We start from the raw sequence: 60948 nt of genomic DNA, 5'->3' as shown, positions 1-60948 counted from the left end.
TTTGTCCGATTGATTCCTGGATGAAGGTGTTAATGTATGAAGAAAGGTTGAGTAGGTTGGGCCTGTGCTCATTGCAGCATAGAAGAATGGGAGGTGGTCTTACTGAAACATATGATTCTGGGGGAGGTGGGAAATTGACAGGATAGATATTGAGAGGATGTTTCCTTTGGCAGTAGGTACCGTGAACAAGGGGCATAGTTTCAGAACAATTTCAGATGGAAATGAGGAGGGACTTCTTCTCTCAAGAGGGTGTGAACCTTTGGTGTTTCCACTCCAGAGACAACCGGCGGCAGAGTTGTGTTGAGATGGACAAAGACAAGGTACGGAGTGGGGAGAGGGGCGAGTGAGTCAAGGGGTAAGGAAAGATTGCAGGAAGTTGGTGTTGAAGCCAAGATTGGCCCAGCTATGATGTTATTGAATGGTTGAGAAACCTGAAGGGCTGACGGTCCTACTCTGATGTTCTTATATTCTAAACGTTGCGCCATGCAGTGGGACTTCTGGGCCTCAACCATTCATGACAAATGACTCAGCTCTGTCATCCTAAGGCCTTCCTATTGTCCACAAAGCACAAGAAAGGAGACGGGTGGAATACTCTCTCTTTGTCTGGATGAGTACAGCTCCAACAACACATAGGAAACTCAACACCACTCAGGACCAAGGAGACCATTTGATTGGCACTCAACTCTCCACCCTAACCACTCATTCCTTTTCCCAATGTCGCTGCAGATTGCAGTGCAGAAGGCTTTTTCAATAGGACCTCCCAAACCTACAACGTCTACAACCGTGACATGCAATGAGAGCAGGGAGACAGGAAGGTTACTGCCTGCAAGTTCCCTCCAAGTAACAATCTATCCTGATTTGGAGGTGGAAGCGTTGGAAAGGGTGCAGAGGAGATTTACCAGGATAATGCCTGGTTTAATTTGGAGGTGGAAGCGTTGGAAAGGGTGCAGAGGAGATTTACCAGGATGCTGCCTGGTTTAGAGAGTATGCATTATGAGGAGAGACTAAGGGAGCTAGGGCTTTACTCTTTGGAGAGAAGGAGGATGAGGGGAGACATGATAGAGGTGTACAAAATATTAAGAGGAATAGATAGAGCAGACAGCCAGCGCCTCTTTCCCAGGGCACCAATGCTCAATACAAGAGGGCATGGCTTTAAAGTAATGGGTGGGAAGTTCAAGGGAGATATCAAAGGAAGGTTTTTTACCCAGAGAGTGGTTGGGGCATGGAATGTGCTGCCTGGGGCAGTGGTAGAGGCAGGTACATTGGACAAATTCAAGAGATTGCTAGATAAGCATATGGAGGAATTTAAAATAGAGGGATATGTGGGAGGAAGGGGTTAGATAGTCTTAGGTGTGGTTTAAAGGTCGGCACAACATTGTGGGCTGAAGGGCCTGTATTGTGCTGTACTGTTCTATGATTCTATGATCTACAAGCAATGACCACTGCAAGGGCAAGAGATGTCTCTTGTAAATACTCTGCACTGGCAAAATTCCTATTAACCACATACTTCTCCAACATAAAGCATACAAAGCATTTAATATGAATACTCACCTCTCTTTCTCCTTTTGCAGGTGCACATGTTTTGCTTGGCTAAATGAAGGGCTTCTTTAAGCAGGTCAAGATGGTCCTTTAAAAACTTGAACCGACAATGACATTGTTCCTTAGACTGGTCTAGAAATGAAACAATATTTAAGACTGTGGGAATTGGGTCTTTTTGATGGGCATGTGTGTACCTCTTAAGGCAAGTTCCCCAACCCACTGTTGCCAATTAGATGCAGCACACAACAAACCCCACCAGACAGTGACTTTGCTATTAACTGTACTTCTTTATTAATCACCATTAGTTTAAACAACCAAAGATTCACTGTGTACTTTCAAACAAAACTCATTTACACTTTAATTACTATTTTAGTTAGTTTGACAACTTACAAAACTCATTAATTCTCTTCAGATATTACCCGCTGTCGATGACCTGGCTGGGATTTAATGTGGCGATTTCTCCTACTAGGCAGAGACTTGCGGTCTTCTTCTGTAATTGTTAGCCTTTGAAGCTATTGCTGCCAGTCATCTCATGAGGCACCTTTTTATACATTTCTTTGTAAACTTTTGGTATTGGCATTGGTATTGGTTTATTATTGTCACTTGTACCAAGGTACAGTGAAAAACTTGTCTTGCATACCATTCACACAGATAAATTCATTACATTGAGATAGTATAGAGTGCATTGAGGTAGTACAGGGTTTTGAGACATCTCTTTGATTTTACAGCCACTTGTTTCTTTGATACTTTCAATCTCCTGCTGGATTCTATAATCACCTTAGCTACCTGGTGCATAATTATCAGAGTTTAGACTTCTACAGTTTACCAGACTGTCCCTGGTACACAGTATCTCAAAACTGTCTGTTTCTCAGTATCAGGAACAGTGGGGGAAAATGTTCACTGCGCCGTAAAGCTGTCTCAACTGGAAAAGTACTGCAGCTATGTTCCTGCACTGATACTAACCGGTGTCCAAATGTTGTTCCTTCACAGCTTTGTGCTGACCAAGCCTCTTTTGTTGTTTTCATTTCTTCTTAACTCTTCCTTTTCTCAACTGTCTACAGCTCCCCCCTCTTGATCCATGATCAGCATGATTAATGGATCATACAAGTTATCAACTTAAGTAAATCTAAATACAGGTAATGAGTAATTGGTACTTGTGATACCACCAATATATATACATTGAGCAAAAAAGAGTTAGTAATAAGTTAATAATAAGTTTGTTATGCAATATAAAGGTGACACATAACTGTTGAATAATATTTATTTTATAACAAATAAATAAAATAGTTATATTAGTTATAATTAAGTAAATACATATAACTGTAATAGTAAGAATAGTGATATGTGAAATAAGGTGTATTTATGGATGCATTCCCATTCCATAAATCATCCAAGGAATCATATTTTGAAATTCTCACATAGCTACTCCAACATTCAAGACCCATAGTTAATATAAAGTTTATCTTCCCGAGTAAGCTAAGTACTAAAAGGCAATTGCCTCATGATGCCTTGGTTAATAGTATGTGTATGTTCTTCCAAAATATCTACAATATTAATGTCGGTATTATTAATAGTATCATTACTCTGAGTATCTAAATCTGTGAGGTCTAGAATAAATGCAGTAGCAAGACCAGCTCCATAGGCCTTATTATGAAATTGAATTGGAGGGGTAGTTTCATGTTCAGATTCTCATAAAAGTAAATCAGTAACCAGATGTTGTGTGAAATCGTTCTTCTGTCTTAAGGATCAAGGACTCTGGACACAAGCTTTGTAGACCAAAACTAGTTTAATCACAAAGGCAAATGTGGGACAGAGTGGATGGGAACAGACTTCAGGATATAACACTTCAATGCCTGGCCCACACTAGCATTGGCCCTTAACGATCCCTGAGTCTGAGTGAAACGCTCCCTGACCATGTGGTGATGCACTCTTATTAATGATCTCTGCAGCATTGTCTCACTACTCCTGGGGTCGTCAAAGAGGAAGGGCTAGGGGATGCAGCCCTTTTTATGGAGCTAGGAGGCTGGGTGGAGCCTCACTGTTGTGACTTAAATGAGCCAATGGTGTGGGAGTCAAAGACAAAGGTTCCTGCCACAACCAATGGTCAGGCAGGTTCAGAGACAAAGGGTACTGGTCAGGCAAGTTCAGAGGCAAAAGGTACTCTCACACCTGAGGGGTGGGTGGAGCCGCACCTCGATTGACAGTAGTGTCACTTCTGATCAGAGGAGCAATGCTGTCCTCCAGTCAGCGGGGGTCAGTGTAGTTACTGTTACCTGGCAGCCATGTGGATTTCTCACAACATTAGATCTCTAAAGAACTAGTAAATGTTGAAAGGGGACCAATGAAGAAGGAAAATAGAAGAAAAAAGTGTTCAAAACCACTTGGATTAACTTATGATGAATATTATCAGAAAATATTTGCCAATGGGGTTTTAAAATAATACCTGAATTTGCAATGGAGTTGGGGACATTACAGAAGATTAGGAGTAGGAAAATGTACCTGTAATGCTATGGCAATAAATACTGACATTGACAAGTACGATACGAACAATCAACACTTAATGGGACGGAAAAACTTAGCTGAGTCCAAAAGAATTAAATTACTGTCCCATTTGAAGCAAATTGTGGGATCCATGCAGGACAGTCTTCACTATTTCTTCATTGTGTCTCAACATTAGCAGAGGCATCTTGGAAAACAAGAATGGTGGGGAGAGGTTTCTTGTTGACTAACATTATGATCCCAGAGGCAAATCTGAAAGAGAAAAGGGTAGTTTCTCCTCTTGTGTCTAATTAGTTCACAATTAAAACATTAAATTTTAATCATCATCATAAAGGGTGAGACGAGATAAAGCATCCGTCACTTCTATAAGTGAGAGGATGTGGGACAATCGGTCGCCTGGTCTGCACCGCCACTCACGGTGATATTACCAGCACCCCCGTCTGCAGCCTAGGGTTCTGAGTAAAATTCAAACTCCATCTGGGCGTCAGGAAGGAAATGCCGCTGATGATGGAACCTGTGTTGCAAACCGAAGGGCTTTAGTTGGTTTATAGATACCAACCAGCCCTTCCCATGTCCAGTATGTTGGGCTAGCTTTATCAACATAGGTATGTGGTCCCCAGTATTTGGGGAGAAGGGAAAGTACATGGGTTAAATATCTGTAGCATGACTTGTTGACCAACATCATACTCCCCCGGTGTAACCCTCATATTAAAAGAAACTTTGCCTGTTTGTTTTCGTCTCCCCATTTGGATAGCAGCCAATTTAAGCAACACCCATGCCTCATTGTGGGTCTCGTCAGTTGCGTCAAAACTATCACAAGATGGAAAAAACAACAAGATGCTGGAGGAACTCAGCAGGTCAGGCAGGACCCATGGAGAAAAGCAGACGGCCAATGTTTCATGTCAGGACCCTTCTTCAGGACCTGACCCGAAACGTTGACCGTCTGCTTTTCTCCACGGGTGCTGCCTGACCTGCTGAGTTCTTCCAGCATCTTGTTATTTTTTTTCATCTAGATTCCAGTATCTGCAATCCTTTGTTTCTCCAAAACTATCACAAGCCTGTGGGGACTTTTCATTAGAATGTGAGTCCAACACTGCCTCTTTACCTCAGAAAGGTTTTGTCCGTTTAGATTTGGACCATAAACTCCTTCACACTGCAGCCATAAGTGGTTTGCAAATGCTGTGGGTATTCCCCCTTCTGTTGTTTACATCTATTTAAACCTTCTGCAGGGTCTCCCCTGTGGAATCCTACAACCACTAAAACTGCAGTTTTCATCTCGTCTAAAGAACCTCCACCCTCTTTCTGAGGGAGGGGTAAGGCTGAAAGCACAGCTGAGCCAAGACAAACCATTATCAATTTTGTTTCCTCCCTGTCATTTAACCCATGCAGCACTTGCTGTTTGTGGACAACATCAAATAATTCATGTGTATTTTGGTGCAGCTAAAATACAGCAATTTTCTTTGCTGTCTCTGTCACCTGTGCAACTGAAGATGGGGTCTTGATCCTCATGGACAGTCTTATCAGCCTGATTAGCCTTGTGTAGAACTTGTGCTGCTGCTTGTAAATCATTACATTTCCCTTCTAATTGTTGGTTTTCCTTCTCTAGTGTTTTTTTTTGTTTTCTCTCTTCTAATTGTTTTTCTTGAGATCCTTTCTCTGCTCGAGTCCGAAACTGACTCAAAATGTAATGTATTCTTTTCTTCTTTACTGTTCTCCTGTTCCCACCAGGATTTACACTTTGAATTCTCCCCCTGACATTTCTCTTAATTGTTGCTTCAGTTTATTAGTTTCCTCCTCTTTAAGTTTTAATTCTAGTAGCGTGCATGCAACTGCAATTGATTTGCTTGATTCTTTGGCTCTTTTACTCTCACAGGGTTGAGCCTGTTCCCAGAGCACATTCCCTGGGGGGGTTCTATCCTTGACAGATCTTCCTTAACCAAAATTTCTACCCATTTGGGCCATTTTTTATTTAAGTAGTCTCACAGGACTATCCACTGCAATCCCTTAGCTTCCATCATTGTCTGATGCTTGTGGCCGTAATGTGACCACCTAGCCATAACACAACTGGACTATTTGATGCCAGCAGCTGTGACAAAACCACTTGCTGGTAGCTGTGGTATAACTAACCCAGCCTTTAGCACAAATTAGAAAACTTGGATGGGTGGTTCAGCTCGGGATGATTTAAAATCACCTCTCATTGAGTTCACCCAGAGTCTGCCAAAGGTTGCCAGTTAAATGCAGCACACAACAAGCCACACCAGACGACGACTCTGCTGTTAACTGGACTTCTTCATTACTTCAAACAACTCAAAGATTCACTGTGTAGTTTCAAACAAAGCATTAACTCTTTAGTTACTTAACTCTTTTAGTTAGTTTCACAACTTCTAACACTCATTAATTCCATTCAGATATTACCCGTTCTTGATGAACCTGGCTGGGGTACATGAATGACAGACCCTACATTCATTTACTGCAGCTACATTCCCACACTGACACTAACCAGACGTCCAAATGTCAGTGTGACCCCACTTTCACATTGTCCCTTTGGCTTCATGCTGACCAAGTCTGTTTTGTTGATTTTAACTCTTCTACTTAAATTCTTTCTTTTTCTCCTCGAATGTCTATACCACCCAATGAGGCCAATCATCACCATGATGATTCTTCCAGTATTAACGACTGAGAGACCTCCATTGGATGAATAGTTCAGATTTCAAATTCAGCAATGATTTTACAGTCATTAGGCTTTGAATGATGTTTCAGTAACCAATCTTGATTTCTGAAGCTGGCCAGTCAAGTATCAGTATGAAAGACGCAGCAAAGTTGGGCAATGTACTTAGTTGAACTGTGTGGATCTCAAAAGTGATGAGTAGCATCCAAAAATCCCAATTTTTGGCACTAAAACTGGAATCACACACAATGATGGCATAATCCACTGTATAAATCACAAATGGAAATTGTCTTCAGTGCAATTTTTAAAAAATTCTTTACGTTTTATTTACAGCGTGGTATCAGGCCCTTCTGGCCCAACGAGTCCGCGCCACCCATTTTAAACCCAAATTAACCTACCCGTACGTCTTTAGAATGTGGGAGGAAACCGGACCACCTGGAGGAAACCCACGCAGACACAGGAGAACGTACAAACTCCTTACAGACAGCGAAGGGAATCGATCCCCGATCGCTGGCGCTGTAATAGCGTCGCGCTAACCGCTACGTTACCGTGCTGCTGCCAATGTTGAATAGCAGATGTAAATGCTCAGGTCAATTTCACAACAGTCACTAATTCTAATGAATTTTAATGCTATTCCTTGAACTTGTGTATTGAATGTCTTTCATGTGCTATTGGTTGAAAAATGGGTGCTAATGGATCTGATTTCTATTCAAGCATTTGGCATTAAAAGGGAAATATAAAGTGCAATTATTTCTTAAAAACAAAAAGGAAAATACACAGTAGGTGTTTAAACTATTCTGCACCGAGGACTTTCTGAATGGAGTATTGGCCATCTGCAAGGCTTCACTTGCCTTAACTTCGAAGAAATAAGTAAGTTGATGGAAAGTTGTTCTATTATTTGCTTACATCAGTTTTGTAGCATCATCTCCAGAAGATGCCAGAAATGTTCAGCCAAATAAGGGCATGTATTAATACTAGATAGTAACATGGAGTAACGCTGAAGATCACATTTTCCCTCATCAGTATTGTTGTACATCAGTAAATGAGCTTTGCCAGTGTGACACAGAACTCCTACATGTTAAATGCCTTTCGTTGGATGAGCTTTCTGATATTGGTAAAGTTGTGGGAAATACCCAACACCCTTGGCTTAGGGAGGTGGGCAGTAAGACCCAATTTAGAATCAATCAGGAAAAAGCGGCCTGCCCCCTCTCTGAACTTCTGTATGCTACATAAGCACACCAACAGGAGGAAGCAGAGCCCCATTGTACCTAATGAGCATCTGGCCACATTTGGTATTGAGATCCTGACCACATTGCCAAATTCACCATGAATGTGCTAGGTTCAATTGTGAAACACATTACCAGATGGAAAACGAAGCATACAATTTCTAAAATATGTTGATTTATAGTATTTTGCAGAGAGTGGCTTCATAACAACCACTCATACCTTAGTTATGCAGTTATTTTATTTTATTATGTGATCTAGAATGTGCAGTATTTTTGAGAACAGGTGCAGTGACAATGAATGAACAAAGTAAGTGTGATTGACAAGGTAAAGCTAACACAAAGAAGTTGGAAAGTGGCCAAGCCCTTGGAGAGCTGACTCACTGAGGCTCAATGGGCTTGCTTATTACTTAATTCAGACCAAATGAACTGGCCAAGTAGTCAACATTACTCAGAGACTACTGGGTATGCCTAAGTAAAGAGTTTCAGAGCAACCATCTCCAACACAGACACAAGGCAAAGGAAGTCTGGAGACTTGAGGATATTAACCATGAGCACAATTGCTAATTTCCTTAAATTGCTCCTCATTATTAACTGCTATACAGGAGAAATACCTGGTAAGTTCCTTTCTGAGCTTTGCAACTGCTTATTTTCAGTAACCTGGCCCAAAACTATTCAGTTTACTGTCTAATTCATTACCAAATTTTAAATATATTATCAAATTTTAAGAATATTTAATAAAATTGTATCTTCCTTGTAGCTTCAGACAAAGACTAATGCCTTTCCAAAGTTTTGAATTGCAAACTATATTTGTTGTACAGACAGTTGTACAAAGTTAGAAAAAAACATAGAAGTGTACATATAATTTAAGGATATACATATTATTGTCTGATTTGTGCTTTACTTATTACTAATTAGAGTGCAATCAAACCTAAGTAGTTATTTCATGGGATTACTTTCACAAAATATAATGACAGGATAGGATGTAAAACTATTATGTGCTGAGTATACTTCATAATGAGGCTATTCCAGTGCTGTTCTGGCCTGCCTTCAAAAAACAGCTTCCATAAATTTTTCATTCTAATCTCTGCTGACCTTAACAAAGTTACTGATAAGTCACAATTGCTCATGCTTACTGCCTGATTTTATCATGTTCATCTTTGATTTTAAATTCTTCCCTGGACTTGTTCAAGTCAGTAACTTCATTCAGCCCGACAATTCCCAACATCTCTGTGCTGTTCTAATTATGACCTTTTTGCCCATCCCCAATTTTAATTGCTCTATCGTTGACATTTGTGCCTTCCAGCTGCCTGGGATTTATTTTCTGAATTCCACTCCTCAAACTCTCCATCTTGCTGGCATTCTCTCCTATAAGCTTTATAACTACCTTTTTGACCAAGGTCTTGTTTACTTGTCCTGTATCCCTAAATGGAACTTGGTATCTTTTTTTCCTCTAAAGTCCCTTGGGACATTTTTACCAAACAGAAAGTACTGCATCAAAGTAAATTGTTATGAACTCCACACTTAGGGAATTCATAAGGAAAATCAGAACGCAGTTGCTCTTTACTATTTGTTCACAGATGATGGTTTCAATATAGAAATATACCTGTTCTCCAAAATGGGTTCATAATGCATGTACATTGATAGGACACATTTGACAACTGCTAAACTTTGACAATATCAGCAGCAACCAGGACAGGCCAGTTGTAGTGCGTAGTGCGGTAGGCTGCAGATGTGGTGGGAATCAATTTATCTTTGCTGTAGTTTACAGTAATTTACACCCAATGTCAATTAATGCATAGACCAACCTTTGGAGCAAAGCTTTATTCATGCATAGATTCAAAACACATCAATTGTTAAACTTTAATCTGGTTTAGAGGTCAGGTTTCATCCAATTCTCAGCTGATCTCAAAAATGCACGGTTGACTGCTGGGATAACTAGCCCAAGTCATTTGAACATTGCTGCACTGAAGAATAGAGCAACTTTTCATGATCCTGCTGAAGGTCCAGCCACAAAAGGGAATGGGACAGTAGATCAGTTTAACATCTGACAAACTCTTATAAGAGAGTCAAAACCATCAAACATGAATGCTCACTTAACCTGTTATGTGTGCAGTGTACTGCACATATGTGGTCAAGCTGTGTAGAAACTTTATCATACAATGCAAAATACCCTGATGATCCTTGTCAAAGGGCAATGTTCTCCTCTGCAAAGAGGAATGGAGAGATTTCCAAAGGAAGTCTGCTCTTCCAAAGACTATAAGAACGGTACAGATGCAGACATTGAAATTTAATCATTATTCAGAATCTGTCATCATCTTGAAAAAGAGAAAGGCTGTGCAAACAAAGAAAATGCAACCTGAAGAGAGATCAATACTAGATACCAACAAAAACCTGGTTCTGGAAGGAGTTAAAGAGCTGTGGTAACAAACAATTTGCTGGAGGAACTCAGTGGGTCGAGCAGCATCTGTGAAGGAAAGGAATTCTCAAGGTTTCAGGTCAAAACCTTGCATCGGGATGCTGCTCAACCCACTGAGTTCCTCCAGTAGATTGTTTGTCGCTCCATATTCCAGCACCTGCAGTCTCTTGTGTCTCCAAAGAGCTGTAGTATCTATTCTGTGCCCTGCACCAGTTGACTATGAGAAGTGGTAATAAATGTCACTGTATCTCATGAGTGTGAGGATAGACGATCTTCCATATAGTAATCACTGAGCTTCAAATCAAAACTCTTTAGAGTAATCTGTAAGAGTCAAAATGCAAGCTTGATGACAGCTGATGCTACCATAATTAGTGTGCTGAAAATGAGGTTAGAATTGGCTGGACACCATCCTAACTGTTTGTCAGCAGGTAAAATCAACCTATCCTCATGAAACCTCTCTACCACCTCTTTTTTGACATTACTCCTTGACCAAGGTTCAAGTACTCCTTTCAGATACCCACTCCTTTGTCTCAGAGCAAAGGTTTTGCAATGGGATGTTTCGCTTTGTAAAAATGTGCTCTCTAAATGGTTACTGTTGTTGATATTTTGAAGACGAACAGATGATGTGGTAAAGACACTACCAAACATAAAATAAGAATAAAAATCTTTTATTCGTCTTTGGTCTGTACTTCAAAAACTTATTTCTACCAAGTTCACTGGAAATCAGAATGTAAGCTGCAAACACACTGATAGCATAAACCAGGCACTGAAGAGCATTTTTTGTTTACACAAAGCAGAATAAATATTTTTTTAATGGATAAGGTATTGGGAAAATGTAGTTTTCGGCAGTGTATATGCATTTAAAAAGCATTGTTACAAAGTATTCATGCAGCAAGAAAGCAGCAATTTGGCCCAGCTTGTCTCAAGTCTGTGTTAATGCTGCACGTGAACCAAATTTGATGATTTGGTCAATTTTGTTGTACAATTTTATGAAAACATACAAAAATGCTCCATATATCTGAGCAAAATGATCTTTTGCTGGTCAACGTGCCACTATGGATACCATAATCTATTTAAAATTCTGATAATCCAATTAATGCTAACAACCACACCAACATTGAAGACAGAGTCAGTGTGGGAGTGAAGTCAGGAGGAATCAAGGGGGTACAATTACAATGTACAAATAATTTATTTATTTTCTATTGGCATTTGGCCCAAGTTTCACAATAATATGTTTTTCTCACTTTCTATGAGGTGTCAGTGGATTTATCAAAATACTACATCTACCTGCAACTGTAAAAATAGAAGAAGATACTCCTGCAGGAGTTTGTATCTTTAACTTTTCTGTGACCTCGACAATTAAAGATGTAGCATTAACTGCTAAAATAGCAGATAGCAATCCAGTCAACAACTTCTTTGCTGTCTCTATAATACTTGGTCTACAATTGGAGGTAAGAAACTTTTTTAAATGGCACTTTTACACGAGAAAAAACAAGTGTAGAGAGTCAGGAGTACATAGGTTAAAAAAAAGTGTTATCTTCCATTCCTGCTTCAGTATTGCCCGTGAGAAAAATGTATGGATAGTTCTTTGACCATTGTTTGTTATTGTGGTGCTAGGGGAGTGAGCACAACTTGTCCACTGCTAGGACAATGGGAAAGAGCAACTCTCTGCAGACAGACAGTGGGCAGAATTCCAGCAAATGGTGTTTAATCTATGCAAGCGTACGGTTATATATTAGGGTGATTTTACACTGTTTACCTTCACTTGACATTGAACAGAACTGAGAGCAAAGGATTTAGAAGGGACACAATCCCTCTTCCTGACAACTATCAGAATTTGATCTTGACCTTTTACAACACTGGTGCTGTACTCAATTCAAACACGAGTTTCAATCCACATATCTATGCTGTACTTAAAAAAAAACCTGCTCCACCTCCGTAACATTGATTGACTGCCTCTCCTCAGCAGATCTGCTGCTGACATCCTCATCAACACCTTTGTTACTTTGAGACTTGACTGTTCCTATGCACTCTTGGCCGTTCTACCCTCAATAAACTGAAGGTTATCCAGAACTCTGCGGCCCATGCCCTAATTCGCATCAAGTCATATTCATTGATTTCTGCTCTCGTTGCCGACTTAAGTTAGCTCCCAGTTAAATAACACCTCAATTTTAAAATTATCATCCTTGTTTTTGAATTCAGCCATGGTCTCACCCCCCCCCCCCCCCTTACTTTATACTTTCCTCCAGCTCTAGAACCATGTGAAGTATCTTTGCTTCTCTGAATCTATTTACACATTGGTGTCTTCAGCTACCATGGGCTTCGGCTCTGGGAATCCCTCCATCTCTAAAACTATCCTCCTCCTCACTACGTCTTTTTTCTCCTTTAAGATATCCTTAAAAACTAGATTTCTGACTAGGTTTTTGGCCACCTGCCCTAAAAGCTTTCTCTGTTGCCCAGTGTCAAATTGTGTTTTCCAACGGCCTTGCAGCTCCTTTTGAACCTCCTTCCATATTAAAAGCTCAATGTGAGTGCAAATTGATGTTATAATGAATAATTCAATAACATTTCAGGACCGATGTTGAGAAGCCACTGACAAAGAAAATTTGTATTTGGTTGTGTTAAGACTATTTATTATAAAGCAATATAAAGCTTTAATATTTAAAGCACTGGCCTAGATTTTCCAAAGAAATGCCAGAAGTTCTGTAGGGTCCTGCCAGCAATTTCTCTCAATGAAAAGAAAATTCCACTGGGAAATTAACCTGCAGAACCTCTGTCTGGTTAGATGGACACTGCTTCAGACACTCCATTCACTTCAAAAGGAATGGGAAGGGCATGGGAAAGGGGCAGATTGAAGTCATTTACATTTTCTTAAATGAGTAGAATTAATTTGATAAGTACTTATTTGCTTTTGTGCTTCTAATGTTTTAAGTATTTTTTCTAATGTTTTGAAATAGTAAGCTTAATTTTATTCATAACTTAAAATCAGATATCACAGGCATTCACAACATTCAAGCTGTTTACCAGTTTTGACAGCTGATTTAACCTGGAGTCATGTTTAAGTTGTTTTTAAAAATGTATTTGGCAGGACCTTGAACTGTGTACTCCCTGTCATTGAGCAGTCGGCAGACCAAAGAGTGTTGCATGATCTGCTTCCAGCTGCAACCACAGGTCTCAGGTATTACAGACTAGGCTCCGTTTCACCATTTTGGCTCTTGACTGATGACCTTGGATATGGCAGTGGTTTCGGTCCTTTCACATGCTCCATTCTCCTCTGGACCTGCAGGAAACTATTCAGTCACCTCAGTGCACGTAGTTTCCCACTGTCAAGTTCTGTGAATTATGACGAGCTCATCTCCCCATAGATGGAAGCAGGGAGTGCTGGAAACCTGTGTTAACCTGAGGAAGCTCCCATCATGCACTTTTCTGCAGCGTTGTGTCCATGTAGAGGATTCCCATCATCCTCTCTCTTTGGCTGCCACCCAGATGAGCCTGGATGTCTGATGATCCAGTTCCAGTGAGGACATAGAAGCAGTTGGTGGCAATGACTTCAATCTGCCCCTTTCCTTTGCCTTTCCCATTCCTTTTGAAGTGAATGGAGTCTCTGAAGCAGTGTCCCTCTAACCTGACTGAGGTTCTGCAGGTTAATTTCCCAGCGGAATTTCCTATTAGTCGTGAGGAATTCCTGGCAGTCAGTGATGATTCTGGAGCTATCATTCAACTCCAGGTTGACTGCTTCTGTTGAATGGCAGAGAGTTCCCTTCCTAGACAAACACAGCCAACACCGAAGTAGCAAATGCTGAACACAGTGGTTCTAATCATGCACAGAATACCCTGCATTTTGAGTTTGCAAGTTTCTAGACTGAATTCAAATCACTGAATATGTTATCAAGAAACAGCCCAAAGTACTGGATGCGGCAACACGATGGAACCAGGTGAACACCCTGGGTCTGGTGGTAAAACAAACACTCCAAATCTAACCAAGCAGTTGTGTCTCTGGTCAAACTGTTCCTGTACAGTCACCATGCCATCGTCAATTGAAAATGTGGAAGATTGGCAAGATGTGTCCTGTCCATAAAGTTTAGGATAGATCTAATTGACTAATTACCTCCCAAACCACCTACTCTCAATCAACAGTAGAGCAATGGAAGGTGTCATTGGCAGTGTTGCGAAGCAACACTCACTCTCCAATAACTTGCTTGCCTTATTTCATTTTGGGCTTTGACAGAATTGTTTGCCTCCAGATCTCATTGGAGACTTAGTCCAAATGTGGACGAATAAACAGAAATCCAGATTGAGGCAAATGATTTCATTTACAAGAGAGCATTAGGCAGAGTGTGGCAACAAGGAGCCCTGTTGTAACTGAGAACAATGGGCATCAAGGAAAAACAGTACAATGATTGGAGTCATACCTTGCACTAAGGAAGATGACTGTGGTTATAGGCAAGCAATCATTCCAGCCCTAGGACATCATGGCCCCACCATGTTCAGTGGCTTCACTGATGACTTTCCTCCCTTCATAATGTCAGAGGTGGAAAGTCGAGTGATGATTTACAGTGTCATTTCCTTTCACAAATCCTGAGCAAATGAAGCAGTCTGTGGCTGCATGTAGTAAGACCTGGCCAAAATTCAGGCATGGACTGACAAGTGGTGAGTAACATTTACCCCCACAAAAGTGCCAGGCAAAAGAGAGTCGAACTAATTGCCCTTGACATTCAATAGCATTACATCATTGTGTTCCCCACAACATCCTTCAGGCCACCAGTGGCCAATAACTTAACTGGGTCTGCTGCATAATTACTGTGATTATAAAAGCCTGCCAGGGGATGGCCATCTTGCCTTACCAATGTGTTTTCCACTATCCATACTATTTGCCTGAATGAATGCAGCTCCAACAAGCTCAACGTCATCCAGGTCAAAGCGCGCCATCTGTTCTCCACCAGCATGCTATCTCTGGATGTGCACCATCCATAAAATGCACTGCAGTTACTTGGAGTTAATTCCAGGCTTTCCCATTCACAAGAATGCCTCACTGATGAAGATTTCGGGACACTGGCCAATCTACAAAAGGCAGGTTCATACCAACCACAGAAATCAATAGTGAACTCAGGCAGCTTACCACTGGCAGGAAATTCTGGGGAATTGTCATAACGGCCACAAAAGTCTAACTGCTTTTGTCTTACTTCAAGCCTTCCACTTGTTAAATCAGAATATATTCACTATTAGTTAAACTACATAAAAATGACCTTGAAATTGCAGATGAATGCCTTCAGAGTGCAAACTCTGTCAACACTTAATTCAACTCACTCCCAATGAGCTACATGTGGTGTTAAAATAAACCCTTCCTCTTTTTAACAGGTGACAGTTTCACAAAGCCCTGGACTGGACTATGAAACTCAATCCAATTACGACTTATTGATCTTTGTTGAAGATAATAAGGGGAACACGGACTTTCAAACACTTACAGTTTTATTAGTTGATGTTAATGAGCCCCCAAGATTCCTGGATAATCTGGCACATGGAGGTAGGTTGAGCAAAGTGCGTATTTTGACAAAGAGGAAATGCTGAGTTCACAGATTCCATCGCGCAGACAAGTACTTTCACCCTTTTTACAAGCGCATTTTAAGAACACAGCATTAAAGATATAAGGGGCGATTTTGATATGCAAGAAAGAACATCTTGCATTTATATAGCACCTTTTGGAATCTCAGGCCATCCCAGAGTTTCAGAGCTGAAGGAGCTTGGTCAGCGCTGTAATGTGGAAAATGTGGTAGCCAATTTGCACATGACAAGCTCCCCAAAACAGCAGGGAGGTATTGGGCAGGTAATCTGTTTTAGTGCTGTTGACTGGGTGATAAATATTGACCAGGACACCAGAGAGAATTCCTCTGCTGTATTGGGCAACTGACCAGTGAAGTGCAAGCTCCAGGCTCCATCTGACAGTTGAACAAGGAGGAAATGGGAATCTGAGGCAACTCAACAGTTTTGGATCAAGACTGAGATGTAAGGGGTGAGGGGTGGTTGGAACCGGTTGCAGTTATGTCCTGGCAGGTTGGATGGAAGTTTGATGGGGGAGTAGGATGATTGACTGGTGAAGGTCCAGATTAGCAAAATCCCAACCATTGTCTGCCAGAGTCCGATGTATTTGGTAGCACCCAGTTTGTGGGATGGGAGGATGCTGGTGGTTGTTGCTTGAAGCATAGAGGTTCTGGTACTTCAGCCACCAAGTAATAGACCTCTGTGATAGTCACAGCGAGCAAATTACTGAGGTTGACAGGTTAGGGAAGCTACCACTCTTAGTGTGAGATTGTAACTCTCTGTCACGTGGCAGCTGATATTTGGTCAGAGTGAACTTTAAATGCAATAAAACTGTTCAGATTTGCAATTTCCACAGTGAAATATGATCTGTATAGTGGCATTTCAAATTTGTATGGATCCTGTGATTTCTGCAGAGAATTTCAGCTAAATTTCAGTTCTCCAACATTATAGGAGTGACAGCTCTTCAAAAATACTTCATTGGCTGTGAAAAGCTTTTGAATATGTGGAGGTTGTGAAAGGTGCTAAGTCAATGCAAATCCATTCTTTCAAAGGGAAACTAAAGACCAATATAGCCTACAAGGTTTTAAAAGAGTTTTGTAATTATGGAAGACTTGGGGAAAATAACTGCAAGCACTCAAGGAAAGTAAAATGGGATTAGCGTACGACTGTTGTAAATGGGAGCTCAGTGATTGACATGGAATCAGTTGACTGAAGGGCCAGTTTCCATACTGTATGACTCTACGACACTCTCTCTGACACTTTTACCCAAGGTGAGCTCTACACATAACCACGGGTTGGAGGGGAGGGGATGGGGTTGGGTGAGACCCAAGGGTGCATGTTTTGAAAGGAAATACACCAATTAATGGAAGGCGAGGAAGAAAAATGAATGTATCTAAGTCTGCTTTTTCCTTAGGGGAGATACAAGAAGACACTTTTTTGGTAAGAAATTCAGTAAAGGCCTGTTTGTGAAGTGGGAAGCAATGGATCACCTCTTTCTTATGCACCATCCAAATACCCTTTCCAATGTGGTCAATAAATTGGGTATATAACAGGGAGCAGATCCACTATCTCCAGTTTTGCTGAGTGCAAAAATTTCAATTTCTTCCCTAGTGTTTGTTAAAATTGAAAGCCAAAGTTCCTAGTCCTACAATTGGAGAAGACCATGAGAGAACATATAGCTCATTTTATTCATGGCTTTCTCAACTTCATTTGGAGGTCCACGGCAGTTAACACTCTCAGTGTAGTACACAAGGTGTGCCGTACTGTTGGAGGTGCGTTTTTCGGATAAGAATCTGCATCTATCCTCTTGGGTGAATACAATAAGATCTCAGGGCAGTATTTCAAAGAACAAAGGAGTTCTCTTAGGTGTTCTGGCCAACTTTGATGCATCAATCAACATTACTAGAGATAGATTACCTGGTCATTAGCTCATCCTTGTTTGTGAGGATTGATGTGTGCACATTGACTGTTAAATGAGTAATTAATTGCACTTCACAAAGTACTTCATTGGCTGCAAAGTGTTTTAGGACATTGAGATTGTGAAAGGCGGTAGACACGAGAATTTCTTTTACATAGGCTCTGGATGGAGTAGGCCTGATAGATAGAATGTGCTTTTACTTGCTGAGGGTTTTATGCTCTGTGAGGTCAATGAAAGAAGTAACTTCCAAATCCAGTATTGCTTCTATGTAAATAAGTTGATCACTAGTCAGAGATAGCATTGGTGCATACTTGGTTTTGGTATCAGGAAATTGTTCTGGAGTCATACTGTGAAGTAAAAGTTCCTGCTGTTGGAGGAACCTCACTTTGTAATCTTTGGAATTATATTACTATTTAATTTCAAGTTTTTCCTTTCAAGTTATATTCTAAAAACCACCTCAAGAAAGTACAAGCTTAGAAATCGTGATTTGTGCGCAGTTAATTTTTGTCACGTGAGTTTTCTTACTGCTAGAAACTACATCTTCAAAAAGTTGTTTCCCCTCCCCCACTGTTTGGTCTGCTGAGTTTTTCCAGCAGTTACTGTTTCCATTTCAAATTTCATTTACAATACCCATGGTGTTAGCCCCAGAGCAGATGTTTTCACTAATATTTGCCACCATTTCCCTGTTTCCCACTACATTCAGGATTTCTGCATATGTACTTGGGAAAGTGGAAGACCTGAACTTGCTGGTCACTCCCCACCAGTCTTTTCCTGACTGCAGTTAGGCTACTGCCTCACCCAATCAGTCCCTCCAGCAGTTTGTTTTTTTTGCTCCAGATGCAGAATGCAAAGTTTTAGCAGTTCCCCAGCAAACGGGCTCACAGAACAGGCACAAGGATGGTGTACCCATTCACTTGAATGGAGAGGGACAATGGTATTTGATAATGTATATTTTTTTGCACTAATTGTTTAGTTATACACTTTTGACTGTTTTATTTGTTTTAAATTATTTTGCTTTTGTTTATTTTATTATAATAATTTTCACATTTTAAATGTTTGAATGTTAATAGATTTCCAGAAACATTCCACTTTTCTGACAGGTTTGACAGCTTGCTAAGCCCAGATTATGGTTTAGTGGACTGTCAATTTTCTTCTCCCTCGCACTTTGAGAATAAAGCTTGTTCTGTCCTCCCTGCGGGATTGCATGCAAGGTCCTACAGGCTTGAGTCAGGAGGTTGATAGAACACTATACTTTCCACAAAGGTCAATGGTAAGTGTGGTGGCTGGCTGCCAGCTGGAATTTTTTTGGGTCTTTGAATATATTCTTACCAAAATATTTAAATTTGATAAATTAAACGTAACTGCAAAAAAATTATTATATGCAATTCATATTCCAAAAAATTCCTAATTTTTCTTTGAAATCTAAATTTGCAAGCCCTTTTACAAATTTACCAGTCAGTTTATATCTTCCACAGTATTACAATCTCAAGAACTTGTTGCAGAAGAGGTTCTACAGATGCTGGAATCTGGAGCAACACACACAATAAGTGCTGGAGGAACTCAGCAGGTCGACTGTTTATTTCCCTCCATAGATGCTGCCTGACCTGTTGAGTTCCTCCAGCATTTTTGTGTGTGTTGCTCAAAAACTTGTTACCCCAGTTCAGATCTTGTTACGTAATGCCATTTTGCTTGACACCAACAAAATAAAAAGAATCGACTACAAAATAAAAAAAAGTCTGGCATCAAAGTCAAAATGATCACCATTTCAACAATACAACAGCCATTGACATCCATGTAACAAACTATTATCTACTCTCTTGCAACACTCTGTTAAAATACACGTCTTGCACAAAAGTCTTCTGATAACAAAGAGGATTATTTTAATTGGTACATGAAAAAGAATATTCTTGATAGTCAGGATAATGCTTCTCCAGCCTACAGTTCCATGGACAATTAATAACAATAGCATTGTGCAAGTCATTGTGTTCCTGACTTTGAAGTTTGTCGGGAATAGTGTAGAAGTCAGGAATGCCACAGAGCTCAAAGGCCAGGTCTGTCCTCCTGCAGGACTCAGTCCAGGGGTGGAAATTAATTGTGCTGAGCTAAGGCTTTGAATAGGGTTGTCAACCTGAACTGAAGCTGGCAGGTAGGTATTTTTAAAATTTTTTAATTAATATGGAATCATAATTTATTTTAATTAGCTTTAATGTTTATAGTTTATATCAGTTTAATGTATTTGAAATGCATTATAAATATTTTTATTCATAATTTCAAACTGTTTTAACTGTTTAATAGTGCCTGATCTGTCACCTGAGGCCCCGTTACCACTTGCTGACCACTCCACCTCAGCAGTTGACCATAGTAGCGAAGTCTGGAGCTGGATTCACCCCTGGAGACCTCAACATCAGCTGCAGAGATCCCTTGGGGAGGGGTGGTGAATGTGAGATGCAAGTGAATCAGGCACTATCTGGCCCAAAAAGCATGTCAGTGTGTTCATTTATCCTGTGTTAATTTGCAGTTGTATATGTTGACTTTCTGGAGAATTTAGCAGTTGGTGCGATGATATATGAAGTTGAAGCAACTGATCCTGACAAAGAAGATGATGTTCTCTCTGTAAGTCATTTCCAAAATAGGCAGAAGACAAACTTGCTTCTTGCCTCCCCCCCCCACTTTCATTTTTTTTCTCTAAAATTGGGGATCATAAGTTGAGATGCAGTTTACCAGCACATACAGGTTCATCTGTGTGACAACTTTTGTCATCTTGTACTCCAAGCACAGGTGCAGTGGGGAAAGAAAGCCATACCAACTGGACTTAACAGAGCCCTTATTGAATTTTATAACATGCCACCTTTCTCAGTAAAGATTACTGTCCAATTCCTCCAACCTCCTTCCCCGCCATCTCTGAAGGATGGAACACCGGGGTGATTTATATCACCACTAATGTGATGCTGATATCATAACTTTCCCTGTACAGTGGGGCTCAACACCAGGCTACATCTGCCTTCTGCGATACAGGGAACTCCACAATACAAAGGCCAGGTCTTGCTAGCCAAATGCAAAGGTCCTATTTTGCTGGGCAGCAACATTCAGGCATCCAGCAGCATGACCTGATCAACAACAGGGGCCCTGGCAGAGCACTTAAGAGAACATCTCCTCAAAGGCCATTGACAGCCAAAACCATGCCCCAGCTTAGCTGGAGATAAAAGCTGTTAGTGATTTTTAATTGTTTTTAAATGTCTCTAAATTTCAGATATTCATCGACATCAAATTGCTTCCTTCAATTTTAATAGTTTAATGGTATCTCTGAAGTAAACTTTATTCTGTGCATGGAAAAATAAAAAAAACTTGAAATTAACAGAAAACATACATACTTAAAACTTGAAATCAAAGGAATATTGTTTTAAATTAAGTAATTTTGCCACCTAATCCACAATCCTACAATGCCCATTCAAATCAGTGCAATTTCAGATCCTGGGACAGGTTTGACCCAGCAGTGAATCTATGAGTGTTACACACCTGACAGTATCACAGTGAAGTCCAGGACTTACTGCCATTTAGATGGCACTAAGCCAGCGAGATCTGGCCCAACATTAATCAGTAAACACACCAAACATCCAGGCAATCTCAAAGTTAACATCAAGGCAGCCTTTACCACATTACCATATCTAAATCAGTAAAACATGCTTTTCAGTAATTATCCTGTAGAAATTAATCAGCATCATTGCAACAAAATCACTACCTATTTTAAAATAGAGCTTATAAAAGATTTTTTTTCAATCAGCCTATTTATCTGTAATAGACTAGGCTTTTACAGTAAATCTACATTTTTCTGCCAATTTTCAAAATAAAAGCCAAATTTTTGATTTAGAAATCATGAACAAGATAATGCCACAGTGATAATGGCCAGAACCTTGTTCTCCACAGGTACGAACCATTAGAACCACACCATCTCCCATCAGCTTGTTGCAGCTGGCACCAGTTCTGGGCTGCTTTCTGCAAGAGAGTTTGAAGGGCATGAATGAGTGTCACACAACGCACTTGGGTGATATTCATGTCATGTTTGAATGCACATAGCCTGTGGGATGTGTACATGAGACGGGCAGCAGAGGCGATGATTGGAGAGTGGGGAAATTGAGAGAAGTTGTTGGAAGATATGCGATGCTGCATTGAGCGGCATGTGAGGCTAGCATTGCAGTTGATGGAAGATGGATTGGATGACCTTAACCATGTGTGCATCCTCTTGTAGCACTGCAAACACGTCTTGGGACTTGACTCCTTGTATTTTCCTCAGCTGCTGCCTCTTTCCACTGTCAGCTCACAATAAACCTTTCAAGTCAGAGGCCAACCTGAAACATTGACTGTTTCTCTCCCCACAGATGTAACCTGACCTGCTGAGTGTTTCCAGCAGCTGCAGCTTTTTTGATTTTTCACCTTGATGGCAAGTTGGTTCCCTTCATCTTGTCCACCAAGAACTTCAGAACTGTGGAGGAAAAATCAGGGTTCCCATTCTATTCTGTGTCCTGCAAAACTTCTGCAAGCATTTGCAGCAAAGAGCAACCCCATTGCAACCCTTTACCCTCCACAATGCCACATTGCCAGTGAATTAAATATGTACAGGCTCTACTTCTATGTGCAGGAAGTGGCTGAATAATTTCCAAGCATTCACATAACTAGTCCCCCCCTTAATGTGCTAAGGACAGCCACAGTGTGATTCACAGTCACCTATCAATCCAGTGGTAGCATGAATTCTGTGTGTCCCCTGCAGTGGGTCAAACAGACTCACAGTTTAATTGCACAATGCAGTCCCAGCTTCTGTCTTCCAGAGCTGTCGAATTTAGTCCCCTCTCTTCATCACCCATCTTTACATTCTTGGAAAAAATTCCAGAATATTTTTGGTTCGATGCATAAAGTAATCGAGTGTTTTGGGTTTATTTCAGTATTCGGTCAATTCCTCGCTGGTAATCGTTAACCGTAGTGGGAAAAATGGGGCAATTCTTGCGGCAAAATCATTTGATTATGAGAAAGATTTGCACAGGTAACGTCTTTCTCTTTCCCTTTATCAGTTGGTGTTTTGTGTTAATTAAGTTGTATTTTACACAGAAATAACTTCAGAATATGTGCCAGCTGAGGTGCCTGGCCTCCTGCAGCGTAGAGAGCCTGCCTGCCTCTTCCCACGTCTTCCACCAGAGCTGCCTGCCATCTGTCTGAAACTTACTGGGTTCTTCACAACTTTGCTTATCATATCCTATCATTCATATTTCCTTGTGACACAGAAGGATGCCATTCCAATCATGTCTGCTCTCAGACCAGTGTCATATTTGACATAGAGATGAGCTTCAGACTGTTGACGTCATTATGGAAGCCTATCCCTGTCTCCGTAATGATGGGATTGTACTGGAGAGATTGCAAAGGAGATTCACCAGAATATCGCTTGGGATGGAACATTTCAGCTATGAGGAGAGACCAGGTGGGCTGGGTCCATTCTCTATGGAGCAGAGAAGGCCCAGATGAACCTGTTTGGGGTATACAGAATTATGAGGGGTATAGGTTTAAGGTAAGAGGTTGGAGGTATAGTGGGGACCTGAAGAACAATCTTTTCACTCAGGGTTTTTGAAAGTATTATGTATTAGTTTATTATTGTCACATGTACGGTACAGTACATGCAGGCACGGTAGTGTAGCGGTTAGCATAATACTTTACAGTGCTAGCAACCCGGGTTCAAATCCGGCCACTGTCTGTAAGGAGTTTGTACGTTCTCCCCATGTCTGCGTGGGTTTCCTCTGGGTGCTCCGGTTTCCTCCCGCATTCCAGAGACGAACGGGTTAAGAAGTTGTGGGCATGCTATGTTGGCGCCAGAAGCATGGCGACATTTGTGGGCTGACCCCCAGAACACTATGCAAAAAAGATGCATTTCACTGTGTCTTTTGATGTACATGTGACTAATAAAGATATCTTATGTACCGAGGTACAGTGAAAAGCTTGTCTTACAGACCGTTCATACAGTTCAATTCATTACGCAGTGACACAGTGCATTGAGGTAGAACAGGGTAAAACAATAACAGAATGCAGAATAAAGTGTAACAGCTACAGAGAAAGTGCATTGCAGGCAAACAATAAGGTGCAAGGTCATAACGAGGTAGATTGTGAGGTCAGGAGTAAATCTGGAACGTGTTAAGTGAGTGGGTGGTGGAGACAGGTACCCTCACACCTTTGAAAAGATGCAGCTGATAAAGCTTCTGCCTCACAGCTCCAGCAACTTGGGCTCCACCCTGACCTTGGGTGCTGTCTACGTGGAGCTTTCACGTTTTCACCGTGACAACATGGGTTTCCTTTGGGTGCTCCAGTTTGTTCCCAGATCCAGGTTGGTAGGATTATTGGCTACTGTAACTTGTCCTTAGTGTGTAGAATCTGAGGGGAGTTGATGGTAAAGTGGGGAGAATAAAATGTGATTCATGTGCGATTAGTGTAAATGAGTGGCTGATGATCAGTGCAGACATGGTGGGCTGAAGGGGCTGCTTCCATGTTGTATGAATTTACAACTCTATAAGAACCCAACCTTATTTGCTGAAACCTTCATCCATGCTAAGGTTACATTGAGACTTGATGATTCTGATTGATTCCTGGCTAGCCTCCTCATTCTACTGTTGGTGAACCCTAAGTCACCCAAAAGTTTGCTGCTGTTAACTTAATGTCATCCTGTTCAACCTTAAAGTGCTCTTGCTGACCCTCATTGGTTAAGTCATGGATCAGTTTTTAAATTCTCACCTTGTTTTCAAATCTCTCTGTGGTCATCTCACAGTAGCGTGGCGGTTAGCATTATGCTATTACAGCGCCATCAACCTGGGTTCAATTCCGGCTGCTGTCTGTAAGGAGTTTGTGTGTTCTCCCCGTGTCTGTGTGGGTTTCCTCGTGGTGCTACAGTTTCCTTCCATGTTCCAGAGACGTATGGGTTAGGAAGTTGTGGGCATGCTATGTTGGTGGCGGAAGCGTGGTGACACTTGTGGGCTGCCTGCCCTCCCCTGAACACTCTACACAAAGATGCATTTCACTGTGTGTCTCGACATACATGTGACTAATAAAGAAATCTTATCCCCACTTCACGATCTCAGTAATCTCCTCCATCCCTTCAAGCTTCAAAAATATACAATCTTCCAATCCAGTCCTCCTCTTCATCCCCAGAGCTATCATTATCCCACCACTGCCAGGTATACCTTCAGCTGTCAAGGCCATAAGCACTCCCGATATATCTCCACTTTTCCTTCTTTAAGACTCTCCTCAAAACCCTAATCAAGCTTTTTGTCATCTTGCCTTAAATGTTTTATCAAAATTCGTCTGATAACCAACTTGTGAAACTCCTGGGATGCTTTGCTATGTTAAAGGCATTATGTAATTACAAGCTCTTCTATTGTTGACTATCAGGATTATTGCTTTATATTTTTACAGCTTCAGTGTGATAGTGACAGTAAAGGATACAACGGGTAATAGCATCACAGGGATTATTGTGGTCAATTTAATTAACGTGAATGACAACTGGCCAGTCTTCAAGCAGTAAGTACTTAATTTTTTTTCCTTTACCTTACTGAATGTTGGCATTCACCAAGAGCCTGTGTCTGAGCAGATGCAGCTACGAGAAAAGGGACTGTGAAATTAAAAGGTCAAACTATAAATAATGAAGCAAGAAAATGGTCAGCGTGCCCAGTTCATTGGATGTTTGAAAAGTGAATAATACTAACTGGTTCTGAAGAACTAGTTCCAAGACACTTAAAACATTCCCTTTTCTTTTACCTTAGAATTGATGTGGTACATGTATCTTATCTTCACCAATTGCTATTTTGTTTTAGACTCCCATTATTCAAAAAAAATTATTTTGTGATGTTGGCATTGCAGGTGAGCTTAGAATTTAATGCCCTTGTATAATTGCCCAGAGGTTCTGGAGGGCCCTCTTCTTGAATCTGTTTTGATATGACTGAATGGGTTATTATACAGCTTAGACAATTTCAGAGGAGACTTCAGTCAGTCACATTGGTGTGACCTTTTGGATGCTATTGAATCACGATAGATTTTATAGCAATCTGACAACCAGATACCAGCTTTTTATTTCTAATTTTTAAAAAAATTCTCAAGAATTTGAAATTATCAAACAGCCAAATTGGGATTTGAGCTCGAACTCATTAATCCCATGACATTACCATCAATGTAACTCATACAGAACCTAGCTTTTACTTTTTCCCCATTTGACATCACCACGGAAAATGTGTTAGAGCAAATGTTTTACAGCATGCTTTGAATACAGCCTCAGCAAATTAGTTCATTGGTTTTGCTGAATTGTGTGTGCCAGTTGCCTTGTTACATTTGTATTGTTCCAGAAATAAAACAATATTCAATATTTTGGAAGAAAAGCCACCCAGTTCAGTAATCGGAAAGGTTACTGCTTATGATCCTGATGATGATGGTACATCAGTCAGCTTGATTTATTTTATGACTGCTCCAAACCAATACTTCACCATTAATTCAGGTACGTAAATGATAGAAAAGTTACTACACACAAGGAGGCTCCTTGTATCAGTGACAGAGCTACCCAACCTAGCTTTACTTCCTAGCTTGACCCATACTGTATCCAGGGGACTCTAGATTTGGCAATCCCACCCTGTTTCTTTGCAGGAATTTTGTCTTGAATCTACTTTGTGAAAATCTTCCATTGCTGTGAGACTCTCAAGAAACTGGTCCCTGTCTGCTTTTGCCAATTCACTTTGCAACCGAGTAAAATAGACTTTATCCCAATTTAGAATCTTTACTCCTCTTTTATCTTAGTTCTTTTCCTTAACTATGCCAGATCTTACTGAATTATGATCACAGGAATAAAGATTCTTGCTGCGATTAAATAGGACCTTGATGACCTAAAGTTATGAGTGCAGTTTTGATCTCCTTACCCAAGTATATACTTGCCATAGACAGAGAGCAATGAAGATTCACTGGATTGGTTTCTGATACAACAAGGTTGCTGTACCAGGAAATATTGGGTAGATTAGGACTGTGTTCTCCAGAGTTCAGAAGATTGTGTGGTGATCTCACTGAAACTTACAAAATCCTGATTCAGGGACATTCTCCCTGGTTGAGGAGTCTAGAACCAGGAGTCACAGTCTGGGAAGAGAGGTTGTCCAATCAAGAAAAGCTAGACAGTTCAGGTCTGTATTCCTTGGAATCTAGAAGAATGAGGGGTGACCTTATTCAAGCATATAAGCTGGTAAAGGGGCTTGACGGGATAGGTATAGAGCACAACACAAACTACTGCAGAAACTCGGGCAGCACCTGTGGAGGGAAATGAACAGTCAATATTTTGGGCTGAGACCCTTCATCAGGACTTCAGGTAGATGTTGAGATGTTTTCACAAGTGGGAGAGTCTCGAAGAAGAGGGTTTTACTGCAAACCAAAAAAGACTGGTCATTTAAACTTGAGGCAACCAGAAATTTCTTCTCTCAAGGGTCATGAATCTCTGGAATTCTCTGCCTTGGGGGTGGTGGAGGCCAGATCATGGGATATATTTAAGGTGGAGATAGATAAATATTTGAAAGATTGAGGAATTTAGAGTGACAGGGAACTGGCACAGTAGAGGAGTTGAGGCTTGGGGCAGATCAGCCATGATGATGTTGAATGATGGGGCAAGGTAAAGGTTAGGGTTCAGGTGAGGGGTCGGGTGACCTACCCCTGCTCCTATTTTCTTGTGTTCTTGTTTCAGGGTCAGGGGTAGGTTGTTTGGCAACAGACGAGGAGAAAATTCTTCCTGTAGAGGGTTGTGAATCTTTGGAATGCTCAACCCCGGGGGGCCAATGATAGCTCAGTCATTCAATACAGACATTGGTAGATTTCTGGATATTAGGGATATCAAGGGATGTAGGAATAGTGCAGGAAAGTGGGACTAAGGTAGACGATTAGCCAAGACGATGCTGAATGGTGAGCAGGGTGCTCATTGCTGCTCCTAATTCTTGTCGCTGCCACCTGTGCTGCTGTTTTATTCCCCTTTCTATATTGTTTGAAAATCCTGTAACTAGGAACATTAAGCTGCCAATCCCACCCCTAAAGACAAGGACCTTCTGCTAAAATAGATCCAGAACCTAGCATTTAAAAAGTTGACAACCCTACAATGTTGACACCATGCTTAGAAACCAGGAGGAAATCTTGCATTCCCAGATAACAAACAGTTTACGTTTTTAGAGACATCCTCAGGTCGATTTTGTCCATAAGTTGGAAACCGCACAAAAATCATTCCATATGGGAACTACAGCTCCACAGTATTGTAATGAACTGCATCAAAGATATAAAAGACTGATAAGAAAGAACAATTACAAAAAGGGGAGTGAGAGCGAGTGAGAGAGAAACGTATGTTTGTATATTGGACTTCTGAACTTAATATTATGGCGGCTCACTCGAATGTATGGGTGTCCATAAATCGGGCACTGACAACCCCAGGACGATTTGTAGCATTCAATAGCTGAATAAATATCCAGCATCCATTAACTTATCCTTTCATTTTCACACCTAAGGTACCACACACAAAGGTGAGACCGATTTATCACTTTTACCAAGACGCATGCAAAATAAAGCAATCAACGCGTGTAGATTTTAACTACACTTTACCATGCAAGTTTTGTGTGACTCAGAAATAGCTGTTGTCAATTTCTAAAGCACAACAAAGGAGTATTAGAAAACTTAAATAGTTCTTTACTCATTTTAGGTTACTAAATGACAGAACTGCTTTTAAAGAGGTCACATCATTCCAAAAGCAAGACAAATGATCAGCACAAAAAAAAATGTATCATGGCTGTAGCACAAAGAACATGCAGCAAAGAACCAGGCCATTTCTTTATTTAACTGTGCTGGTGTTTATATTCCACAGAATATTTCATTTGTCTCATCTCAATCTTTAAGTGCATCTTACTATTCCTTTTTCTTCCAATGGACTTATCAAGTTTCCTGTCTTTGTTTTGAAAGTACCGAAGCTGGTTGCCTCAATCAATTCCACAGTAACAACTCTAATCACTGTCTGAAAGTTTGACCTTATTTCCCTCATGGATTTATTGCCATCCCTGACCTTTCTCTCCACATTAATACTCTCCAATCCATTCACAGTTTGAAAGAACTCTATTTGTTAATATTGAAGTCTCTTCCCTAAAGAAAATAATCACAACCTGTTTAATATTAGATAGGTAGTTCTTAGTTCTGACCCCATCCTCAAACAACATGTCTTGCATTATCCCCAGTGGTCCTTTATATTCACCAGCTGAAAGATGTTTCTCTCATTCAGTTCCTCCTTCTTGAATGGATTGATACTTTGCTGGAGTGTGGTTTCATTGGGAACAAAAGCTCTTCTATAATCCATTGGCTTTTGAAATTGTGGGACTGATCCTGCAATGAGGGAAGAGGGAACACAGTAGAGATCCTTTCCTTGCCTAGTACTCTAATGGTTCCTGGTTCTTACTAATATTTGCAATGGTCCATTCCCCAAAATAGTTAGAATTTATAAAGAAAAATATTATTTTAAGTGTGGTATGGTGCTTTTCTATTGCAGTTACGGGGGAGCTGATTGTATCTGCAATAATTGACCGAGATAATGGACCTTTCAGAGATGTTCCAATGCAAGAGTTTGAAGTCGCTGCTAAAGACAGTCCTTCTCAAGGGCATACAGCCTCAATGACCATTATAGTCAACATAAGAGACGTCAATGATAACCAACCCTTCTGTTTCCCACATACACACAGGTACCTTGTGAACTCATTCCTTTGTCACTGCAAACATCGGTAAAGCTAGAAGTGTTCCATGAGATAAAAGTCGATTCCATTACATGATGGGAGTGGCCATTTATTGGGGAGATTTGTTCTGTATGCTGTGTGTGGAAAACAAGGATAAGTTTCAGCTGAAGTATTTTTTAACTATGGGCCCGTATTTTTTCAGTTAAACTGTTGAAAGGGATGAGAATATGGAGGAAGCTGTAACAGAACAGTGCTGGAAGCCTGTAATTGCTTATCAGGCATATGAGGATAGGTGAGCTGGGGCTTTTCTCTTTGGAGAGAAGGAGGATGAGAGGTGACTTGATCGAGGTGTACAAGATGATAAGAGGCATAGATCGAGTGGACAGTCAGAGACTTCTTCCCAGGGCAAAAATGGCTAACATGAGGAGCATAATTTTAAGGTGATTGGAGGAAGGGGGATGTCAGGGGTACGTTTTTTACACAGAGAGTGGTGGGTGCATGGAACGCACTGCCAGCAGAGGTGGTGGAGGCACATACATTAGGGACCTTTAAGATACTCTTAGATAGGCACATGAATGATAGAAAAATGGAAGGTTATGTGGGAGTGAAGGGTTAGATAGATCTTAGAGCAGGATAAGATATCGGCACAACATTGTGGGCTGAAGGGCCTGTACTGTGCTGTAATGTTCTATGTTCTATGTGTGGCACACACAAAAATATTGAAGAATGCCCAGACTTATTGGACTTGAATGGCTTCAAAGTACGCTTCCCAAATAACATCCAAATTGAGCTGATATCAGACCATGAAGCCCCTTGGACAAGTCATCTTGATTACTGGGCACTTAGGCTTGTTCTGCCATCTTCACCTAATAACAGGTAGTACTCATTTACTGTATACCTGCTGTGTGCTAAACTCATGGAGGTCACAGAATTGATTTAAATTAACTCCACGTTATGCCATCTGAGCACTAGTCACTCAGCACACTGGCTGATAGCCTATTCATCCATGTTGGATCATCAAATTTTGGGTGAGGAATCATGTCTTATTACAGATTGGGTGCAGTTTCAGTTTTTGAATGGCTGTCAATAGCATTCATAGGCATCCAAGACAATCCAATGGTCCTGTCAAGGGGTAGTTGGTAATAGAACTGAGTTACAGGAGGATGTGTTCACAACCTCAGGAGTCAAATAATAGTTACAACATGCAAAAACAAGTACAACCCAAGATAATTGTGAAAAGTGATTTCTAATATCAATCAGGAGAGAAACATTTACAGAACATTTTAGTCACCAGAAGCCAGAACTTGATTCTTATTTGAAGATGTGCAGTTGTTCCAATGATAATTGCTTTGCACATTTCCCATTATTTATTTCTAGATTACAGGGGAAGCTATCTGTCAAGCCTCAGAACCAGCAGTGGCATGACACTAAATTGAGTGGGAAAGCAAATTGTGCAGAGGATGCAGAGAGTCTGCAGAGAGATATAGATAGGTTAAGTGAGTGGGCAAGGGTCTGGCAGATGGAGTACAATGTTGGTAAATGCAAGGTCAGGCAAGGAAAAATAAAAGATCAGATTATTATTTAAATGGTGAAAGATTGCAGAATGCTGTTGTGCAGAGGGACTTGGGAGTGCTTGTGCATAAATTGCAAAAGGTTGGTTTGCAGGTGGAACAGGTTATCAAGAAGACAAATGAAATGTTGGGCTTCATTGGATGCAGCTCCATGATGCAGCTTTACAAAACTCTGGTTAGACCACACTTGGAGTACTGTGTCCAGTTCTGGTCGCCTCATTATAGGAAGGATGTGGAAGCGTTGGAAAGGGTGCAGAGGAGATTTACCAGGATGCTGCCTGGTTTGGAGGGTATGGATTATGAGGAGAGACTAAGGGAGCTAGGGCTTTACTCATTGGAGAGAAGGAGGATGAGGGGAGACATGATAGAGGTATACAAAATATTAAGAGGAATAGATAGAGTAGACAGCCAGCACCTCTTTCCCAGGGCACCAATGTTCAATACAAGAGGGCATGGCTTTAAAGTAATGGGTGGGAAGTTCAAGGGAGATGTCAGAGGAAGGTTTTTCACCCAGAGTGGTTGGTGCATGGAATGCGCTGCCTGGGGTGGTGGTGGAGGCTGATACGTTGGTCAAGTTCAAGAGATTGTTAGATAAGCATATGGAGGAATTTAAAATAGGGGGATATGTGGGAGGAAAGGGTTAGATAGTCTTAGGCGAGGTTTAAAGGTCGGCACAACATGGTGGGCCGAAGGACCTGTATTGTGCTGTATTGTCCTATGGTTCTCTGGTTCTATGGTTCATTGCCAGAGGGATTGAATTTAAGAGCAGGGAGGTTATGCTACAACTGTACAGGGTACTGGTGAGGCCACACCTGGAGTACTGCGTGCAGTTCTGGTCTCCTTACTTGAGGGATGAATACTGGCTTTGGAGGCGGTGCAGAGGAGGTTCACCAGGTTGATTGTAGAGTTGAGGGGTTAGCCTATGAGGAGCGATTGAGTCACCTGGGATTATACTCGCTGGAATTCAGAAGATTGAGAGGGGGTCTTATAGAAACATATAAAATTATGAAAGGAATAGATAAGATAGAGGCAGGAAGATTGTTTCCACTGGTAGGTGAGACTAGAATGATGGGACTAGAATGGAAATATGAGAGTAGAACTAGGGAACATAGCCTCAAGATTTGGGGGAATAGATTTAGGACAGAGATAAGTAGAAACTGCTTTTCCCAGAGAGTAGTGAATCTGTGGAATTCTCTGCCCAGGGAAGCAGTAGAGGCTACCTCATGAAATATATTTAAGACACAGTTAGATAGATTTTTGCATAGTAAGGGAATTAAGGGTTATGGGGAAAAGGCAGGTAGGTGGATCTGAGTCCATGGCCAGATCAGCCATGAACTTATTGAATGGCAGAGCAGGCTCGATGGGCCAGATGGCCTACTCCTGCTCCTATTTCTTATGTTCTTATGTATAAGGCTCTTTAGCCCCTCCTATGGGATAGAGTTTCTACTGACATATCACTGGTGTACAATCATGTACGTTAGTGCCACTAACCTAATAATGTTTGGGATTGAGACAGCATCTGTGGAAAGAAGCAGAATCAGTTTATTATTGCCATCTTACATGACGTAAAATTTGTCGTTTTGAGGCAGCAGTACAGTGCAAAGACATAAAATTACTTCCAATTACAAAATAAATAAATAGTGCAAAAAAAAGGAACAATGCGGTAGTGTTCATGGACCGTCCAGAAATCTGATGGTGGAGGGGAAGAAGCTGTTCCTGAATCATTGACTGTGAGTCTTCAGGCTCCTGCACCTCCTCCCCGATGGTAGTAATGAGAAGAGGGCACGTCCTGGATGGTGAGGGTCCTTAGTGATGGATGCCGCCTTCTTGAGGCGCCGCCTCTTGGATATGTCCTCGATGGTGGGGATGGTTGTGCCCGTGATGGAGCTATGGAGCTGGCTGAGTCCACAACTCTCTGCAGCCTCTTGTGATCCTGCGCGTTGGAGCCTCCATACCAGGTGGTGATGCAACCAGTCAGAATGCTCTCCACTGTACCTCTGTAGAAATTCTCAAGAGTCTTTGGTGACATACCAAATCTCCTCAAACGCTTAATGAAGTAGAGCTGCTGGTGTGCCTTCTTTGTGATCGTATCAATGTGTTTCCCACTCTTCAGCATGTTGAGGGCAAAGGCTGCTGTGTTATGGAGAGGTCATTGAAACCGTGTTTTATGGTTTCCAACTCTGACACAGTGAAGGCTGGGGCCAAGTAAGTTCCACTGCCCCTATAGTGAATTTCTATTGGAAATTATCCAGAATTTGGAATTTAAGTGAAAGAATGGTAGCTGGGGTGGGGTGAGGTGCTCTGTCCCAGAGTACCATGGAGTATCCATCCTCTACTTGATGGTCCATTCCTAGATCGAAAATGCAAAGTTAAGGTGTGATTGTGTGCAGCTTACATAGAATGAAATAACTTGATGAAAGACTGATACACTGCCAGAAAACTGCATTTGGAGGACAAATATTTTGAGTCAGTACATTTTATTCAGAAGTTGGGGCTTCAACCATGCTTCCATCTCTTGTTTCTCCTCAGTTGTGGTCAGTATTCACCTGGTGCTCCTCCTTGAAGCTCATCTTTGATGCTTCTACAGAGGTTGTAGGTGTTGTACTGAGAGATGACAGTTGTTGTTAGAATTCAATTCAAGTCAGGCTGTGACCTCCAGCTCTGCCGTCACATTAAGAAAGAAAAATATTCTAGGAAGTTGCTACTGTTGTCTTTTTTTATCTGCAGGCCTAACCTGCATGTTTCCAATTGTAAAGAGGTAGAATGAAAACAAAAAGAAAAGGACTGAACTTGTGTGAAATTGGGAGACCTTCCCATTACAATCATTATTATCCACAGATCCAAAATGTTTGAGGTATACAGGGCTCTCTTGTTCCACACATGATGACATCTGTTATGTGCAGGACTGTTGTACAAATTCACACACAAACATATATATCTATATATGCGAAAACACACATACATGCCAAAAAGAAAATAAAAGCCAGAAAGATAAACATGTTAATCGGCATCATTTGAGAATTCAGGTGCCTATCCCTCATCAGAAATGGGTAAAGTGCTTACCAGAAAAGTAATAATCAGTCATTTGATTTACAAATGCTGACAGATCTATTTCGCATTTCCAATGCTTTCTGTTTTTTTAATTTAAATATCCATCACTTGTGGGATCTCTTTACCTTGGATTTAAAAGGGACGGTTAGGGTTGCAATGGAAATCTGAGCAGGTGTGTGGTACTCAGTTTCCCCAACCCAACGGCCTCTTTCAAGAATCCGATAAACACTTAACAGGCTGCCTGTTTGCTTTTTGTTTCAAGTTTGCAAAATTCAATGGGCAATGGTGCACAAGCAATTGTATGGCAGAAATAGTCCTTGCCAAAGCAAGCATGCTCGTGCATTTACAAAGTCAGTGAACAGTTGTTGAATGAAAGGGTATAATTGCTTCGTGGTGCTGCGCTAGAACCGTCATGAGGTAAAAAAGTGAAGTTGGCATGCTGTGTGACTTTGGGGGGTGGGGTCGGGAGGGGAAACTTGAGTGACAAGATCTTTTCATTTATTTGCTCAAGGAAGCACTTAACCGAGTAATTATTAAGATACCTGCACATTTCCTCCTTAAGTGTACACATTTGGGCACATTTGGAGACTCTGTTTGCTCTTGTCCAAATGGTATCAGTTCTCTGCAGCAGATCACTTGCAGTGAGTTTCCAAGGCTGCATAGTCAAAACAAAATCAAGTTCTGCTTTGAGACAATCATTCATCCATCTGCAATAGCAGGAGGACTTAAAAGGATTTCAAGATGTCTTTTACACATAAAGGCTTGAGCCACCTCATTCCGTTAGTCCTTAATATACTCATGAATGTTGACTTCTGACCTCAGTTTCCAGTGGGAGATCCACTAGGAAGAGCTCGGGAAACACACGAACACAGAGCAGCAGTCAAAACAACACTTCAAAGGCACATAATTGGCTGATTCAAAAAAGGCAGTCACGTTGTCAACTCTCCTGGGATCATAACTGCAGCACCATAAAAAATTCTGGAGCTACAGATAGATACCTTCATGTGAAATACCTACTACAGCAGCATATAACCATCCTACGTTAACACAAACTGTCAAACTAAATGCCAAAAGTGCAATTTCTCACAATTGTTCACATCCCCTGAAAACAGAGCATTGGCATAAATTGGTGTTTTTCTGGTTGGCAAGATATAATGAGTGGTGTGTCACAGGGATCAATGCCAGGGACTCAATTTTTTACAATTTCTATAAACAACTTGGATCTAGGCATCGAAAGTTGCTGATGAACTTTCTGATGATACTAAGATAGGTAAGAAAGTAAATTGTGGAGAGCAAATTTGAAGGGATACGGGTAGGTGAGTGGGCAAAAATCTGGCATATAGGGAAAAGGTTGATTTTGACAGGAAAAAATGAATAAGAAGGACATTACCTAAATGGTGGGAGATTACAGAGCTCTGAGGTGCAGAAGGATTTGGGTGTCCTGATGCATGATTCACAAAAGGGGAGCATGCAAGTAAAGCAAGTAATTGGGAAAGCTAACAGAATGTTTTCCTTTAATGCCAGAGAAATTGAAGTACAAAAGTAGGGAAGTTATGCCTCATTTACATAGGATATTGGGGAGACCACATATGGATTACTGTATACTGGATTGGTCTTATTCATTAGAAATAGTTCACAAGAGGTTTACTACATTAAAACATGAAATGAGTGGGTTACCTTACGAGAAAGATTGAACGGGCGAGCCTTGTATCTGCTGGAATTTAACAGTGACAGAGATGACTCATGTTATATCCTGAGGGGTGTTGACAGGGTGGATGTGGGGAAGATGTTTTCCTCTTGTTCACTGTTCACAATTTAAGGAGTTGCCCAATTAAGGCAGAGATGCGGAGAATGTTTCTTTCCCTCAGAGGGTCATGAGGTTTTGGAACTCTCTTCCTGAAGGGCAGTGGAAGCAGAGTCTTTGAAAATTTTTTAGGGTGGATGTAGATTGATTCTTGTATGTCAAGGGAATAAAAGGTTACTGGGGCTAAGCTGGAATGTGGATTTGAATTTACAATCAGATCAGCCATGATCTTACTAAACGGCAGAGAAAACTCAAGGGGCTGAGTGGCCTATTCCTGCTCATAATCTGTATGTTTGTAGTTCTATCCCTGAGAGGGCTTTCACCCGAGTTTCCAATCCATTGTTTTGAATTAACTAACACTTGTGAACCTGAAATTCAATATACTACGGGAAATGTTATGGTCCTTGTACACCACTGTACTTTCTGCCCATGTTCCCTTATGTCTGTCTACATGATATTTTTAATGACATCTACTATTCATTTGATGTTATTTCAAAGTTAGCTATACCCAAGCTGCATGTCAGTGATAGAAAGTTATACGGATCATAAAATTAAGAGTTCTGAAAAAGAAACAACTGCTCACTTTGGACCTTGTTCAGTATTCAGGTACCAGAAACAACTAAAAAGGGTACAACAATTGTTACTATATCCTGCAAAGATAATGACGTGGATCTTGCAAACAGCCAGTTTACTACTTCGTTTCAGCCTGGTCTCAGGACTGGTGGAAAATTTGCTTTGAATGGGAAGAATAGTACTACTATTGTGGTAAGAGAGTTTCTCTTTTCAGCATGTATTCTGGAACCAGATCAGTTGCTCTCTCCAGAGACAATTGCCTTTAGAGGAAAAAATGAACCTTTGCAACAGGGGAAAAAAATCTTTGATTTTTTTAAAAACAACCTTACAGCTTGTCTGAAGTTTTACAGACTAAAGGCACCTAGTGTGGTGCTGAGGTGGTCCACAGGAAAGATCTGTGTTGATAAGTTTCAATCGAGAGAGAAGAAGCACTGTACTACACTTAGTGAAGAGTCATCAGGCTAATTTCTGGGATGAGTGGATTGTCCTATCAAGAGAGACCAAACAAGTTGGTTCTGTATTGATTAGAGCTTAGAATGAGCAGTGATCAGATTGAAAACATATCAGATCCTGAAGGGGCGTGCCAATGTATACAGTGAGATATTTTCCAGTGGTGGAGAGCCTAGAATGGCGGGGCATGGCTTCAAATGTAAGGAGCCTTCCATTTAAAACCAAGGTGTGTAGAGATTTCTTCTTGCGGAGGGTAGTGCCCCACAGTGTAATAGTGGCTAGATCATTAGAAGTATTTAGATTGGAGGTGGATATATTCTTGAAAGATCAGGGAATTACATGTATGCACAAGTACAATGAAAATCTATGTGCCTGTGATGCTGCTGCAAGTATGTTTTTCATTTCACCTTTGCATGCATGAACTTGTGCATTGACTTTGACTTTGATTTTGAGGGCTCTGGGAATCTGGCACAGAAGAGTTGTTGAGGTCTTGGTTCGACCTGACATAATTATATTGAATGGCGAGACAGACCTGAGGAGACAGGTGGCCTACTTCTGCTCCTATTTTGTGGTGTTCTTGTGTGCATTTGGTATCATTGTCTGGGGAAAAGTGGGGTGAAACCAACTCATACTCCTACCAATGATCTGCTTCAGCAAGGAATATTAATGGATCCTCTGTGGACATAGGGATAGAACATGACTTTGTCCAATAGCATTCACGTAGCTAAAGATGGCACAATGGTGCAGCTGCTGCCTCATTACTTCAGCAACCTGGGTTTGATCCTGACCTCCCGTGCTGCCTGTGTGGAGTTTGCACGTTCTCCTTGTGACCATGTGGGTTTCCTCCGGGTGCTCTGGTTTCATCCCAAAAACATGTAGGTTAGTAGTTTAGTTGACCACTGTAAATTGCCCCTAGTGTATAGGCGAGTGGTAGAATCTGGGGGTGAGTTGATGGGAATATAGGGAGAATAAAATGGGTCAGGATAGGACTAATATCAGTGCTTGATGGTTTGCATAGACTTGGTGGGTTGAAGGGCCAGTTTCTATCCTCTGTGACTCTATGATGGTGATCTTTATTTCCATCACACTATACAGCTAGCACAAAGTCAAGATCTAAGGTGAGATAAAGATCCAATTGAGCTTGGATGTTATGGCAATCAACTTTGATGACTGTACTATAGCAAAGAGAATTAGAGAAGGGAAAACCCCGATAAGCAAATATTTGTTGCCAATTTTTCCTTTCACATGCAAAATACTTTAAACTTTCTGAATTTATTCATCTGACAAAGTTTCTGTGCTGTATCTCTCTATGACTCTACTAAAATAATGAATTTTGCATTTTGTTAAGCTCAGTCTGTATTATTTGGATTCACTCTGTAATATTTAAGCCAGTTTAGGACACCCCTAATGTCCTCATTTCTAGGAACTTTCCTTGGTTAAATCGGCAGGTGGAACCAAACAATGCATATTAAGTGTCAACATCCCAAACAAATATAAATAAGAAACTGCAATTATCCCTTGATCACTCCAATTAAAACAGCTGCCCCACATAAACATTATGTTTCTTTCCTACCTTTCACACAGTTATCCAAAAACATATATGGCCTTGAACCCTAATAACATGGAGCTTTGTTAATAATCTGTTTGTGGAATTGATTGAATGTATTGAAGTTGTAACACACAACACTGTAGTGTTTACTCCAGTTGCTACTTCTTCCTAGAAACCAGGAGGTCCAGTCACAGAGGAGATTTTCTGGCAAAAGCAATGTTGAAATTGAACTAACAGGTTGTTGCTGTTCAATTGTTCCTAAGGTTTATTCCTGATAAATTAATCTCATTGTTTGAAGAATGATTAGTTGGTTTGTGGACTCCCCTCTTTATTTTGTCTCACATTGGACTGTTTCCAATTTACTGGTACTGCCTTAAATATCCATTGATTTCCTTGTATGGTTGTCAGTGCCACGCAAGGCTCCACAGTCTCTTCCAGTGTCTGAAATAAATATCCTCTAGGCTGGGGATTTATTCTGAGTGCTAAATTATGCCTTGACCATCTTCGTGCATGATATATTGTTCACAACTTGCTTTTCATTATTTTAATAGAGTCATACAGAGATACAGCACGGAAACAGGCCCCTCAACCCACTGAATCCATGCTAGTCATCAACCACCCATTTACACTCAATCTACCTTAATCCCATTTTTATTCTCCCCACATTCTTATCAACTCCCCACCTGAATCTGCCACTCACCTACACACACGGGACAATTCACAGCAGCCAATTAACCTCCCAACCCCACACGTCTTTGGGATGTAGGAGGAAACCAGAGCACCAGGAGGAAATACACACACAGTCACAGAAAGAACAATGCAAACTCCACACCGACAGTGCCAGAGGTCAGGATTGAACCCAGGTCTTTGACGCTGTGAAGCAGTAGCTCTACCAGCTACACCACTATGCCGTTCCAAAAAAAGGTTTTAGAATAAATTTTATTTCTTTGTTTGGGGTAGGAAGACTATCGTGAGTGGAATTGGGAGGTTTCTCAGGGTGACTGATGCACTTAACCCCCTTTGGGCTCCATCCTGCCACAGTAAGGAACTGCTGTGCCACTCCTGGGAACTGAAATGAAGGCAGAGTGCTTACGGTATAGGAATTAATAAAGACAACAGTTTAACAATTTTGCCTGTTATAGTCATAGAAGTTGAATGGCAATAGAGTTGTTGATTATTCACAACAATCTCTAGAAGAGGATGATATGAGACAAAGAAAATGCCAGTGAGAGAGGGCTCTACAGTTTGGAGTCCAGAGTTACTTTACACAAGTCACATCTGAAATTGCTCACATCTGATAAATATTATTTTCTGAAATAAATCTATAAAATTTGGTGTTTGAATAAATCATCATTAACTGCTTCCACTGTCTCCCTCAGGATCCCTACTCAGTGAAATATTAATGAGGATATTAAGTCCATCAGGCACCCATTTTGTATTTATCTATCCACATGAAATTTAAGCACAATTGCTCAGGCACTTTTATTTAATTGTTAAAATATTTCAGGGCTCTCCATTCCACTCAACTGCAATCTGTTTTGGTAGGTTACTGGTGATCTGGACTTTGAAGCTGTTACTAATCTTGAAGATGGCAATGTCTACATGATGACAGTAGTTGTCACAGACATTTCACCACCCCATTTCCAAGGTAAGTGATCAACAAGAGATCAAAGCAACAAATTCTATTTAGTGTTTAAAAGGATATTTTCTTTCTGTGAAATCATTAAATACTGGCATATAAAATCCAATCAGGCTATTTACTTGAATTTCAAGTATTTTCTACACATTTTCAACCTTCTCTGTGATAGTTTAGATTTTTTCATGGAATTTTTTTATATTTGGAGAGATTAGAGACATTGGAATCATTCTCTTTCGACGAGAAAAGAAGAAGATTTCATACATGCTCAAATTATGAGGGGTTTTAATATAAATAGGGAGAAACAGTTTCTACAGAAATAAGGTAAATAACCCAAGGACACTATGTGAAGATCATTGGCAAAACAGCCAGAGGGATGATTGGGAGAATTATTCGATAGTGACTTAGTGTGATCAGAAATGCACTGTTTGGAAGGGTGTTCAAAAAATATTGCTGTCTATTAAAGCTATAGAATAGAGCTAAAAATCAAATACTCTGAAAGTCATATATGTTATTGTTTTGAATAATATTTAATAAATCATTATTTTCTTTACTTACAGTGACCTTTAGACACTGTACTCAGTTGCTCATGTTATTGATTCATTCATCAGAGAATATAATCTTATATTTGTCAAACAAAGTCAAATTGTAGAATTTACCAATTCCTAGCCAAGCTTTTTTATTTTTTTCAAATTTGATTTCTCAAGTTTATTTGTCTTGGAAGCAAACATTACATCAATATTAAATTAATTAAGACTAAAGCATTTTTAAATTCATCTGATTTACTGAAACAAATAGCATGGAGTTTCTGATCAATTTGCTGTGTATTTTCACACCATTTTAACTCTATAACAGTAGCACCTGGCATGAACAAATGGAGAACTTTCAGCACAAGTTGTATTTAGCACATCCTGAATCTCTATAGGCTTTTGCGCTCATTTTAAAAACACTGTGGCAGAAGCAGGATACACTCAAAAAATCGCCCGCTGCCCTCTTATTACGACTGAAAGTTTCTGCTAATTATGGCCATTACAAGTCTTCAAAATTAAATTGAATCTTTTACTGAATGAAAAAAAAGTTAGCTGATTAATTGAATACTGTACCCAAATGTTGCTAAAATGGGGAACACTATTCCAAAATGGGAAAGACTTTGAGTATAACTACTGCTGGAATCGATGAGAGTGCACAAAGTAGGGGGTCTAAGTTCAAGCAGCGTCTTCAGATCATGCACTGACATGTTTGCAGGCTAAATGCTAAATGTTACAAAAGAAACTACTAACTCAATGGACATGTTCTAAATGTTCGACTTTTCTCACCTAGATACAGCGACTGTGTACATCACGGTCACAGCAGTAAATGAGTTTCAACCATCCTTCAGTCAGACATCTTATACCTTCAACGTATCTGAATTCAGTGCAAGTAAGTAAATGCCTGGAGAAACCAAACTTTAAAAAAATAAAATGGTTCAATTCTTCCTTTTCGGCTCAAGGTTCAGGCGAGGACATGAATAGCCTGAAGATGAAAATTAGCATAAAAAAGTAGAAAATAGGCACTAACTAAATGAGGTCCTGAGGAAGGAGCACAGAATAACACTTCCTGCTTTAGGTCCCTCATTATCTTACTAATATTAAGAATTTTTATTCTTGTGCTATGAATGTCATGGATGACATTTATTATCCCTAACTTAATGTACTGAGTTGCCTCCTTGTCTGCAAGAGTTTGTGTTCCAGGATTTTGATGCACCTATGACAAAGGATTGGCGATCTAAGCCCAGGTCAGGATAGTGATACTAGTCCAGGTCTAAGAGAAGGTGTGTTTGTTGCCTTTGCTCTTCTAGGTGATGCAGATTGTGGTTTCTGGGATGGTGCTGGCAAAATAGCTGTGGTGAGTCACTCTACGGCACCTTGTTGATGATACACTCGGCAGCTCCACTGCATCAGGAAGGAAGTGAATGTTTGGCATGTAGATGGGGGTACCAGGCATTGTCCTGGTGATGCTCACCTCTCAGGTACAGTTTGTGTGCTGTATTTAAAAGGCATCAGAACACAATGAACAAGGAAATGCCAACCTGCACATTTCATTAAACTGCTAGATGTATCTGACCATTCCCGATCCTTTGCTTCTAACTTCCAAGTTATTTACTGTCTTAAAAGTACTGATCCAACACCACACAAGCTTTGAAATTATTTAGCTTGCAATTACCAAATTCACATCAAAGGATAGTGATTTTAATAAGCAATGCTCTCACAACTTATCACAAAATTATCCTTAATGTTCAGAAGCATTCAAAATATTGAAAATGATATATTTTTCAAAAAATTAAATATTAAAATCTTCAAAACCATTTAAAATAATTGAAAAATTAATGCAAGCTTAAATAATTAAAAATAACACACAAGTTTCCTCTTAAACGAATAAGCTCACAGTCAAACCTGGCCCACAGAACCTCATCTGAGCTGGCACTCCAGTGTAAAAACTTTGATTTCCAGCAAGTACATATTCCACAGCTGAACTCTGTGCAGAGTCCAACAGCAAAGAATAGTGAAAGAACCACCATCAGGAATCTGTCTGTAAGTTTGGGACGTAAGTGTTTTGAAAATGCATTGCATGGTAGCCTAAATTTGGTGGCATTCATGTAATTGACCATGGCATTGCCAGTAAAATCTAGCCAGGCTAATGTAGTCTTCAGAGACAAAATGCAATTTGTAATTTGGTTGTCATATTTAACCTCCTCTTAATCTGTTGCTCTCCTTCAACCACAATTATTTGTCCGTACTTTTAATGGGGGAATAGGGGTCTAAAGCTTCAAATCTGTTTTGAGTGCTATGCCACTGAATTTCCAAGTTCTTCTGTATAAATTGTAGAAACATAGTTGTCCCCAGAAATCAAGCATGAAATTCCTCATGTGTAGGATGTACACTGATGACATTTGTTGTGCAAAGCTCGATTGGAATACTAGCAGCTGAAATTGGATCATTCCAGGCAACAGCAATAAATACATGCCATGGATCTCACTTTGCTGTGCATTCCAGATTTAAGGGAGTGGTTGGGAAGGAGTTGAGTGACACTCACACACACTCAAGGGAAAAGGACTTTTACTCCTTCATGACCAAAGAATCGCCTGCAATACTTCTCTTCCCAATCTTGTACCTTTACCCCAAAGGCCCGTAAAGATCGATTCTTGGCCTCCTCCTATTTGGCACTGTGTTCAGTTTTATTTGTTAATGTTCCTGTGAAGTTCCCTTGGGACATGCTACTGCATTAATTATGCTACAAAAATATAAACTACTATTGTTGCTAGGACTGCCCTTCAATGATGAAAGACCCAGAATAGAATTAATAATTGGGAAAATATTCTCCATTGGATTAACATGTCTTCTTCATTGCAAAGTTGCATTTTCTACAGGCATCATTAATAATTCCCAGAAACATTCAGGCATTTGAAAGCGGACAATGACATATGTATTATTATGTATTATTGAATAAGACTTCAAGGTAGCTGAGAACAAAAAAACTAACACCAAGACCAAGGTGGAAGATACATTGTAATAATTGACCAAAATCTTGGATCAAGACATGGATTTCAAAGATCAAATAAAAAGGGAGGTTCAGGGATATAATTCCAGAATTCAGATCCTAATAACAGAAGCCACAGTGATGGAAGTTGATTGGGACGAGGGGAAGAGGGATGGGAATAGGGCAGGGGGATGGAAATGATGCAGAGGTGAAAATGAAGAAGAATCTCCAATGAGGGAAGTGCAGATTTCTTGAAGGATTGCAGGCTGGAGGAGGTAAATTGGTTTATTATTGTCACATGTACCGAGGTACAGTGAAAAACTTGTCTTTCATGCCATCCATACAGATCAATTCATTACAACTGTGAATTGAGGTAGTACAAGGTAAAAGCAATAACAGAATGCAGAATAAATTGTTACAGTTACAGAGAAACTGCAGGGCAGGTAGACAATAAGGTGCAGGGCCATATTGAGGTAGATTGTGAGGTCAAGAGTCCATCTTATCATACTAGGGGACCATTCAATAGTCTTATAATAGTGGGATAGAAGCTGTCCTTGAGCCTGGTGGTACGTGCTTTCAGGTTTTTGTAGAGAGACTGTCAGGGGTGGGTGGGTCTTTGATTCTGTTGGCTGCTTTACCGAGGCAGTGAGAAGTATAGACAGAGTCCATAGAGTGGAGTCTGGTTTCTGTGATGTATTGATCTGTGTCCACAACTCTCTGCAGTTTCTTGCGGTCCTGGGCACAGCAGTTGCCGTACCAAGCCATGATACATCCAGATAGGATGCCTTCTATGGTGCATCCATAAAAATCGATGAGGGTCAAAGGGGACATGCCAAATTTCTTTAGACTCCTGAGGAAGTAGAGGCGCTGGTGAGCTTTCGTGGCCGTGGCGTCTATGTGGTTGGACCAGGATAGGCTGCTGATGATGTTCACCCCTAGGAACTTGAAGCTCTCAACCCTCTCAACCTCAGCACTATTGAGTAAACAGGAGCATGTGCACTGCCCCCCCTCCTGAAATCAATGACCATCTATTTTTTTTTGCTGTCATTGAGGGAAAGGTAGCTGTCATGACAACATGTCACTAAGTTCTCTATCTCCTTCCTGTACTCTGACATTGTTATTTGACATATGGCCCACTACGGTGATACCATCTACAAATTTGCAGATGGAGTTAGACAGAATCTGGCCACACAGTATGTGTACAGGGAGTAGGGGGATGAGGACACAGCCTTGAGTAGGGGGCTGAGGATGCAGCCCTGTGAGGCACCAGTGTTGAGAGTAATTGTCCCAGAGGCGTTGCTACCTACAGTTACTGATGGCGGTCTGTTGGTCAGGAAGTCAAGAATCCAGTTGCAGAGGGAGGTGTTGAGTCCCAGGACTAGGAGTTTGGAGATGAGTTTGATTGGAATTATAGTATTGAAGGCAGAGCTGTAGTCAATAAACAATAGTATAACGTAGGTGTCTTTACTGTCCAGATGCTCCAGAGATGAGTGTAGGGCCAGGGAGATGGCATCCGCTGTAGACTTGTTTCGGCGGTAGGAGAATTGCAGTGGGTCAAGGTTGTCTGGAAGGCTGGAGGTAATGTGTGCCATGACCAGCCTCTCCAAGCACTTCATGATGGTGGATGTCAGAGCCACCATGCAGTAGTCATTAAGGAACGTTACCTTGTTTTTCTTAGGTGCTGGGATGATAGTGGTCTTCTTAAAGCAAGTGGGGACCTCAGATTGAAGGAGGGAGAGGATAAAAATGTCTGCAAATACCCCTGCCAGCTGATCTGGACAGGATCTAAGGACACAACCAGGGACACCTTCTGGGCCAGATGTTTTCTGTGGGTTCACTCTCCAGAAGACTGATCTTGCATCTGTAACAGTGACTGTGGGTTCAGGTGCATTGGAGTCTGTCGGGGCAGGTGGTGACATTCCAATCCCCTTCTGTTCAAAACGTGCATTGAATGCGTTAAGCTCATTGGGAAGGGATGAGCTGTTGTTGGCGATGCTGCCCGACTTTGTTTTGTAGCCCCTTATAGCGTGCAAGCCCTGCCACAACTGACGGCTGGTCTGGGACTCAATTTTGGACGTATTTTCTCTTGGCACCTCTGATAGTTTTACAGAGGTCGTATCTTGATTTCTTGTAGAGGTCAGGGTCACCTGATTTGAATGCTGCAGTCCTGAATTTAGGGAGTGGATCTTCCAGTTCATCCATGGTTTCCTGTTTGGGAATGCCTGGATTGTCCTCTTTGGTCCTAAACACACTTGCTGATAAAATCCATGATGGTGGTGACATACTCATCTAGGCTGGCTGCTGAGTCTTTGAACATGAACCAGTCCGACGCAAAAGCAGTCGCATTGAAGCTCATCTATTTCTTCAGACCAGCACTGTACATAGCACTGCATCCTCATTTTGCTTCTGCTTGTGCACAGGGAGAACAAGCACAGCCTGGTGATCTGATTTACCAAAGTGAGGGTGGAGGGGTGGCTCGGAAGGCATCTTTGATGGTTGTGTAGCAATGGTCAAGGGTGTTTGGACCCTTGTGGGATAGGAGATGTGCTGGTAGTACTTTGGTAACACACTCCTGAAGTTTGCCTTATGAAAGGTAGGCAAATTAAAAGTGAACTTTTAAGAACAGCCTGCCGCACAATAGTGATATTGTACAGTGTTATCTCATAACTGACTTTTCCCTTTCCAGCAGGAACAAAGATTGGACAAGTGTCTGCAGACGACAAAGATCTTCCAGGCCAGGAACTCATTTACTCACTTGTAGCAGGGGGAAACACACTGGGCTACAATCAGTTGTTTTGGATCAATCCAACATCAGGGGAAATACATCTTGTGGCCCAACCCGATTATGAGGCAACTGCCCAGTACTTGCTTACAGTGCAGGCTGTTGATTTAGATTCTGATGATACAAAAGCTGCTACAACAACTGTAAGTTCTTTCTAATGCTAGAGGTTAGTTCATCCACATGTTGGAATAAATATTAAATGGATATTGTACTCAATCACTTTTACTTAACTAGAACATTAACAAGACTTAACGTTCAGAATACATGATCTTTTTTCAGTTTCTGTACCCAGGAGACTTTTGGGTTCTAATATTGAATGGCTGAATAACTTACTTGTTGACATTGACATGGCAGAAGTAATAATTAAAGAAGTTAAATTTAATGCAACAGGGGAATTTGCTTGGCATATTGACAACAGACATTCCTGACTCTCTGCTAGCCTGCACGATAAAACACTCGATGAAGCTGAAAGGGAACAAGACCAAAGTAGGGTTGTTAATGAAAATATCTCCCACAAACTCAACTAATCTAGAAAGGAATGACATTGACAGGTCATTTTTCACCTCTCCCTAATCTTGCAGCCCTTGTTTATTTAGTATAATTTTCCGCTTTTCCCTCACTAAAGTGTTTTGCTCATTCTGTTTTGTGGGAGAAAATTGGTTGCTGCATTTCTTTACCATAATGCTGCATTTAAAATCCATTTTGTAGGCTTTCAAGCACTTTGGAGCATCCTGACATTATTCAAGGGGATACATGAATGTAATTTCCTTCATTTTTGCAAAATTGCCTGAATAATGTTAAATAAATACCTGAAAAATCCCATGCAGTAGGTTCACTCTTCATTACTACATGACTTATCGAGCTGTACAGCTGTATCAAAAATCACAACACACTATGGAAGGACTCTCCATTTCATTGATTTTTCCAGTTCAATGCATCAGCATACCACCCCCTTCTCAAGGACAACAAATGTCAGACCTGACAATGATGCTAATATTCTGTCACTGAACTTTAGAAAATCTAAGCCGAGTTAAAGCATCAAGTAACACCCTGTTGTCATAAATCTTAACATTTTTGTGAGAAACCTTCTGTCCAACATACAAGCTAACTGAATGTATAAGAGGATAAAACTAACCCATAATGTAAAGAATTACCAGCATCTCACTGGATTATCAACAGGAATGAATTCAGGTTTGATCCTTGTGTTAAGTTTTTTGACCTTTGCCAGGACATTTGCGTGACAGCTACATTAACTTCATTTCCTTGGGTCCAACAGGTGATTAAAGTAAATTCAGTAAGAATTTCCACTTCCTGAATGCAGAGATTTCTTACCGGAGTGGATGAATTCAAGATTGGCTATGATGATCACTCAGAAAATAGATATTCACAGTTTAACTTGCAAGTTAAACAGCCACATAAATGGGTTACTGGAAGATACTAGAGAAATTAGTATTATGAAGCCAAGGATATTTGGGAACCACTACATTTAGCCAACCATGAGATCTGTCAGGGCACAGGATAAAGCCACAATAGTGATGTGTATCCATATCCAAATTGTGAGCAATATTCTACATGCATGCTGTGATGAACTCACAGATTTGTGCAATACCAAGGAGGTGGGGATTAACACCCGAAGCTGATATAAACCACTACCCATAATAGTTGCTGATCTTTGCATTCTCTCTGCTGAGATTAGAAAGATTACAGCCAAGAGTTGATAAGGTAGAAATCCAGCTGCACAAAAATTGGCCACTAAGTGTACTCACCCCCACACATGCAGTGTTTCATTCTATTGACGCACTATCAATTCTATGTAGTTTTAAGTACTCTTAAAAATGTCTGAACTCAAATATGACCTAATATATTTAAGCATAAATTATGGTTTAATTATATTCATTGAGACAACTAAAATGTATTTACAAGGGAAATGCATGAGCTATTAAAAATGGATAGACTGGTTACAATGGGGATTTCTCCTCTGGTTAAAGTGTTTAGAAGGAGGGGGCCACAGCTTCAAGCTATGGGTAAGACACTTGGGTGTGAGTTGATAATAAATGTCTTCATGCAGAGAATGGTGAACCGAGGGAATTCTCTGCCACAGGAGGCAGTGGAGACCAAGTCACTGAATACATTTGAGGAGATAGGTCAATTTTTAGGCACAAAAGGCCTTAAGGTGTATAGAGAGAAAATAGGTATATGGCACTGATATAGAGGATCAGGCATGATTGTATAGAATGGTGAAGCAGGCTTGAAGGGCTGAATGGCCTACTCCTGCTCCGATTTTCCATATTACAATGTTTTTCATACTGACCAAGTCCTTGAAAAAAGATCTTTCTAATCTCAGCAGAGAGAATGCAAAGATCAGCAACTATTATGGGTAGTGGTTTATATCAGCTTCGGGTGTTAATCCCCACCTCCTTGGTATTGCACAAATCTGTGAGTTCATCACAGCATGCATGTAGAATATTGCTCACAATTTGGATATGGATACACATCACTATTGTGGCTTTATCCTGTGCCCTGACAGATCTCATGGTTGGCTAAATGTAGTGGTTCCCAAATATCCTTGGCTTCATAATACTAATTTCTCTAGTATCTTCCAGTGACCTGGATATGGTTAATCCAGATATGGATTAAATTGATAATCAAGGTAATCCAGGAAGCTTTCTCATTAATCAGAGATTTTTGTGTTCTAGGTCACAGTGAATATTCTTCCAACCAATGATGAACCACCTGACTGTCAGCCAAAATTTTATTCTCTGGCGATTCTCGATGACACAGCTGTGGGAACAAATGTTCAAGGCTTCCAATTATCCTGTACAGACCGGGACTCTCCCCCTCACTCTTTCCGTTACTTCATAACTTCAGGTACATCAGTGGAGACACTCCTGTTTTGTTGCCTTAATTTAGACATCTATTGCGTAGCGGTTAGCGTAATGCTATTACAACACAAGTGACCCAGGTTCAATTCCGGCCGCTGTCTGTAAGGAGTTTGTACGTTCTCCCCGTCTCTGCAGTGGGTTTCCTCCGGGTGCTCCAGTTTTCTCCCACATTTCAAAGATGTACAGGTTAGGAAGTTGTGGGCATGCTATGTTGGCGCCGGAAGCGTGGCGACACTTGTGGGCTGCCCCCAGAACACTCTACGCAAAAGGTGCATTTCACTGTGTGTTTCGATGTTCATGTGATTGATAAACTTATCTTCAACATGTTGCTTTCCTACCAGATTGTTTCTTCTTTCACCTGTCCGTCCTCTGTAGCATTGGCCAGAACCTTAAAGTCAATATCAAGCTGGCATCAGTAAAAAGTGCACTCCCACCTTCTGCGATTCTCTCTGCGTGAACTTAGTTGAAAAGTTGGGAGGTTCTTCTGCAGTGAGGCCATGTGTTTCAATTCTTTCCTGTGGATGTAGGTAGCACGAGGTAGTTGAGACCAGCTCCACAAAACCAGAGAGAACATTTACAAAGGCCAGGAGCACCCAAACCTTTGTGCTGGTGGGAGCAGCCATTTTCAGGGCAGGGCAGAAGATTGTCCACTGACATTATTATCTCCACATCTGCACATGTGACACACTGGTGGACAGAGGCTGCTTCACGTGCAGAGATGTTAAAAGTACACATTTTAATATGTATAATTGTACCTCACAAAGGTGGCACAGAGGAGCAATGAACCAGGCCGCAATCAAATGGGTGACGTGTTAGTTTAAGGGCCTGACCCATCCTTGCTTATTGCCGGGGGGTCTGTGGCATTCAACTTCTAGATAAGTGCTGTATTCACTTTTCTATTGCTAAAATCATATCCCCACTTGCTACCTCAGTGCCCAGTTCCCTATAACCATCCGGCTGACACCATACCCAAGCGTCTGCTCTGTTGTGGAGGGAATAGTCCCTTTGGAATCCTGATAGGGTCAGGGAGGGAAAGGCGAGTCTGATAATGGCATCACATTGGAAGTGTTGGAAGTCTTGGAGAATGACAGAGAGGAAGACGTCTCCTCTGATCACTTCTCACATGCACCGGTGAACTTCTGGTGTCTTCTGCTGCTCCCTGGTCTCAACCAGCTCATTTTCAGCATGGATGTTCCTTTGCCCCACTCCTGGACAGTCTAAGGGCCTTTTGCTACCAGTCCGATTTCACCACCTGACTGAATAACCTTCTTGTCCTCCAATCAAAGACCTAGCTATGGAAACCCATGTGGATTATGCCCGGCCCTTTGTCAGACACATGCAATAGTCCTGGTTTCAGCCCTCCCCAAGCTTCCTCATCTCTCTTTTCACTGCGTTGATGACCCATTGCTGCTGCTCCCTGCTCTCATACACAACTCAAAACTTTTACTACCTTTGCTGTTAATTTCCACCCTGCTCCCACATTTGCATTGTCGATCGCTGACTCTTCACCCCCCTATTTTCATTTCAGGGGATAAACTAATGAGCAGAATCTCGTGCAAACCACTACATTCCTACAGCTTCTTCAATGTACTCCCTTCCACTTTGCTTCCAGCATTGATCCAATTCCATCCCTTCCCTCCTCTCACTCTTGATTTACTTCTATTTCTTTCAATTTGTTGTACTGCACTCAATGCTCTTGATGTAGTCATTGGTGAGACTAAACGAACATTGTTTCTCCAGTGTGGAACACCACCTTTCAGTCCACAAGGGTGACCCTGAACTTCTCCCCACTAAAACTCTGACACTACACCACTCCACTGAAGCTCAGTCTCGAGGAACAGCAGCTCGGACAGATCAAACCAGAAGACTAAGCACCGAGTTCAGCAGTTCATTCTAGTTTTGTATCTCCAGCATTCAGTTTTTCATTTTTCTTTACCTCTTCCAGTATCTCGGATTTACTTGCCAGCTCCCGCTTGCACGTCCTCTAGTCTCATCTTCACCATCTACTTTCTGCAGACGCCACTGCAACTCCTGTCCTCGCTCTCTCCGGGTCCCTGCCCTTTCACAGTCTGTCCCTTTCATATTTCGCTGCCTTTCCCCTCTTTCTCTGTAACTTTAGAACTTATTTCCGACTCTCTCTGATGAAAGGTCATCGCTCTGAAAAACTATGCTGTTTCTCTCCCACAGATGCTGTTTGACCTGCTGACTATTTGCAGCATTTTCGGTTTTTATTTAAGCTAAATGATCAACTCATTGTTTAGAATAGCACAATTGATAACGCTTTATTTTGGACCCGTGACCGCTATTGTTCGGATTTCAAAAACATTGACCAAATGCAGATATATCAGTACACTATGACTAAATTAAGAGCTCTGAATCCTATTGCAACCTTAGTTTGATCATGGCAACAATTTCTTGATAGCATGGTGTATGTAATGTTTTTCTGACCCTTGACCCTTTAAATGGTGTCAGAAGTACAAATAAAATAAAATCTTGTAATATGGGAAGTCTATCAAAATATTTCTAAATATACAACTTAAAATAATGGGTTAAATTACCTTCAGGAATACCAACCCTTAAAGCAATATCATAACTATTATTTGCCTGCAAATTGTATTAACAAGGTTACTTTTTGTACCAGGTAATATCAACAACCACTTTAGACTCTCTCCAAGTGCTGGATCCAACATCACCAAGCTGGTACTTGCCGTTCCTTTTAATTACATGCAAGGTGTTGATAAAGTCACTGATTATAATCTCATTGTTCAAATAACTGATGACAACCTTTTGGCTGGAAACACAGAGAGAAAACTTGTGCAAACAGGGAGAGTAATGATCAATATCAGAATTATTATCCCTACACCCAGTTCTCAGAAAACAACCACAACCGTAAGTAGATCTGGATATCTGGTGATGAGTAACCTTTTGAGTGACATCAATACAAAGCAGAACAAAAGCTTTGATATAGTTTTGTTTCCTTTAGTTGTGAATCTCATTCTGAATTCAAATCCAAGTTCCTTGCTTTAACTAAGAGAAAGAACTGAGTTCAAGATAAGCAAGTTACAACATAATAACAAGCATAGTCCCAGTTTAATGTTTCATTGAAGGATAGCAAAATTAATTACATTTTTATTACACCATATGTCTACTTTAATTACTGTTGAAGTTGAACCTTAAATCATAATGGTCTCTTCCATTGGAGTTGTGAATCCAACCAGTTGAAGAAAAGATCTACGTAGTTTACAAATGTTGTATTTACAAATTAAACATACAATGTAGAATCTTATATTTTACTACTGGAAATTAAATGTAATAGCCAACTGACCCTAACATCCTTAAAGTATCTGAAAGCTGAAACCTTCAACGTAATAGTCATGTTCACATTTTTTATTGATATAATCAGATGCTGACAACCAAATTATAACATTTTCCCTCTATTAAGCAACAATTTAGGAAATTTAAATGCTATCCGGTGATCAAAAACTACAATCTCATGTTGAACTTGAAAGATCCAAAAGAGAATGAGCAAGATATCTATTTCTGGTCATTGGCACTTTCTCAGTATTTGTTTCTCTTCCATTTATATTTTACAGCCAAATATAACCTATATCAGACTATCTCAAAACACCTATGAAGCAGAAGCTTGGTACATACCATTTGTTATCACCTTGGGCTGTGTGTTGCTGCTTGGACTGCTGGGATATTTGGCATATCTTTTGGCTAAGTATATCCGTTCCATACCAAAGTCATCAAAGCTCAAGAAAAAGCCATTGTTAGTTGTGTTTATAATTCAATTCAACCCTGTCAAGTACCTATCATGTGTTATTTCAGTGATTAGTTTAAAACATTGTGTGAATGCCATTTATTTACACTTCTGTGGGTTTAATTTCCTCTGGGAGTATACTGGTTAAACAATTATGTCAGATTCTTCTGTATTCTACAATTGGTAGCCAATGAAAAGCACGTGAAGGAACAGCTTAGACTATAGTATTGCACTCCGCCCTTCCAATGCAACTTCCACAAGGAGGAGCACTGATTCATTAGCAAAGGGAGGTCAGCTGGTGGCAAACAGGAGGAGGTTTCCTTATTCATATTCGGCCTTCTGCTCTGAGATTTCATGCGATTTGGAGTGAATATTGTACCTATGGTACATCTTTGTCCCATCACATCTGGCAAGTCTGGTTGCAATGGAGGAGTCTGCTACATTGTCTCTAAATTTTGATTCTGTGACCATGACCGTGTCACAAGATTAACACAAGACAAGGGAGCAGAAGTAGGCCATTCGGCCCATCAAGTCTGCTCCATGAGCTAAGAAAAAGAGAAAAGAAAGGGAAAAAGAAAAAGAAAAAAGAAATGAGAAATGGAAAAAAAACAACTATTCCTTTCTAGCCCCAATTTCCAGCCTTATCCCCATGTCCCTTGATACCTTGAATAATTAGATACCTATCTATCTCCTCCTTAAATGCCTCCAATGATCTGGCCTCCACTGCTGTACGTGGCAAAGAATTCCATAATTTCACTACCCTCTGGCTTAAGAAATTTCTCCTCATCTCTGTTTTAAACATATACCCTCCAATTCTAAGATTGTGCCCTCTGGTCCTGGACTCGCCCACCAAGGGAAACAGCTTAGCCACATCTACTCTGTCCAGTCCTTTCAACATTTGAAATGTTTCTATCAGGTCCCCTCTCATTCTTCTGTACTCCAGTGAGTACAGTCCAAGAGCCGACAAACGCTCATCATATGTAAGCCCTTTCATTCCGGGAATCATCCTCGTAAATCTCCTCTGAACCCTCTCCAACATCAGTACATCCTTCCTAAGATATGGGGCCCAAAACTGCACACAGTATTCCAAATGAGGCCTCACTAGTGCCCCATAGAGCCTCATCAACACTTCCCTACTTTTATACACTATACCTCTCGAAATGAATGCCAACATAGCATTTGCTTTTCTTACTGCCGATCCAACCTTGGTGGTTAACCTTTAGGGTATCCTGCACGAGTACCCCCAAGTCCCTTTATACATCTGTACTTTGAATTTTCTCCCCCTCTAGATAATAATCTGCCCGCTTATTTCTTTTTCCAAAGTGTACAACGGCACATTTCTCAACATTGAACCTCATCTGCCATTTCCTTGCCCATTCTCCTAAACAATCCAGTCTCTCTGCAAACTTCCTGTCTCCTCAATACTCCCTCTTCCTCCACTTATCTTGATGTCATCTGCAAACTTAGCCACAAAACCATTTACTCCATCATCCAAATCGTTAATGTACAAAGTAAAAAGAAGCAGCCCCAACACCGACCCCTGCGGAACACCACTGGTACCCGGCAGCCAATCAGAACAGGATCCTTTTATTCCCACCCTTTGCTTTCTGCCAACCAGCCAATGCTCCGCCCATTCTGTTATCCTACCTGTAATTCCATGACCTCTCATCTTATTAATCAGTTTCTTGTGCGGCACCTTGTCGAAGGCCTTTTGAAAGTCTAAGTACACAACATCTACCGCCTCTCCCTTATCCACCCTACCTGAGGTTTCCTCAAAAAACTCCAATAGGTTGGTCAGGCAGGATCTTCCCTTCACAAAACCATGCTGGCTTGGACCTATCTTGCCTTGCACCTCTAGGTATTCCATAACCTCATCCTTGAGGATCAATTCTAATAACTTTCCCACCACTGATGTCAGACTAATAGGTCTGTAATTTCCTTTATGCTGCCTCCCACATTTCTTATACAGCAGAACTACATTTGCGACCCTACAGTCCTCCGGAACCATGCCAGCGTCTATCGATTCCTGGAAAATTATCACCAGTGCCTTTGCAATCTCTAAAGCCACCTCCTTCAGAACCCGAGGATGCACCTCATCTGGTCCGGGATACTTATCTGTCTTTAGTCCATTTAGCTTACCTAGCACCTTCTCTCTAGTAATCTTAACTGAACTCAGTTCCATTCCTTGAGACCCCTGACTAGCCGGTATATTGCTGATGTCCTCCACAGTGAAGACTGATACAAAATACTCATTTAGTTCCTCTGCCATCGCTTTATCATCCATTATAATCTCTCCCGCACCATTATCGATTGGTCCTATATCAACCCGTGTCTCTCTTTTACTCTTCATATATTTAAAAAAACTCTTAGTATCCTTTTGAATGTTATCTGCCAACTTCCTTTCATAATTCATCTTTTCTTTCCTAATGACCTTCTTAGTTTCTTTCTGCAGGTTTTTAAAAGTTTCCCAGTCTTCTGTTTTCCCACTAATTCTTGCTTCCCTGTATGCCCTCCCTTTTGCTCTTATTTTAGTGTTAATCTCTCTTGTTATGCATATTTGTGCCTTTTTTCCATTCAAGACCTTCTTTTTTCTTGGACTATATCTATCCTGCACTTTCCTTATTTCTTGTAGAAATTCCATCCATTTCTGCTCTGCCGCCCCTCCAGCCAGCTTACTCTTCCAATCAATTTGGGCCAGTTGCTCTTTCATACCGCTGTAATTTCCTTTGTTCCATTGAAATATTGATACACCAGTTATCAGCTTCTCCTTCTCAAATTTGAAACAGAACTCAATCATATTGTGATCACTAGATCCTAATGGTTCCTTTACCTCTAGTTCCCTAATCACCTCCGGTTCGTTACACAGCACCCAGTCCAAAACAGCTGATCCCTGGTGGGCTCATCAACAAGTTGCTCCAAAAAACCATCCCGTGGACATTCCACAAACTCACTCTCCTGAGGTCTACTGCCTTGCTGGATTTCCCAGTCCACCTTCATGTTAAAATCCCCCATAATTATCTTAACATTGTCTCTCTGACATGCTTTTTCTATTTCCAACTGTAACTTATAGTCCACATCCCGGCTGCTGTTAGGGGGCCTATATATAAACGCTATTATTGTCCTTTTACCCTTGCTATTTCTCAGCTCCACCCATAAGGATTCCACTTCTTCTGACCCAATGTCCTTCCTTTCTATTGATTTTATATCATTACTAACCATCAGGGCCACACCACCCCCTCTGCCTACCTGCCTACCTTTCCTATACACTATGTACCCCTGGGCATTCAGTTCCCAATCACACCCGTTATAAAGCCATGACTCAGTGATTGCCACAATGTTGTATTTATTAATCTGTAGTTATGCCACTAGGTCATCCACTTTATTCCTAATGCTACATGCATTTAAATATAGTACATTTAGGCCAGTATCTGCTACTGATTTTGTTGTACTTCTATTGTTCAAATTATCCTGACTTTTCACCTGCCTGTCCTTCTTACCATATTCACAGCACACTATCTTGGACTTGTTTCTATAAACCTCCTCCTCTACCCTAACATCTTGTATCCTAACATCCTGGTTTCCATCCCCCTGCCAGATTAGTTTAAACCCTCCCCAACAGCTAAATTAAATATTCCCGCCAGGATATTGGACCTCTTGTAGTTTAGGTGTAACCCATCCTTAGTGAATAGGTCATGCCTCCCTCAAAAAAGGTCCCAATGATACAGAAATTTGAAGCCCTGCCCCCTGCACCAGTCACTCAGCCACGCATTCATCTGCCAGATCTTTCTATTCTTACTTCCATTAGCACGTGGCACAGGTAGTAATCCTGAAATTACCACCTTAGATGTTCTATTTCTCAACCTTCTTCCTAGCTCCTTGTATTCCTCCTTCAGGACCTCTTCTCTTTTTCTACCTATGTCATCGGTACCTACATGTACCAAGACTTCTGGCTGATCACCCTCTCCCCTCAGAATATTCTGGACCCAGTCCGTGACATCCCGCACCCTGGCACCAGGGAGGCAAAACACCATCTGGGATTCATTGTTGGGTTCACAGAATCTCTTATCTGTTCCCGTCACTATAGAATCCCCAATAACCACTGCATTACTCCTTCCCCTCTGGACCACAGCACCAGGCATGGTGCCAAAGTCCCAGTTGCTGTGGTCTTCCTGTCCAACAGAATCTAAACTGAGATACCGATTTTTGAGGGGGACCGCCACAGAGGTGCTTTCTACAAACTCTTTATAACTTCTGTCGATGACCTGCTCACTCTCCCTAATCAGCCAAAGGTCATCGAGCTGCTGCTCCAGACTCTCAACGCGTTCCTTGAGGAACCGCATCTCGGTGCACTTTGTGCAGATGTAGTCATCGGGGAGGCTGGTAGTCTCCCAGGGTCCCCACATCTGGCACTCCAAACATAGGACCAATCCCAGAAGCATACTGCTATGGCACTGTCCAATACTATACTACTGAGATAAATAAACCAGTGACTTAAACCCGCTCTATAAATCTCGCCTCTTACCTGGTCTCGCCAAAGCCCATTGAGCCAAAGCCCAACCACTCTGCTCCCTCTCACTCCGCTGCCTGCTCTGAATGCTGCCCGCTGGATATGGCAGTCTTCTTTTTAAATCACCCGCGCGCTTCTGGGTGACGTCAAGACTGTTGCTCGACAAGGAAAACAAATAAAGCTGCAGATGATGAAATCTGAAACATAAACAGAAAGGCTGGATGAACTCAGACAGTCAAAGCCACTCACTTAATAAATTCTGGGCTCGACATGATGTCAAACTCTTCTACAACACCGACTCAATCCTGTCATGGCCCACAGTTGCACTTTACTCTTTGCTGCAGCTATTGCTCTAACAATTTCATTCCTTTCTGACAGAGACGATCACAAACTCTCTCACCCGGCTCCTGATTTCCAATACCCCTCTTGAGATTTCTCCCCTTTCATTTTCTTCTGACCCCATATCGCCACCCAACTCCAACCCCTGTTGCATTTTCGCCATCCCCTCCGATCTCCCCCTCTCCGACTCTGAGCGATCACTCCTCAGCAGCGGCCTCAGCTTAATTCCCCCTACATCTGCACCTTAATGAATTCCAGGCCCAACATGACGTCGATCTCTTCTTGACTGGCTGGGTTCTTCCAGCACTTCTGTTTTTGCTGTGGGATAGCTCTTCCCTTTTCTCAGAGATGCTGAAGAGTTGGGAGTCCAGCTCATTGACACTCTGAGTCTTTGCTCAGTCACGTTGCAAATCCTGTCCTTGCTTGATTGCAGAGTCCAGTGTCTGGGCAATATCAAATGCCATCTTCAAGCTCATATACTTCCCAGCAAGCAGCTCCTTCTACTGTGGACACCATGGATTCCTCAGAATAAGGAATCCTGAAATGTGTCCTCCAAACATGTACCAGATTCACAGTGTTCAGCAATCCATCTTAAATCTGCCATATGGCATGCAGCTGTCTCACCTGGATCCTACTTCTGTATGTAAAACTCATACTGTTGCACGATAGTGCTGGAAGTGGGCCACTCATGCTGTTCAGCTAACTTAACCAGATCCTCATATGTCCTATTTCCTGCTTTGGCTGCAGAGAGCAAGGTTTTAATGGACTTGTACATCTTAGAATCTACAAGTGGGAACAATGTGGATGACCTCTTCCATTCTGCAATGCTATTTTCAGGGAAAAGGTGTTCCAACCTTCCTATATATTTAATTCATAACTCAATTGAACTGTTGAAGGAACTTAAAGTACAAATGTAGTCACTTTTGACTTGATAATGCCACAAAACAACTGATGCAAGCACAATAAAAACAATGAAATTAAATTCTGTCTCAGTCAACCGAGCTGCTCCTGAGAAAGAACTCCAAAATCTTATGAAAGGCAAGGAAAACCTCTTCCTTCTTTGACTCTCTTCACCAATTATCATACTGGTACAGTATAGTCTGATGTATTCAAACATCACGAAGAAATGACATCTAGGATTTAGCCATCAAGCATGTGCAGTGATATGTGAGAAACTTTTTGTGCACTCATCTACTGGATAATAATGGGATCACAACACAAGGTTCCTTCAGGATCTTAGAGTCCACATGTTATTACAATCATCTATGAGAAATTAGTCAGGAAAGTGATGGAAGTCTCTCCACTTGCCTGAATGATGTCATCCAGGAAAAAGCAATCCAACTGCTTCTTATTCAGTTCTCTATAGTGCAGAAAAGCAGCAAATAAATTTATATTTGAGAAGTTTTGCATGTGGATGTTCAAAAGACTGTGTGCTTTGAACTTTGAAAATCAATAAACAGAGTAAATATTTCTGGCCACAGATCCCTGATGAAGGGCCTTTGACCTGAAATGTTAACTCCATCTCTCTTGTTGCCTGACCTTCTGAGTGTTTCCAGAATTTTCTGCTTTAAACTTTATTTGGCAAACATATTTCTTGGGACATTTTGGTTAGCTTACAACTGTGAATGATTTGCTAAAAACATGGAATCCTTTTTTTTTCTTTTCAAAGTCTATTAAAAATTAAAAAGTTACATACTCCAACGGGACAGTGAAGCGAGATGAATTCAAATCCCTAACACAGCCTCCATAATCTGTAAGGAAAAGGGAAGTGCAAGCAATTTCCCTTCCAAATAAACAAGTTTAAGCACAAGGTTTGTTCAGCAGCTCTGCGTGAATAACTTCACCATGAAGGAGTGGAGCTGTTCAAGAAGGTAACTTTCCATTTCGTTCTCAAGGATCATCAGGAATGGGCAATAAATACCAGCACCACTAATAATGGCCTCACAATACAAGCACTGTACATAGTAAAACAAAATGTGGCTTCCTCCAATTCTGGCACCTTGTTCTGCCAGCATTTGATCATTCCGTTTTTGTATCTATGCCTTCCGATGCCACGGCCCCAAGCTCTGAAGTTCTCTTTCCAAAACTCTACACCTCTCTTTCTTTCAGACGTTCCTCTGAACTACTCTTTTGGTAATCTGTCCTAATATAGGAGCTATTAGGGCAGTGACTTAATAGGTGGCTCTGTCTTAATCATTGTCTTTGATAATGCATTTAAGGAGCACACTGGTTTTTTGCTCCTGTTGTGCTGAGGGCACTTTGTAAACGGAAGTTGTGTTTGGAGAATATTAACACCAGTTTTGAATGCTGAATACAGAGAAAAGTAAATATGTCATGAAATACTAATAATCAATTCCATGTCATTAATTTTAATCTTCTTTTCCCTTCTTGTTCCAGGATGAAAGAACGAGGTGAGTCCTTAAGCTTTCTCAATGTTTTTCAATGTTAATAGAACAAATGGTTTTCTCTCATTACAATGAAGTGAGTGACCGTGTCCTTTGTTAAATACAGAATCCAAGATGAAGAAGCAGCACAGTGTGATTGTGGTAAGTTTCAAAGCAAGTATTTTTTACTTGAAGAGTTTTGCAAGTGGACGTTGTTTTAAACTTTCTTTTGCAGTCATTTTTCTGGGAAAGTCTTGACTACTTAACAATTCCAGATGATTTGTTAAATCATCAAGGCTCCTCATTTTCAGTATTATTTGCATATTATCCCTCAACTATCTCTCACCTATCTAGATTATCTGGTTATGATCACATTGTTGACTGTGGGAACTTGACCGTGTGCAAATTGGCTGACATATTTCCCATATTACAACTATGACTATACTTGAATGGCGGCACAGTAGCGTAGTGGTCAGCATGACACCCTTACAGCAACAGCAACCCAGGTTCAATTCTGGCTTCTGTCTGTAAGGAGTTTGTACGTTCTCCCCGTGTCTGCGTGGGTTTCCTCCGGGTGCTCCGGTTTCCTC

The 60948-nt window shown here is 41.0% G+C and overlaps 1 protein-coding gene across 1 annotated transcript; it reads left to right on the top strand.

Annotated features, from left to right (window-relative positions):
- Positions 1 to 221: 221 nt before the first annotated feature.
- LOC127578535 (cadherin-related family member 3-like) lies at positions 222 to 52354 on the top strand. The gene is made up of 14 exons (XM_052030674.1): positions 222 to 320; positions 15707 to 15872; positions 20323 to 20417; positions 22742 to 22839; positions 25248 to 25352; positions 26171 to 26319; positions 29371 to 29560; positions 36577 to 36742; positions 40095 to 40197; positions 41506 to 41604; positions 46388 to 46626; positions 49180 to 49351; positions 52007 to 52254; positions 52349 to 52354. Exons 1-14 carry the CDS (start codon positions 222 to 224, stop codon positions 52352 to 52354), a joined length of 1935 nt encoding a protein of 644 aa, XP_051886634.1.
- Positions 52355 to 60948: the final 8594 nt, after the last annotated feature.

Source organism: Pristis pectinata, chromosome 15 (assembly GCF_009764475.1).
Source record: "Pristis pectinata isolate sPriPec2 chromosome 15, sPriPec2.1.pri, whole genome shotgun sequence".
NCBI classification, from domain to species: Eukaryota; Metazoa; Chordata; class Chondrichthyes; order Rhinopristiformes; family Pristidae; genus Pristis; species Pristis pectinata.
Note: the sequence above shows the minus strand (reverse complement) of the source record. Positions and strands in the feature narration are given on the sequence as shown.

Excerpts from the sequence above, each read along its gene's own strand:
- LOC127578535 (XM_052030674.1), top strand. The coding sequence starts at position 222 with ATGAGGAGGGACTTCTTCTCTCAAGAGGGTGTGAACCTTTGGTGTTTC. Across the intron at positions 15,873-20,322 it reads GGATAATCTGGCACATGGAG|TTGTATATGTTGACTTTCTG; the intron begins GTAGGTTGAGCA and ends GTTAATTTGCAG. Across the intron at positions 46,627-49,179 it reads CAAAAGCTGCTACAACAACT|GTCACAGTGAATATTCTTCC; the intron begins GTAAGTTCTTTC and ends TTTGTGTTCTAG.